Below are 72089 nucleotides of genomic sequence, written 5' to 3' on the forward strand. Positions count from 1 at the left end.
AAAGATGACATGAGAGTATAAGTTTAGTAATTTAAGTTTAAGTATATTGAAACAAAACACTGCAAAAGAACTCTATAATCCAATGTGTATTATTATTTTAAAATATATATTATCAACTATGTTACGGTAGGTTTTTAGAGATTTTACCAACCTGCTCTGTGTAATTCAGCATCTGGTTGTTGGTGTTGTTGGTCAATCTCTTGCTGTAAACAGAAAGCCTGGTCCTCGTACTCCGTTATAATTTTTCCAACAATCCCAAGTATCTCGTTGACAGCAGCTGCAGATAGTTGCTTGTTTACCAAGGAATTCAATGTTTGCAGTAAAGCCATATAGGAAGCCATATTGTCAGCTCTCTGTGTTCTTGATCCAAATAAGCCAACAATAGGCGGAAACTGCACAACTGCTTGGTTAACTGCACCCTCACTGCTCGTCCAAAAACTAGATACCTGTCTACCTAGAAGAGAGGAGTTCAGCTCTCACCAAGTTACACCTGGATTAAAGTGTGACCAAACAAAGCGGGGCTCTGCTAAATATGCACAGATTGGGCCTGATGGGACCAATGAGTGGGACCAGAGTGGGGGGTGGGACATGCCAGGGATAGGTAAATACTGGAACAACTGGTACAACTGGTTGGTTAATGGTTAGCGGACCTCCATTCAGCCCTTAAGGCACTTAACTGTGCCTATAAACATGATATAGTGCGGAGCCTTGAGTATCTTATTGCATTCATACAAAGTAACAGAAAAAAAAAGATGTGTATAACAATATAACAATAATTAATTTTCATATTGTTGTGCAATTGGTGCAAAGTATGTTTACGTTGGTGCAAAGTATGTTTACTTTGCACCAATTGCACAACAATATGAAAATTAATTATTGTTATATTGTTATTTACATCATTTGTACCCATTGTAACTCTCAATTTTAAACATGTTAGACTCATTGAAGACTTAGAGAGTCAGAAATACCCAAATCTGCACACGCAAGGGAGTGGCAAATCAAGTTTAACTAGTGTTTGGATGTATGGGGTGTCATTCAAGGCCAGAAAGTATCAAAATATATTAAAGTAGCCTACAGCAATACATGGCAATTTGAGGTAGGCCTACCCTTCTTTAAAATGTCAACATGTAATGTTGCATGCATGTCTTTTTGCTGACATATTGAAACATTCTGTTTATATTTGCATGTTTCTATAGTAAGACGCTCTGGTCGGGAGTGGCTTATTGTCAGTATCAGTACAATGCGCTAGACCCCTGGGAGATGGATTGCCGAGTTGGAGCGCCACACCTACCATCGGCTCCCAGTACTTCCAGCACAACTTGCTGCACCAAGCCGTGATGCTCATTCGCTAGGTTGGTGGTGCCAGGGGATCGAACCCATGATCTTGTGGTCCAAAGGCGAGAGCTCTACCGACTGAGCTACCCAGACACAAGGGTTAAGAGGGTTAAGAGTGTCTGCTAAATTATAAATTGTATGCATGCTAATGCTATATCAACATTGTTTTACCCAAGTTAGGGGTTGTTCCACCTTATCATTGATTTGTCTATAGCTTTACTATTCAGATTTAATTCAGCCAGACAAGCAGCTTTACAAGCAGATTTACATAGTTTTGTCTGTATCGGTGGTGGTGGGTCATTTGCAATTGTTTGGTCTATAGGTTTACCATTGATATGCAATTCAGTCAGTAAGTACTACTAAATAATGATAACACTGCTGTGTGGCAGCAACAGTCATTACAATAATGTTGACAATATACCAAACAATTAGTGGAGTGTGTATATATGCATTATTGTTCCTTGTATTATGGCATAAGTATAACATATTGTTTCATAAAGTGCCTTCATGCTGTGCTATAGTATCAAATTATTAATTTGACCAAATTATTAATTTGACCAAATTATTAATTTGACCAAATTATTAATTTGACCAAATTATTAATTTGACCAAATTATTAATTTGACCAAATTATTAATTTGACCAAATTATTAATGTGACCAAATTATTAATGTGACCAAATTATTCATTTGACCAAATTATTCATTGGACCAAATTATTCATTTGACCAAAAACGTTGTTCTGCACAACTAAAAGGGGTTCCCTTGTATGAATCCGCATGTGGCTTTTCAGGTGACCCATTTGATTAAAACATTTTCTACAAACTGTGCAACTATATGTGACCCCTCACAGTAGTTTGATATACAAGGGGGCCATGGTCATTTTTCAGTTTTTTACATATTATGAAACTACATAATGTAAGCTTTCATATGATGTATTGTTCATTGAAATTGGAAAAAATACATGACCATCTGAAACTTGTTGAACTGGAAACCCCAAAGCAGAGAATTTCCCCTGCAAAGATTCCAAAGATGTTAGCACCTCTGGGCCCCAGGAATGGGTGTGACAATAGATACTTGTCTCCACCCCTAATGGCTTGCATAATCACTCCCCCACCCACTAACCACTCCCCCACTAGGCTAGCTGTCAGTGAACACTTAGTAGGCAGTGTGCTAAAGTACATGTTGTTTTACTTAAGTTAAAGTATCAATATTGCAATATGGAAATATAGGACTGACGTTGTTTAGTGTATGTTTTGTAATAATACAATCTAAAAAGTAACTAGTAGGCTAACTGAGTTTTCAAATAAATACATGGAGTAAAACTATTTGCAGCCTTGTAGTTTTAGACCCATGCTTTTAATTGCTAAATTTAAAAATGCTGTATGTTTACATTACATTATTATTAATATGTACAAAGGTACCTTTTTTACCCCTAAATGCATGGCTTAAATCAGCCGTGCACTGATGTGAAAGAGTTAAAATCTTTTCAACAGAAAGTCAGGGGAAAAAATACCTTAGACGTTTGTTATGATCCTTTCCACGTTTTAAGAAGATCACACCAGGATTTGTACTACACATGTCATCACATTCAATATTTGAGCTGTTCTTCTAACAACAACAATGTCATATATAAAAGACAGATTTCACCACGATGCGCGACCACGCGGACACGCAATGTTATTCTTTCAGTATTGATCATCAGGCAGCAGCATCCAACGGTAATAAAGTTACAAAGATTTAAACACAGTGCTAAACCACACATAGCTACACGTGTTCACTGATATAAAGGGCAAAATAATGGATTACAAGTAACTAAAACAATCTCGTCAGAACGCACAGCTGTGTGTAGTGTGGAGACCACAAACACAAAACTGGCAGCAACTTTTTTTTCTTCAGTGGACGGCTTGAGCTGGAGAACAAAGAGCCAATCGAAACGACTCTATGTAAATACGTGTAGGAATGTTCACACCCCCAAAATGCGCAAATAAACTGTAAATACAGAGACATTTTTGCAATGTAATTACAACGACTTAATGACACTAAAACGACTTTCTGATGGAATAAAAACATTCTTTAACATTCCAACTGTGTTAATGTGGCAAAAAACGAAAACCAAAAAAAAAAAGCTATTTTGGTCTATTGTGGAGTTTCATTAGAGCCGACTTGTGGTTGAAAATACTGTGAGGGGTCACATATGGCTTTACCCCTGTATGAATCATCATGTGTTTCTTCAGATTTCCATTAAGATTGAAGCCTTTGCTGCAAACTTTGCAACTGTAGGGCATTTCCCCTGTATGAATCATGGTGTGTTTTTTCAGATCGCCCTTTTGAACAAAGCCTTTCTTGCAAACTGTGCAACAATATGGCTTTTCCCCTGTATGAATCATCATGTGTATCTTAATTAAGACCATTCTTTTGAACAAAGTCTTTAGTGCAAACATTGCAACTATATGGCCTTTCCCCTGTATGAATCATACAGCTAAAGGCATCCTCCCCATTGTGACTCATCAAAACGCACACCAGTCTTATAGTGGTGCCGGTCCACGGTAGAACAATCTAAATGAGAAGTCTTGAAAAGACGAAGGTGGCCGCACACACTCGTAGCCACAGTGCAGATACTTTATTGACATTTTGTATTTTACAATTACAATACAATTATTGTTAATGTTGTATAATTACAATGCACATTGACAATTTGATGTAGAGAATAGCGGAGCATTACAGCAATTTACTGGTGTAAATTTCCTCTCTTCACATTGTTCTGATTCTGACACAGAAGACAGTCATGAGGGTAACAGGTACGGCTCGCCCCAAAGCCGTGGATAGCTCGCCCCCAAAGCGTGGATATCTTGCCCAAATCATGGATATCTCGCCCCCATTCTCATATTAGAACATTTAGAACCAACACTTAGTTGTTGTTGGTCAAATGATGCATGGGTAATGAATGGCTCATCCCCCTCCATTGTTCTGGAAAAATCCATTCTGGAGAACATTTAGAACCAGTTTGTTGTAAAAACATGAAATACAAAACTATAGTAATGGATACAGAATCCTTCTATTATTTATTTTTAGAATATCTACATATACATGTTTGGTCTATTACAACATTAATACAAATCAGGCAAAAACTGGCACAAACTGGTAACAGTTTCCCTTGTATGAATCCCCCAGAGTGGGGGGTGGGACATGCCAGGGATAGGTAAATACTGGACCAACTGGTACAACTGGTTGGTCAATGGTTAGCTGACCTCAATTCAGCTCTTAAGGCACTTAACTGTGCCTATAACCATGATATAGTACGGAGCCTTGAGTATCGTATTGCATTTATACAAAGTAACAGGAAAAAAAATATGATGTACATAACAATAATTAATTTTCATATTGTTGTGCAATTGGTGCAAAGTAAACACAATGTGTGCCCATTGTAAATTCACGCTCAATTTTAAACATGTTAGACTCATTGAAGACTTAAAGAGTCAGAAAGACCCAAATATGCACACGCAATTGAGTGGCAAATCAAGTTTAACGTTGTTTAAACTAGTGTTTGGATGTATGGGGTGCCAAATATATTAAAGTAGTCCTACAGCATGGCAATTTGAGGTACCCTTCTTTAAAATGTCAACATGTAATTTGGTCATTATAGGTAGTTTAACATGCAGACGTTTTTTTGCTGTCATTTTGAAACATTCTGTTTCTATTTGCATGTTTCTATAGTAAGTCGCTCTGGGTTAAGAAGTAGGTCAGGAGTGGCTTATTGTCAGTATCAGCCGGTAACACGCGGGAGTCTATCCCCGTTACAATGCACTAGGAGATGGATTGCTGAGGCGGAGCGCCACACCTACCATCAGCTCCCAGTACTTCCCGCACAACTTGCTGCACCAAGCCGTGCTACTCATTCGCTGAGTTGGCGGTGGCCGGGATCAAACCCATTAACTTTTGGTCCAAAGGCGAGAGCTCTACCGACTAAGCTACCCGGACACAAGGGTTAAGAGTCTCTGCTAAATTACAAATTGTATGCATGCTAATGCTATATCACCATTGTCTTACCCAAGTTAGGGGTTGTTCCACCGTGTCATTGATTTGTCTATAGCTTTACTATTCAGATTTAATTCAGCCAGACAAGCAGGTGTGCAAGGAGATTTACATAGTTTTGTCTGTATGGTGGTGGTGGGTCATTTGCAATTGTTTGGTCTAGATACGTTTACCATTGAGATGCAATTCAGTCAGTAAGTACTACGAAATAATGATAACACTGCTGTGTGGCAGCAACAGTCATTACAATAATGTTGACAATATACCAAACAATATTAGTGGAGTGTTTTTAACATTGCCAGTTGGTGTACAATTAAGAGACCAACATTATAAATCAATACCCCATAACCACATGTTATTTAAATATGTTTGGTGCATGATACATTGAAAGAATAATAAAGATTCTGTATAGTCTACCAGAAGGGGAAAATACTTAATGTTACTCTGGATTATATATGCATTATTGTTCCTTATATTGTAAGTAGCCTTGCCGAGCCATGAGGCCCATAGGGCAGGAGCCTATCTCCTGTTTCTGTAGCGTGAGGCAGCTTGATGTACAAGTAGACCCCCTGGACATGACACTAGTATGTCCTTATATTGTGGCATAAGTATAACATATTGTTTCATAAAGTGCCTTCATGCTGTGCTATAGCATTTTACATAGTAGGCTACTTTGATAGTCCTTTGCAATTTTAGCTTAGTTGTACACAGAGCAGGATTCACCAATATTACAAATACAAAAATATGCTCTATGTTGTTGTTGTTGTTGTTGTTTTTCACCAATCGAAAATAGGCTTAGGCTATGCACAATAATTATAATGTATATTTTTTCCACCCGGCATTTGGAATACAAACGGTTCAGAATCACTGATTTAAAGGAACTCTTCCTCTTCTCTTTGTGTTCTTCTCCCATGGTTCTATGTCGACCCCAGATCCACAAAGATTGCCTAAATTGCATAATTCTTTATAAATAAAGTAACATTAGCAGGGTCATGCTATCATGGCTATTGTATAGGCAAAGCCTTTAAATGCTAAGTGGAAGCCAGTTAAACAATCAGTTTGCGCCCCCGCTTGTTTGCCTATTCTTCCCCCGTCCCGCCCCCCACTCTGATTGGCCCTTCAGACCCCATCATTGAGTATTTAGCAGGGCTATGTTCTGTTTTGTGACACACTAGTCCACACAAGTTGGTGAGAGCAGCAATAGGTGAAGTAGACTGCAAGGTAGCCTATGTAGTTTTGGTCTGATAATTATTTTCTACTGGATTTGACTGAGGATTGCTGTTTAGGGACCAGCGGTGACCAACAGTTGTGCAGTTTCTTCCTATTGTTGGTCTATTTGGATCAAGAACACAAAGAGCTGACAATATGTCTTACTATATGGCTTTACTGCAAACATTGAATTCCTTGGTAAACAAGCAACTATCTGCAGCTGCTGTCGACAAGATAATGGGCATCGTTGGAAGAATTATAACAGAGTACGAGGACCAAGCTTTTTGTTTCAAGAAAGAGATTGACTGCCAACGCAGACAACTGTATATTGTTTTAAAACCAGACGCTGAACTACACAGAGCAGGTTGGTAAAATCACTAAATCCATTTCACTGAGTTGCTTTAGGTACAAAGTGGCTTTGAGTAGTACAGTAGATTAAATTAGTATTGATATACAGTAAACTAGCACATTTAGCCCATGAATTGCACTTAAAATATGTAATGAGAGCAATGCATGACCTTTATTGGTTGTTGACTTTTGTTTCACTTCAGTCCAAGTTACGCTATACATGCATAGGTTATTCGGAATGATTGCAGCTGGTAACTTTTAACAAATGTATTTTATAAACCATTTTTTGTAGTACATCAGTACTGCATCTTAAAATATGCCAAACTATTATTGGTGTATGACAATTTCAAACTCATGTCTTACTCTCATATGTCATCTTTTGTCTAGATTCCTTCCACCTCACTGTGTTAAATCAAGAGGTTTACCCTGAACAGCAGGAGTGGAGCTCCAGTCTGGTACAGAAGGTACCAGAGCCCCCACACATTAACAAGGAACAGGATGATGCTGAAGGGTCACCACATACATCACTAGCAGTGGAACGTGAAGATGAGTCTCCACAGATTAAAGATGAACAGGAGGATGCATACCAAAGAGTAGCGGATAATGATGGGTCACCACATACATCACTAGCAGTGAAACGTGAAGATGAGCCTCTGCACATTAAAGAGGAACAGGAGGACGTACATCAAATACTAGAGGGTGCTGATGGGTCACCACATACACTACTAGCAATGAAAAGTGAAGATTATGATGAAAACATCTCCATAGAGAGAGCCTCTAGTCAGCACCTCAATTGAACACATGGATACACAAGCTGATGTAGAGAACAGTGGAGTATTACAACTATCTACTGGTCTAAATGTCTCTTCGCATTGTTCTGAATCTGACACTGAAGACAGTGATGACTGGGAGGAGAATAGGGAAGAACAGACACATTTAAAAAAACTGAAAGCACACAAAACTCAAGCGGAAGAAGAAATATTGCATTTGAGCCAAGAATCATCAAATAAATTATCAAAACAAACAACATCCATAATGAGTCACAATGGGGAGTGTCGCTTCAGTTGTGAAGTTTGTGGCAAAGGCTTTAAATGGAGAAAAACCCTGAAGACACACATGATGATTTATACGGGGGAAAAGCCCTATAGTTGCACAATTTGCAGCAAAGGATTTGTTCAAAAGAATGATCTGAAGACACACATGAGGATTCATACAGGGGAAACACCCTACAGTTGCAAAGTTTGTGGCCAAGGTTTTAATGTTAATGGAAATCTGAAGAAACACATGATGATTCATACAGGGGAAAGGCCCTATAATTGTACAATTTGCAGTAAAGGCTATATTCAAAAGACTGCTCTGAAGAAACACATGTTGTTTCATATGGGGGAAAGCCCTATAGTTGCACTGTTTTGTGGCAAAGGGTTTAATCATAACGGAAATTTGAAGAAACACGCCATGGAAAAAGCCCTACTGTTGTAAAATATGTTCTTGTTAAGTATTTTTAAAGCACACGATTGAACCCTCTTTAAGTTGCTTAAATGTTTTTGGTTTTGGTCCAAAGGCGAGAGCTCTACCGACTAAGCTACCCGGACACAAGGGTTAAGAGTCTCTGCTAAATGCCTAAGTTACAAATTGTATGCATGCTAATGCTATATCACCATTGTTTTACCCAAGTTAGGGGTTGTTCCACCGTGTCATTGATTTGTCTATAGCTTTACTATTCAGATTTAATTCAGCCAGACAAGCAGGTGTGCAAGCAGATTTACATAGTTTTGTCTGTATGGTGGTGGGTCATTTGCAATTGTTTGGTCTAGATACGTTTACCATTGAGATGCAATTCAGTCAGTAAGTACTACGAAATAATGATAACAGTGTTGTGTGGCAGCACCAGTCATTACAATAATGTTGACAATATACCAAACAATATTAGTGGAGTGTTTTTAACATTGCCAGTTGGTGTACAATATGTTTGGTGCATGATACATTGAAAGAATAATAAAGATTCTGTATAGTCTACCAGAAGGGGAAAATACTTAATGTTACTCTGGATTATATATGCATTATTGTTCCTTATATTGTGGCATAAGTATAACATATTGTTTCATAAAGTGCCTTCATGCTGTGCTATAGTATTTACATAGTAGGCTACTTTGATAGTCCTTTGCATTTTTAGCTTAGTTGTACACAGAGCAGGATTCACCAATATTACAAATACAAAAATATGCTCTATGTTGTTGTTGTTGTTGTTGTTTCACCAATCGAAAATAGGCTTAGGCTATGCACAATTATAATATATATTTTTTCCACCCGGCATTTGGAATACAAACGGTTCAGAATCACTGATTTAAAGGAACTCTTCCTCTTCTCTTTGTGTTCTTCTCCCATGGTTCTATGTCGACCCCAGATCCACAAAGATTGCCTAAATTGCATAATTCTTTATAAATAAAGTAACATTAGCAGGGTCATGCTATCATGGCTATTGTATAGGCAAAGCCTTTAAATGCTAAGTGGAAGCCAGTTAACCAATTAGTTTGCACCCATGCATGTTTGCCTATTCTTCCCCCGTCCGGCCCCCCACTCTGATTGGCCCTTCAGACCCCATCATTGAGTATTTAGCAGGTCTATGTTCTGTTTTGTGACACACTAGTCCACACAAGTTGGTGAGAGCAGCAATAGGTTAAGTAGACTGCATGGTAGCCTATGTAGTTTTGGTCTGATAATTATTTTCTACTGGATTTGACTGAGGATTGCTGTTTAGGGACCAGCGGTGACCAACAGTTGTGCAGTTTCTTCCTATTGTTGGTCTATTTGGATCAAGAACACAAAGAGCTGACAATATGTCTTACTATATGGCTTTACTGCAAACATTGAATTCCTTGGTAAACAAGCAACTATCTGCAGCTGCTGTCGACAAGATAATGGGCATCGTTGGAAGAATTATAACAGAGTACGAGGACCAAGCTTTTTGTTTCAAGAAAGAGATTGACTGCCAACGCAGACAACTGGATATTGTTTTAAAACCAGACGCTGAACTACACAGAGCAGGTTGGTAAAATCACTAAATCCATTTCACTGAGTTGCTTTAGGTACAAAGTGGCTTTGAGTAGTACAGTAGATTAAATTAGTATTGATATACAGTAAACTAGCACATTTAGCCCATGAATTGCACTTAAAATATGTAATGAGAGCAATGCATGACCTTTATTGGTTGTTGACTTTTGTTTCACTTCAGTCCAAGTTACGCTATACATGCATAGGTTATTCGGAATGATTGCAGCTGGTAACTTTTAACAAATGTATTTTATAAACCATTTTTTGTAGTACATCAGTACTGCATCTTAAAATATGCCAAACTATTATTGGTGTATGACAATTTCAAACTCATGTCTTACTCTCATATGTCATCTTTTGTCTAGATTCCTTCCACCTCACTGTGTTAAATCAAGAGGTTTACCCTGAACAGCAGGAGTGGAGCTCCAGTCTGGTACAGAAGGTACCAGAGCCCCCACACATTAACAAGGAACAGGATGATGCTGAAGGGTCACCACATACATCACTAGCAGTGGAACGTGAAGATGAGTCTCTGCACATTAAAGAAGGACAGGAGGACGTACATCAAATACTAGAGGGTGCTGATGGGTCACCACATACACTACTAGCAATGAAAAGTGAAGATTATGATGAAAACATCTCCATAGAGAGAGAGCCTCTAGTCAGCACCTCAATTGAACACATGGATACACAAGCTGATGTAGAGAACAGTGGAGTATTACAACTATCTACTGGTCTAAATGTCTCTTTGCATTGTTCTGAATCTGACACTGAAGACAGTGATGACTGGGAGGAGAATAGGGAAGAACAGACACATTTAAATATACTGAAAGCACACAAAACTCAAGTGGAAGAAGAAAGATTGCATTTGAGCCAAGAATCATCAAATAAATTATCAAAACAAACAACATCCATGATGAGTCACAATGGGAAGAGTCGCTTCAGTTGTGAAGTTTGTGGCAAGGGCTTTAAATGGAGAAAAACCCTGAAGACACACATGATGATTCATACAGGGGAAAAGCCCTATAGTTGCACAATTTGCAGCAAAGGATTTGTTCAAAAGAATGATCTGAAGACACACATGATGATTCATACAGGGGAAAGGCCCCACAGTTGTACCTTTTGTGGGAAATGCTTTATTACAACTAGTGCAATGAAAAGACACATGAGGATTCATACAGGGGAAACACCCTACAGTTGCAAAGTTTGTGGCAAAGGTTTTAATGTTAATGGAAATCTGAATAAACACATGATGATTCATACAGGGGAAAGGCCCTATAATTGTACAGTTTGCAGTAAAGGCTATGTTCAAAAGAATGCTCTGAAGAAACACATGTTGATTCATATGGGGGAAAGCCCTATAGTTGCACTGTTTTGTGGCAAAGGGTTTAATCATAACGGAAATTTGAAGAAACACACCATGGAAAAAGCCCTACTGTTGTAAAATATGTTCTTGTTAAGTATTTTTAAAGCACACGATTGACCCCTCTTTAAGTTGCTTAAATGTAAGATCTGAAATGGTTCTTATTCCATTCCACCATGACAAACATCTGTGCTGACACATGATATCCCACAATGAATTACATGCAAATACACTTTCAAGCTATCTTTTGATTGTTTGTGTCCAATGTCTAACATTATCCCAAACCCTAACCTGGCCCTAACCTCACAGGAAGCCACAGGTGATTTGTAACCCGCAGCACAGGTGATTTTTAACCCGCAGCACAGGTCTGACTTAAGGGCAGGCCCCCTATTCGGGAATACAAATGAATCCAGAATCAAGGGTTTCGTTTATGTGTCACTACTAATACAAGTACAAACATCTAGATGCCAGACTAGCAGCTATATGCCTACATGTTATGGAATCGGGGACCATAACATTTTTATTTTTAAGGGTCTAGCCGGAACGGGTCAATCTCGCTGGAACGCAGAAGGCAGGGTGTTCCGACTGTGTACACTGTACACTATATAAGTCTAGCTCAGCAACAACGTGGGGAAAATCCACAAGGGAAACCCTTACAAGCTCCACATGACTGCAAACAGCTTTAGGCCTACATGTCTGAAAAGCGTACGCATGCAGCGTACGCACGCAGCGTGCCAGCTAAATGTATAATATGGTCAAATTCATAATCTGTAAAATATGATTAATGCAAGATACAAATAAAAACATCCTGAAAACGAAAAAGTTTATGCTTTTTTGTTCACTACATTATGACTTAAAGGGGCATTCCACTCATTTTCAACATTTTACTATGTCATTAATGTACCTTAGAGCTGTTGTGTGGAAATAATAAAAAAGTTCCCCCATTCTGTGTTTCCTAGAACTAGAGGTCTGAAAAAAATCATTAACATGGTGAAACACATCTTGATGATGTCATCAAGATGTGTTTCACCATGTTAATGATTTTTTTCATAATTACAGTTCTAGGAAACACAAAATGGGGGGACCTTTTTATTATTTCCACACAACAGCTCTAAGGTATATTAATGACATAGTAAAATGTTGAAAATGGGTGGTTTTCCCCTTTAAGTAACATTGTTTCATGAACTGTCTCCACTCCGTCCTCAATCCTCATGTCGTGTAGGCTGTGTAAATATTTTGTTGTTTCCAAAACGCAACCTTTGCAACTACTATTATACTGATAAATTATTGTTTTTTATTTTTTTATTATTAAGCTTAAGCAGATACAGGCTATGAGAATGAATACATTCAAAGAGCCAAATCAGTGATCTGCAGCTACTCAGTCAGGCGTACAGTATGTCTAAACTGAATGTTGGATGAATGACAGTCTTTGAGCTTTGTGGGATTACAGTCACATACTGAGGAGGTGTTTGTTCAGCCTCTTCTTGAAGGCATGAACACAGTTAGATGTAATGTCTCCAACAACCACAGGGGGAAGGCTGTTCCATGTCCTTATAGCAGAGTGGAGAAAGATCCTATCAAGGCATTTGGTGTTTGACTTGGGGGTTTCCAGGGCGTGGCTTGGTAGTACTCTCCGGGTGATTCGACCTGAGGTGTGAGCTTGAGGTAGTAGTGCTTTGAGGTCCACTGGACAGTTGGGAGTGTGCATCTTGTAGAAAACAGTTGTTGCTGCAACTGTTCGGCGATGACTCAGCTTGCTGATGGAGTACTGCTGTAGGGCAAGGTCCTCATCTACCGCAATGATTTTTAAGGCCTTTAAGGCAAAAGCCGAATAGCCCTGTGGTCCGATTTCCCAAAAGGGGGGCGGAGGAGGGGCTTGTAGGCGCCTGGAAAGGTGGTGTAGCAGTGATCCAATATGCCATCACCTCTATTGTTGCAGGTGATGTGCTGGTTGAACTTGGGGAGAACCTTCTTAAAATAAGCCTGATAACCAGCTCAGTGGCCTTGTGGTTAGAGTGTCCGGCCTGAAACTGGGAGTTCGGGGTTCGATCCCTGCCCGGGTCATACCAAAGACTGTAAAAATGGGACCCAATGCCTCCCTGCTTGACACTCAGCATCAAAGGGTTGGATTGGGGGGTCAAATCTACTAATCAAATGATTCCCGAGTGTGGCACGGCTGCAGCTCACCGCTCCTTGGCTTCACTGCTCCAAGAGATAGGTCAAATACGGAGAACAAATTTCACTGCGGTAACGTGTGTGACAAATCGTATGACTTTGACTTTAACTTTGAAGCCTTATTAAAGTCTCTCCCACCACAAAGACACATTCAGGCTGAGCCGTTTATTTTTCACTGATGGCAATGTGCAGCTCATTCAATGCTGTTGGCTCTTGGGTGGATGTAGACGCCAATGTATTTTGATCATTATAGGTAGTTTAACATGTCTTTCTGTTGACACATTATGTTTTTATTTGCAGTTATAACAATTGCAAATATATACCAGATGTACTGTATATAGTATGCCTGCTAATGCACCGTTGTTTTACCCAAGTTACCCTGTTTCATTGTTAGGGACTGTTATGCCATTGTCTATAGCTTTGCTATTCAGATGTAATTCAGCCAGACAAGTAGCACAGACTCATTGTAACTGAAGGTGTGATTTACATAGTTGTGTCTGTATCGTACATTAGAGTGTAATGATGGTGGGTCATTTGCCATTGTTTGGTCTATAGGTTTACCATTGAGATGCAATTCAGTCAGTAAGCACTACTAAAGAATGATAGATCACTATTGTGTGGCAGTACCAGTCATTACAATATACCACCAGTCATTACAATGATGTTGACAATATACCAAACAATTAGTGGAGTGTTTTTAACATTGAAATAGTCATTACATTGGTGTACAATTAAGAGACCAACATTATAAATCAATACGCCATAAATGTTATTTAAATATGTTTGGTTCATGATACATTGAAAGAATAATACATATTCTGTAAAGTCTACCAGAAGGGGGAAACACTTAAAGTTACTCTGGATTATAATATGCATGATTGTTCCTTAAATTATGGCATACGTATAACCTATTGTTTCATAAAGTGCCTTCATGCTGTGCTATAGTATTGTAGTACTGTAGTTGTAGTTGTATGTTTCATAGTCCTTTGTAGTTTTCTAAATGCAATTTTAGCTTATAGTAAGAGAAATCTATGAAAATCTGGGAACTAAATCGTTACCAATAAATTTCTTCACCAATGTGTTTCTAAAGGTGTCTAATAACATGTACTAAAAGTTTGAAATTCAACTCCCGTGGGAAAATTGAGTTATTAGCATAATATGTGACCATACCCATAACATCCTATATAAGGCAAAAAAGGCCACATTTCATCATTCTTTAAGTAGCATGTGACATATGAAACTAGGGTGTTTGCATGATTCTGAATCCATTCCAAGCATTAGTTTTGCACAAAAAACACTCCTTGGGAGGAAAACGGCCACACAAACGTGATGAGGTCAGCCCATTTGGTCAACTGGATATGGCCTAATTTAGCCCAAGGAGTGTTTTTTGTGCAAAACTAATTCTTGGAATGGATTCAGAATCATGAAATCACCCTAGTTTCATATGTCACATGCTACTTAAAGAATGATGAAATTTGGACTTTTTTGACTTATATAGGATGTTATGGGTATGGTCACATATTATGCTAATAACTAAATTTTCCCACGGGAGTTGAATTTCAAACTTTTAGTACATGTTATTAGACACCTTTATAAACACATTGGTGAAGAAATGTCTTGGTAACGATTTAGTTCCCAGATTGGTCAAATACCTGATAAAATGCCCTTACTATTAGTTGTACACAGAGCAGGATTCTACAATATTACATATTGAAACAAGCAACTATCTGCAGCTGCTGTCAACGAGATAATGGGCATCGTTGGAAGAATTATAACGGACTACGAGGACCAAGCTTTTTGTTTCAAGCAAGAGATTGACCGCCAACGCAGACAACTGGATATTGTTTTAAAACCAGACGCTGAATTACACAGAGCAGGTTGGTAAAATCACTAACCTACTGTAACAGCAAATTTACACTGAGTTGCTTTAGGTACAAAGTTGTTTTGAGTAGTACAGTAAGAAATGCATGTCCTTTATTGGTTGTTGACTTGTATTAGTTTTACTTCTGTTCAAGTTACACTATGCATAGGTTATTCGGAATGGCTGCAGCTGGTAACTTTTACCAAATGTCTGTGATCAACCATTACAAATCATGCTTTTTAAAATAAAATAACATTAGTAGCCTACTGCATCTTAAAATATGCCAAAACTAATATTGATGTAAAATATCAATTTAAAACTCATGTCTTACTCTCATATGTAATCTTTTGTCTAGATTTCTTCCACCTCACTGTGGTAAAACAGGAGGTTTACCCTGAACAGCAGGAGTGGAGCTCCAGTCTGGTGCTCCTCTAAATATATTGACAATTTCGTCAACATAAAAACTGGACTAAAATATTAAGAAGGGACTAGTGGAAAAGAGATCCAGTATAAGTCATTTTACACTTGGTTGCATGCTTTGCTGCGACACGTGGAAATAGCAGATCTACAAGCGTCACACTGTGTCGCGTTGTGACCTTGTAGATCGGCTATTGTCAGCAAGTGTAAAATCAGCCATTACGGCAAAAAACATTTTAGTCGACTAAATCAACTGTAGATTTAGTCGACTAACACTAAAGCATTTCAGATGACAAAATATGACAAACTACATTTAATTTTATTCAAAAGACTATGACTAAACTAAAATAAAAAAAATCCGTCAAAATCAACACTGTTAAGTTAAATTCCCATTGACAATATCATCATACATCATGAAGATGTATGATGATAAGAGCGCCCCTCACTTCACACTGGTGTGATTTATTTATGCCCATCTTTGTGCGTCTGTGTGTACAAACTGTGAGAGAGGATTTGATGGGCTGCACACATAATGTGATGTATGATGATATATGATGATGTACGATGATAAGACCGCCCCTCACTTCACACAGGTGTGATTTCATTGAGGGGCACTAGCCCCTCCTGTATACAGCTTTTGTCCCCACAATGTGTCTGCAACACAAACATTAATTACCATTGACAATGAAGGGAAAATTCACGTCATCTTGTCCCCACACGTCTCATATTTGCCATCGACAACGAAAGGAGAAATTAGGTCAAATGACCGCTAAATATGACGTAAATTTGTGGCAACAGACAACAGGCATTTTGATTGGCCAGTATGAGATGATGCATGATGATGTACGATGATAAGAGCTCACTTCACACGGGTGTGATTTTTTTCTTTTTCAATTTGGCAAAATCTCAAGCTCCCTCCACAAGACAGCACGACTCAGCACACAAGTGGAGAATCACTGACTGAAATAGCTTCAAACTGCTTTGGTGGGTTGTGTCAGTAAAGGATGAAGACCAATGCCCTACATCGGAGGTGTTTCTATTTTAGTTTGAGTAGGGGACCTATCCTGTTAGGTCCAGTGAGCAGGATAGGTCTACTATCCTGTTAGGTCCAGTGAGCAGGATAGGTCTACTATCCTGTTAGGTCCAGTGAGCAGGATAGGTCTACTATCCTGTTAGGTCCAGTGAGCAGGATAAACCTATCCTGTTAGGTCCAGTGCTGTGCTCACAGGCGGAGGGATCAGAGCAGCGGCTACTACTCTCCGCTCACTGGACAGAAAATTGAAGGTAGCACACGCGTTCGGCGTGTCCTGGACCTCCACGGCGATGCCTTTACCCCTCAGAAGCGCCAGGACGGCGGGATCGATCCGTTCGACCCGGGCTCCCGTTCCCAGCACGAGGATCTCTATCCGCGGCTCCAGCGCGTGAAACAGCGAGACGCTCTCCGCCGTGACGTCCACGTGACTGCCGACGTTCCACTGCAGGATGGCAGCGGGGGGCAGTAGCGCGCAGGGCCCGAACACCGTGTTGCCGTCGATGTTGAATCCTCTGGGACTGTAGCTGCGGATCATGACCCCGCCCCCGCCCGGCTCCTTCTGCATCACGGACACGGTGGTGCGCTGGTAGTACATCTCGTCATCGCCGGGAGCGAGCCTGTGACCCCGAGACGGCACGACGAGACTCGAGAAAACGGGGGATGCTCGAGGGGAGAGGATCACGCTCTGGGCCGATCTTCGCAGGACTCTGGTGGCACATAGCAGCATTTTGTTTTCAACACAAGTCTTGTTCCACCTTCCGGCCAGGCGCTAAATAAAGTTGCGGATCTGACTGATGCCACGCATGTAGCCATATATTGAGATTTTGTTGTCCACAGTTATGACCGCTAAGCCCATTTATGGACATGCACTGATGACATCTTGGGCATAAAAGGGACATGGAAATACATACAGAGATCTCCATATAGGGGCACAAAAGGGAGGAATAGGCCGAATGGACCCAGATTTGGGGGCGTGCGCTCCAGGTGAGCCCTTGATGGAACGTGCCCAGCGAGAATGGAAACGCCCTGTAGACATCGGTGGTGGAAAGTAACTAAGTACTGTGGCGGCCCGAAATGGTCCCCGAGCCGTCTGTTAATGACACCTGTCACTCACCCCTGGGAACCGCCTATTGTAAAAAGCCCCGTTGATTGCGCCGGTGCGCACGAGTGGAGTGTGGAAACAGACCGACAGCCAGAGCGAGACGTTCAGTCTTGGACTTGGACCTGTGCGTGAACGAGGAAGTTAGCCACTCGATTCTCGGCGTTCGTTGACACGTTTAGTCCGCAAAAGTGGCGTAGACTCGGGCGTGTTGAAGTGGACATTCCCCAGAGCTGCAACCCTTCCACAACGGACCCGCATCCCGACCTGTTTCTGTTCCTGTCACGCACGAAGCGGTGCAGTGGTATTTTCCCCTTATTATTTCAAGCGCTTTTGTATTGTTTTGGAAACGTATAAAGAGCCGGTCTACTCGGTTAGACAGACTCACTCCTTCATTCATTAACATTCACGTTGCGTGCGGGTTGCGGGGATCTGGAACAATCATTGCAAGCATATGGTAAACGGAATGGTTGTCATGAACTGAATTGACGGGAGGTTTCGAGTGAAGGTTACGTGTGTAACCACAGACCTTTGGGTATTTTGACATACATTTTTGTTTCTTTTTTGTTTATTTACAAACATTGCAAACTGTTGGGTTTTGTTTCATGAAAAGTGATGAACTGAGTTTATTCTGGTTGAATTCTAAATAATAAGTGTCTATGGTGTTTTATTTCTTGGTGTAAAAGGGTTTGCATTTGAATGTGCAAGTCCTGTGTCGGTTTCTGAAGTGGTTAAACCCAGATGAGGAAGAACTCATTCAAACAAAAGGAGAAATATATTTCTATGGTAGACCGAGTCTACCTGGCACCCCTAAAACCGTTAACCAGCCTAAGCGGAAACCGTTACAGTACAAATATTTACTCAATAAAATTACATATACCTCAACATTGCAAGTACAGTGCTTGAGTATTTCCAATTTATACAAGCATTGTACTCTGATATAAACGCTTAAAATATATTTAAAATTGAATACAAACGAGAACAAGTCCATAGACTTGTCTGCCACATGACTTCACATGGGATGCTTTTTTTTTTTTTTACATCATTAAAAGTCCATATACATTGCTGCAATATGGACGCATAACAGGTTATTTGAATATTTAGGGCTAGCTTTCCAACACAATGCAAGGCTTAAAACATTTGACATGGCCTTTTCAAAACAAACTTCATGTGGCCTTTTTAATGTATCCTTTTTTTGTGCATGTCTTTCATCCCAGTGGCTCTCAAAGTCCGGGCCAGGGGGGTATACAATCGATAGTTAGGAACCAATTGGACCCCGACCGCTCTGTAACCCAAGAGTGCAGAAAAGGAACCAGACGGACCCTTACGGCTCTGCTTTTAAAACACGTCCGTGTTATTGCATTCCGACGGTGACCTGCCACACCTTGATCAGGTTGTCGGTGTAGCCCGCGAACAGGGTCTGGCCGTCGGCCGACCAGGCCAGGGAGACGCAGTGTGGCGGCCCGGCCTTGCTGCCGGCGCCCACCGCCTCCTGCCTCAGCTCCATCACCACCACCTTGCCCTCCAGGTCCCAGATCCTGATGACGGGGCCGGCGGCGGCGCACAGCCAGTAGCGGTTGGGGCTGAAGCACAGCGCGTTGATGATGTCGCCGGCCTCCAGCGTGTACAGGTGCTTGCCCTCGTTCAGGTCCCACAGCATGGCCTGGCCGTCCTTGCCTCCCGACGCGCACAGGGAGCCGTCGGGCGAGACGGTCACGGCGTTCAGGTAGCCCCGGTGGCCGATGTGGTTGGTCTTCAGCTTGCAGTTGGCCAGGTTCCAGACCTTGACCGTGCGGTCCCAGCCGCCGGAGACGATGATGGGGTTGTTGCTGTTGGGCGAGAAGCGCACGCACGACACCCACTCGGTGTGGCAGTCGTCCTGGATGCTGTACTTGCAGACGCCCAGCGTGTTCCACAGCTTGATGGTCTTGTCACGGGAGCCCGACACGATCTGGCGGTTGTCGGCCGAGAAGGCCACGCTCATCACGTCCTTGGTGTGGCCCACGAAGCGACGGGTGGTGGCGCCGGTGCTCAGGTCCCACAGGCGCAGCGTGCAGTCCCAGGAGCCCGACAGGGCAAACTGGCCGTCCGACGAGATGACCACGTCGCTCACGAAGTGCGAGTGGCCATGGAGGGCACGCTCGGGGACGCCGTAGTTGCTCTCGTCGCGGGTCAGCCTCCACTTGATGATGGTCTTGTCGCGGGACGACGACAGGATCATGTCGGGGTCCTGGGGCGTGGTGGCGATCTGGGTGACCCAGCCGTTGTGGCCCTTCAGGGTCCCCCGCACTGTCATCTGCTCGGCCATCTTTGTGGGAGTTTGGTTCCTTTTACGAGGATGGATTGCAGGTACAGCCTAGAGATCACAGCGAATGTACTTCTTTTTCACACGTTGAGCTATTTAAGTGTGGACAATATACCACATGCATCGATCCGTGACACGGTATGACATTCTCTGAACCAAATATAGTCATCTTCCTTTGCCGGGTCCTAATAAGGATATACATGTACATCTAGCTCCTTTTCTAATGTCACATTTACAGATTTGTAATTCCTCAACCTTATTTTCTTGGGAGTTACTTCCCCCGACTTTCAGCACTTCTGTTTAGACAGTACTCAACTGGCTAGCGTGTTTTGCTCTCATATGACATATTTAGATCATATGGACGATTGGAGGTCCACCACTGCAGTGCCCAAATATAGACATTTACATCATGGCCAGAATCGTGAATAAAAGGAACGGTAAAGATTCCAGCTAGCACCCTCATATGAATATATCTCTCACGGTAGGGATAGCCGTCAATTCTAAATGGTACATCCCTCGATTCACACACACACCGCACCCGGCCGCCTACATATTAGTGCTTCATTCAGGTTCTTGCCCGGGTAGAAGCTGACAAGGGGACACTAAAAAAACAAAATGGCCTCTGCATATCTCACTCACCGGCAGAAAGTGTTGCGGCTGTACAAGAAATCCCTGCGACATCTGGAATCGTGGTGCGTGTTCAGAGACAAGTACCGCTTCTACGCCTGCACGCTGCGGGCTCGCTTCGACGAGAACAAGAACGAGAGGGACATGGTGAAAGCCACCGTGATGCTGAAGGCCGGGGAGGAGGAGTTCTGGGGGAAGCAGCACCCCCAGCCCTACATCTTCCCCGACTCCCCCGGAGGGACGTCCTATGAACGCTACGAGTGCTACAAGGTCCCGGAGTGGACGCTGGACCACTGGCACCCCTCGGAGAAGGCCGCGTACCCGGACTACTTTGCCAAGAGGGAGCGGTGGAAGAGGCTGAGGGAGCAGAGCTGGGACAGAGAGGTGGCCCAGCTCGAGGCCGAGACCCCGGCCGGCGGTCCCAGGACCGAGGCTCTCCCGCCGGCCCGCAAGGAGGGGGACCTCCCCCCTCTGTGGTGGCAGTACGTGACCCGCGCCAGGGAGCGCCCCACATAATCACAGACCTTCCCAATGTTGATAGTCCCTGCTGTCTACTTTTGGCTGAGCACGGAATGTGATGATGTATGACAGCATCACGCCTGTTTGAACTTAAGTGAGGGGCACTTAAGTTCAAACAGGCGTGATGTTTTGTCCTCCACAATGTTTTAAGTTATTATTTAAAAAGATTTTCAAAAATAAAACGATAAGAAATTCAAAGTATTTCAGACATTTCCAATTCAATAACAACTTTTAATAAATAGTGACATATTGTAGATTGGCCACTTTAAGCGTTCCAAATGGTGTTGGTTTTTCACTGACATTAGGGTACTGGCATAAAAGCGTTGCCTAGCAACAGTGATTTATACTGATGTTCGCGGTCTCCATATGGGCATAATCTGGGCACACAACCACGATGATCTCTATGTATGGGCATGCTATAGTAAATTGTGCTGCTGTCGGTTAAATCCATATCTGGACTAATGGCGCGGTCCTTTCACTGTGTTACCAGTGCCTGCCCTTTGTTTCCTGGGTTATTGCATTGACAGCATGTTGTCTCACATATATGGGCATATATGGGCATATATGCGTGCCTGCCACAATCAGATCCAAAGAAAGACACTGCCTGCCTGCCAGCCAACAAGTGGGACTCATAAGTTCATATGACAGTGTTGAATAATAGATATTCTCACTCACTTTTGTGGAATCTGAGATGAGATTTCAAATTTAACTTTTTGTTTGTGACTTAGAGAGAGGGAACTGTCATTGAGGAGATATCCATGCATTTCTTTCGTAAGTGTCGGCACTAATATTATGCCGGTTATTCGATGATTGATTGATGTTTTTCATCACATTGGTAGGCTCACACATCAAAGTATAATCGTCTTCATCATGGGTGGAAAGAAGAACAGCGCAGCTGTGGTGCTCCCCCTGGCGGCAGCAGCAAGGAACGGCGTGGCGGGAGATCTTCCCGCAGGGAAGAAACAACCGACATCCAAACGTAAAGGTCCAAAGATCTACAGCCTCAGCAACACGGCCCAAGTCGACACCGGCAGAGCGTCCGACAAATCGATCCTTGAGGTCGTCATTCAGCCCGACCTCGAGAAGAAAATCGTCAAGCTGATCAACGACTTCAGACGGGAGGACGGCGAAAGGTCACCCGTCTCGGGACGACTCACCAGCAGGAAGCTGGTGGAGCTGTACACGGCGCTGCAGAAGTTCCACTTCAAGACGGAACACATCGAGGAGGCCATGAGGAGCAGCGCCCTCTACGGGGGAGACCTCATCTCCGCCCTCGAATGGCTGTGCCTCAACCTCGAGGACGACGAGCTTCCAGAAGGCTTCGGCCAGAAGATGCAGGAGGAGGAGGAGGAGAGGCGACCTCGCGACAGGCCACGGCTCCTCCAGACCCCCACCCAACACGAGCCAGCGGACCCGCCCGTCCTCGACAAAGCACTAGACAAGACGGCCAAGACACCCGTGAAGGACGAGGCTGCGAGCATAAAGGAATGGATACTGAGGTACGCTGAGCAGTCCAGCGATGAGGACGGTGACCGCCTGGAGGAGGAGGTTGATGCCGGGATGAAGGTCGCGTCACACAATCCAGAACCGGATGAAAGGTCTGATCCAAACGACAGGTACCGGGTGCTGACAGCAAGCCTGCGTGACACAAAGGAGACGGCAGCCACGGCCAAGGCGAAGCGAGACGCGGCAGGCCAGAGGATGGCACAGGACAGGATACGCGTCATACGGCAAGAGCTGAAGCCTCTGGAGACTCACCCCATGTTTGACCCAGCTCTGAAGGTAGTGGATGCACCTCCGAAAGAAAGGAAGACACTTCCTGTCACCGGGGAGAAAGAGGAACTCAACTTAAGTCTGTTTAAACAGGCTAAAAAAAACCCTCCCCCGGAAAAAGACGTTAAAAAGAACACACCGAAGGATGTTCGGAATTTTGACCACGCGGCTCGCAGCTGGACGGGAAAGTCGCCCAAGCAGTTCCTCATAGACTGGGTGCGCAAGAACCTGCCCAAGAGCCCACCGCCGGCCTTTCACAAGGTCGCGGCCGGAAGATACTGGAGGTGCAAGGTGCGTGTTCAGAAAGCAGATGATATTCTAGAGGTATGTCCCACCATTCTAACTGAGGACAGTGCACAGGCCCAACACCTCGGAGCCACACTGGCGCTCTACCACCTGGTGAAAGGCCAGTCGGTGCACCAGCTCCTGCCTCCTACCTACAGAGACGTATGGTTAGAGTGGCGAGACGGCGAGCAGCAGCGACGGGAAGAGACCCGCAACGGCACCAACAAAGCCAGAGATCAGTTTATTTCCCGGCTACTGACGCGGCTTAAACAGCAGAAGAACCAGAGCTACGACCGGAACCCCGAACCCGTTGGGACACAGATCCAGAATGCTGGTGAAGATGACCCTGAAGAGACCTGGGAGAACCTGGCCGGTCAAGACGGTGAAGGAAGAGGAGAAGGAGATGATACGAGATTAAGGAAGGAGAAAGAAGAGAGAAGGAGGAGAGAAGCAGCAGCAGTCGAAGCAGCCAGGACGCTCCTCTTGAAGCTGCGGAACTCCCCGCTGGCCCACAAGCTGCTCGCCGAACGACAGCAACTGCCGGTCTTCCAACACCGGAAGTGCGTGCTGGATGCTCTGCAGCGCCACCGCGTGGTAGTCATAGCCGGCGAGACCGGCAGCGGGAAGAGCACGCAGATCCCACAGTTTCTGCTGGACGAGCTGTTGACGGGGCGCGGCGGGGCGCGGCCGTGCAACATCGTCGTCACGCAGCCCCGCAGGATCTCGGCCGTGAGTCTGGCCTGCAGAGTCAGCCGAGAGCTGGGTTGCGACGACGGGCCCGGCTCCGCGTCGTCGCTGTGCGGGTACCAGATCCGGATGGAGAAACGTTCGGGAGCGTCCACCCGGCTGCTCTACTGCACCACCGGCGTCCTGCTCAGGAGGCTTCAACGCGACAGACATCTCGACTCCCTGACGCACGTCTTCGTGGACGAGGTCCACGAGCGCAGCGTCCAGTCGGACTTCCTGCTGACCATTCTGAAGGAGGTGGTGATGGCGAGGAGGTCGGACCTGCGCCTGGTGCTGATGAGCGCCACGGCCGACTGCCACAAGTTCTCCGGCTACTTCGACCGCTGTCCCGTCGTCACCGTCCCCGGCCGGACGTTCCCTGTGGAGGTGTTCCACCTGGAGGACGTGGTGGAGCAGACGGGCTACGCGCTGGAGAAGGACTCGGAGTACAGCCGGAGGATCGTCGAAGAGGAAGAGGAGGTCAACGTCTCGGTCACCCAAAGGGCTGGCAAGACATCGCTGCACCAGGAGACGATAGTGAAGGAGGACTCCGGCGGTGCTGGCTGGGACCTGGGTCCAGACCTGGAGCACTTCAGCAGCAGAACCCGTCACGCACTGCAGTACATGAACCCCAACAGGATCAACATGGACCTGCTGCTGGAGCTCGTCCACCACCTGGACACGGCTCCTCGGTTCGCTTCGACGGACGGCGCGGTTCTGGTGTTCCTGCCGGGCCTGGCTCACATCCGGCAGCTCCACGACCTGCTGTCCGCCGACAAGAGGTTCGGGGACAGAGACAGGTACCGCGTGATGGCGCTCCACTCTGCACTCTCCTCCGCGGAGCAAGCCGCCGCCTTCGTGGTGCCCCCCGCGGGCGTCAGGAAGATGGTGCTGTCGACCAACATCGCCGAGACGGGCGTGACGATCCCCGACGTGGCGTTCGTCGTCGACACCGGGAAGACCAAAGAGAACAAGTACCACGCGAGCGGCCGGATGAGCTCCCTGTCCGAGACCTTCGTCTCCAAGGCCAGCGCCCTCCAGAGGCAGGGCAGGGCGGGACGCGTGCGGAGCGGCTTCTGCTTCAGACTGTACCCCAGGTACCGGTTTGAGGCCTTCGCGGAGCACGCCGTACCCGAGATGCTCCGCGTCCCGCTGGAGGAGCTCTGTCTTCACATCATGAAGTGCGAGTACGGCTCCCCGGAGGACTTCCTGGGCCTCGCCCCGGACGCGCCCCGGCCGCAGGAGGTCAGCAATGCCGTCGGCCTGCTGCGGAGGATCGGAGCATGTCACCCGGAGGGTCACCACCTGACCCCGCTGGGCCGCCATCTGGCCGGCCTGCCCGTCCACGTCAAGATCGGCAAGATGCTCATCTACGGCGCCATCCTTGGCTGCCTGGATCCCATGGCGACCATCGCGGCGGCAATCGCCGAAAAGTCTCCGTTCTCCACGCCGATGGACCGGAAAGAGGAGGCCGACCTCGCCAAAGAAGCCCTGGCGTCGGCCAACTCTGATCACCTAACTGTATACAACGCGTATGCGGGATGGAGGAAGTCTCGGGCCGAAGGACACGGAGCAGAGATGTCCTACTGCAGAAACAACTTCCTCGACCGCACGGCCCTCGTCGCGATAGAAGAGGCCAAGCGAGAGCTGATGAGGATGATGCAGCAGGCCGGTTTCTGGTCCCCGAACTGCGCCGCTGAGCCCCATACGCCGTCGATGATGGGCGGCGCCGCGCTCCAAAAGGAGCAGATCGCCGTCCTGCGGGCGGCACTGACGGCCGGGCTGTACGACGGCGGCGTGGCCCGTCTCCTCCGCAGCCCCTCCTCGGCCGTCGACGTCCTGGAGAAGGTGGCATGCGTGGCCGAGACACCCCAGGGCAAGGCCCAGGTCCACCCATCCTCTGTCAACCGCCACCTGCAGACGCACGGCTGGCTCCTCTACCAGGAGAAGGTCAGGCACGGCAGGATCTACCTGCGCGACACCACGCTGATACCGGCGGCCGTGCCCATGCTGCTGTTCGGAGGGGAGATCGACGTCCACCACCGCGAGAGCCTCGTCGCCCTGGACGGCTGGGCGTACTTCCGGGCTCCGGTGCGCGTCGGCGTGCTCTTCAAGCACCTCCGTAAGCTGATGGACTTGCTCCTCGAGAGGAAGCTGGAGAATCCGCTGATGCGACTGGAAGACGAGAAGACCATTCAGTTGATTCTGGATCTGATCAGAACGGAGCGCAGCGCTTTGTGACGTCCGAAGGAGAATGTCACCCCCCCGTTGTCAAACCGCCGAGTACCGATTCTCATCGCTTTGGGAACCCTGTCTGCACTTTATTTTTGTACAGAAATCATACATGTCTATTATTTGGTGGATGTTATATTTCTTTTTTTAACAATTTGTCAAAGGGACTAACAAACACTTACATTTCAAATAATTATAATGATTTGATGGGCCTTACAAATAAGTTTAACTGTAAAATGTGAAATGTGAAGAAAAAAGCATCGAGCAGTGTTTATTACCCAAAACGTAACAAAATAATAAAAAACGAGACCTAGAAAACTAAAATTGAAATAAATGAATAAATAAAATGAGGCATGTTGCAAAACACAATTTAAAAATAACACTCATGTGAAGTGAGCGGTGCCTTCTATCATGATGATGCTGATGATGAGAACGTCATCACGTTTTAGGCTCACATGGGCCTAAAACGTGTATACGGAATAAAAAGTTTAAATACAGAATAAATGCCATTGACTTGGATGCCACATGACGTAATTGGGGAGGGGGACCTGCACACAAAGCCACACGTTGGGGCGGTTAGCACCGCCCAAAACGTTAATAGACTGCCTAATTAATTAATCTTTTACCCCTTTGACTGCTGGCGTTTTTCACTAACCTTTGAAGAATCTCCCAATATTGTTACGTCGCTCCATTCCATGCACGGGTGCCTTTAGACCTGAGGATGATTCTTAAAAAAAAGGCTTCTAAATCCCAACAGTTTTCAGAAAAACCTGTTTCTATGTCAGTGGTGCTTAACCCTTTTCATGTCAAGGAATAGCAGATCTACAAGCTCGTAGCTTGTGAGCTTGTAGTTCTGCTGTTTTTCAACAGCTAAAGTATAAGCATGCAACCAAACTTTAGAATAATTTAGTCTTTTAGTTCTACTCGATCTCTTCTCCACTAGCCTCGGAAACCCAGACGTTTTTATTTCCAGGGAGAAAAGAAAAGTCTGGGACCGAGTCCACTTCAATTCAGCATAGAGTAGCGCAAACTTCGATCACTCTCTGCTGATTTCTGATCATCTGCACCTTTGTTAAATTGACGCACACACGCACACACACACAAGCCTCTCTCTCTCTCTCTCTAATCGCTCTAATTAATTAGTCTCGTCATGTCGCGCAGCTGCGTCTAGATTCTCCCGGCGGATCCTGCCGGGAGCTGCCTATGCCATAGAAAGCGTAGGTGGACCCCAGGCTACTTGCCTACTTCTCCACTAGTCCCTCCCTAACATTATAGCCAAGTTTGTATTTGGTGACAAAATTGTCAATATATTTAATCTTAGTTTAAGTCATCATAGCATAGTTTTCGTGGGCTATGTCCAGCTTTCAGTGTGCATGTAAACACAAACTTTGTCTTAACACAAACATTAGATGCCATTGATAATGAATGGACATTTGTGAGTGTTGCGTAAACACTAAACACATTGGAGATGAAGGTGAGGACGCAGATTCTCAATGTCCGGAATGAGATGATGTATGATAGTGCCCCTCACTTCACACGGGTGTGATGTTTTGACTAACATTTTTCGTCTGCTAAATAACAGACCTATCATAAATATCCTTCTCGTGTTCAATGTACTCTACAACAGTGTTTCCCAAAGTTTTTCATGTCAAGGACCCCTAATTCGACATGTATTAGCCCGCAGACCCCCATTTGAAAAAATGCCCTGGGACCCCCATAAGAGAAGATATTTATTACGGTTCTAGCGGTCGTCCTCAACCATTTTCATTTCAAGCACCCCCAGTGTGACATGCATTAGTCTACGTCAAGCCCCCAGTAAAGCTATCCAACGTTGAAGATGCCACTACCTACTGGCGAAATGTGGAATTGCAGCACTTTAATGGAGGTGGACGGACGTTCATGACGTCACGTGCGTAAGCCCCGGACCTCAAAATTGAGGTCCGGGGCTAGGCTAGGCTAAACATCCGCTCGCTCGAACCATTGAGTTATAATTATACTTCCGGCAGTCTTCCGGGTGCTTCAAAACGCCACTGAGCAACTTCCACTGAAATGAATAGCTTGGGGGCGGGGCTAGCGCTCCAGTTTGGTCTCTATCCTTTATAGCTCTATGGTCTACGCCGGGAGGCATACTATGGTCCGACGGAGCATTGGTTCGAAGGAGCATTGGTCCGAGGTGCGTTGGGGGTCGGGAGAGGGTTGGGGTTAGGTTTAGGCATGCTGCCCCGGGGGAGGTTAGGGTTAGGGTGAGGGTTTGAGGTAGGTTGTCGTTCGGACCAATGCTCCGTCGGACCAAACACATGAACCCGTCTACGCCCTACCCCCATTTAATGGCATCTCTATCTCTGGGACCCCAATTTATATTGTAAAATCTGTTCCTATGCTGTATCAGTTTGTCAGTTTTAACTCTATCATCATCAACACTATCATTTAGCTGGGGACCCCCTGGAACTCACTCAAGGACCCCTATGGGTCCCCGGACCCCACTTTGGGAACCACTGCTCTACAACAGAGATATAAAAACCTAGATGCCTCATTGGTCGCTGCAGTTAATTGGAGCGACCTGATTGGCCACTGCAGTTCATTGGAGCGACCTGATTGGCCGCTTCAGTTCATTGGAGCGACCTGATTGGCCGCTGGCCCACTGCAGTACATTGGAGCGACCTGATTGGCCACTGCAGTTCATTGGAGCGACCTGATTGGCCACTGCAGTACATTGGAGCGACCTGATTGGCCGCTTCAGTTCATTAGAGCGACCTGTATTTCACTGCAAGGTGGAAATCAAGCAGAAGTGCGTTAGGCAGGCTGCAATGATGCCAATCAAGTGGCCAATCACAGTCTTTTCTGGGACTTATCAATTTGATCCATAGAAACTTTATGGGAATGAGAAAAAAAACGTTTTACATCGCCTCTGATTGGCCCACCGAACGCCAAGCTTCCGCGTGCATCACAGAAGCTCACCCCCTCTCGAGATACCCCCGGCCCAGAGTCGAAGAAGGCGTTTAGCCCATTTTGGGCGGGAACCCCTTTTGGTGTTTTAAGCATTATGTTATACTTTAGCGATTGAAAAAAGCAGATCTACAAGCTCATAGCCGCGCTACGAGCTTGTAGATCTGCTATTTTTTTTTAAATCGTGAAAATGTGGCACAAATTTTGAATATATATTCTTTCAGAGCGAACATTTTTAACTCAAATCTTTGCTTCTGGGGGATCCCTGAAACAACACATTTTGAGATGGGTTCGGAGGCCAATTACATATAATTGTTGGGGGTCCTTGACATGAAAATGTTTGAGAACCACTGACATAGAAACATAGGGTTTCTCTGAAAACTGTCAGGATTTAGAAGGCATTTGTAGAATCGTCAGAGCATACCTACCGTATTTACACACACCTCGACTGTGGGTGCAGGGCCAATAAGGCAATTATGGAAGGAGGTAGGGCCCGCACACCATTGTTTTGGTAAAGAATTACTTTATTGAATAAATAAACGACGACGTTTCGATCTTGACAGATCTTCGTCAGGTCAGTATGGAATTTGTAGAATCGTCCTCAGGTCTCAATGGGCTAGACACCTTTCTATGTCTATGGTTTACAATGTCCTCTGCTAAATAACGGACCTATCATAGACGTCCTTCTTGTGCGCGATGTACTCCACGATGTCCTCGGCACACGTCAGCTTCTCGGCGTCCACGTCTGGGACCTCCAGGCCAAATTCGTCCTCCATGGCCATGATGACCTCCACCTGGTCCAGGCTGTCCAAGCCCAGGTCCTTCATGAAGCCCGACGTGCTCCGCAGCTTCTCCGGGTCGATCTTGTCGTAGAGCGCCAGGACGTGCATGACGCGCTCCCTGATGGCCTCCGGGGCGAGCGGGCGCCCGGACAGGTCCCCGCAGTACCCTCGGAACGTCGCACCGGTGTTCCGACGGTGGGGCGGTGGCAGCAGGGTGGTGGTGGTGGTGGCGGCGGCTCTGATGGCGAGGTGACCCTGGGAAACCCTGGCCACGGAGCGGACACACTGCAGAACACGACACGCCATGACCGTAGGTGATAGTTGTCACTCGTTTCGGTGTATGAGCTCTTATCCCGACAGGTTGTGTGGTTCTTATTGCATGTGAGCTCTGGGTGAGCGGGGCTGCAACATACAGATCATATATAGATAATTTGTTGATGTAGCTTAGTGTGACATCAGCAGCGGTGACGTGACGTCACGCATAACTCCATGAGTCTGTAGACATTTTTAAATCTCAACTCAAGACTCACCTCTTCACTCTTGCTTTTAGTTGAGTTTTAATATCTGCGTTCCTACTCTGTCCTGACTGATTTGCTGCATGTTGTGTTTTTATTTATTTTTTCTCTAAGTTTTTATACTTTTATTTTGTTCTTTGCCATTGTTCTATCATTTTAACTACTTGACTGTGTTTTATTGTATTCTATTTTTGTGTCCTGCCCTGTGAAGCACTTTGAGCTGCATTTATGTAAGTGTATTATTATTATTATGAGTGGTTGCACGTTTCAATGGCAATCAACTGGCTTTCAGCATTTTGACCACCAGGGGTCAAAATGGATCTTGGGTATGTAACCCTCAATGGTCTATCTGGATCTGCGTGTCGGCACCCCCAGTGGGGGGGGTCCCCAAATTAATTGGGCGGAACACAACAGTGGTACCGTACAAGGTATCTATCTGCACATCCAAATTGACAAATATTATAAGAAATAGGCAAACATAATGAAAGTAGCCATTCTACAAGATTGTAGTTTGCCTATTTTCACAATATTATCTGTGGAGTCAAACTAAATGTAATGCCTTTCAGGTGCTTGTGTGGGTTTCATATTGTCCCCACAATATGAAACCCTAACTCTTAGTGTGTACAAATGGAACCAAACAAATCCTTAAAGGGTCCATTTGGATCAATTTTTACACTCTCGGAGTTACAGACTTATTCACAGTCACGGTTATGCCCCTTCCTCCTCCTCCTCTTCATCAGAGTCCTCCTGTCGGCCGTGCTGCAGTTTGAGGAAGTCGACGAGCTTGTGGGCGTCCTCGCCGGTGGACAGCTCCACGATGTCCCGGGGAAGTGCGTAGCTCAGACACGGGCTCGGCTGCAACGCCACCTCGCCGGTGACGTAGCGGAACGCCGGCCCGCCCTCTCCCTGCGGGGGGACCTCACCGCCGCCTCGCTGCTGCCGATCGGCCGAGAGGAGGTTCCCCGAGGTGAGCTCCTCCCACGTGAACAGCAGGGGGTCCGTGACCTCTCCGAACGGGTTCAGATCGATCAGCCACACTTTGCCCCGGCTGTCTCTGTAGACGTCCAGCACAAAGTCTTCTTCGTCCAGGAACTTGTGCTGGACGTTCTGGCTGAAGAACTCCCCGACGGACTGCGATATCTGGCCTCGCTGCTCAGAGATGTACGGGTAGTGCTGGGTGTGGTCTCGCTGGGAGATGCCCACCAGTTCGTTTCCCTTGACGAAGCAGCGGAATTCGCCGCCGGCGTTCAGCTCGCTCCACTTCCTCAGCACCAGCACGTAGGCGGCGGGCGGGTCCGGCGAGTCGACGTCGCTGCACCGAAGGAAGGGCTGCGTGAGGTCGTGGGTCACGAAGTCGGAACTCTTCAAGAGCAAGAATATGTCGGCCAGAGTTTGACACTGGAGGGAGCCGTTCAGGGCGATCCAGCTGGCGTCCCGCGGTGCGCTCCAGTTGAGCTTGGGAAAGACGCGTCCGCCGAGCACCTTCACGGCCTCGAGCACTTTGGATTTAAATTCAGGGAACTCCGGCGCCGTGACGGTGGCGGTCGTCTCGTCCTCCGACCACCGAACGTCCTCCTCCTCCTCGTCTGAATCGCTGACGTTCGCCCGCGTCCACCGTGTGACGTCATCGAAAGCTCCGGAAACTACCAGAGTTCCATCGTCCAGTAAATAGTCCAGTACGTTCTGAGGCAATGGCAGAATGACACTTTTAATCGTGTGCTTCTTGAATAGCGGATACCAAACGGAAAATTGGCAATTGGCAACGTGCTCCTTCTTCATGCTGGAATTCCTACCATAAGAGTGTAAAAACCTAAGAAAACACAAACTTGCCTATAAGCAGCTGTGGTGGTGCGCTTGTGGTCAGGATAGTCCGTCATGCCCGAATATGGACCCATAGAAGACTGATTAGCAGCAGTGGTAACCATAGCAACCTGGTATCACAGAGCCATATTGGGTAACCATGACAGGAGTGTGTCCCACAATCTTAGTCAAGGGGTATGACAAAAATCACACTTTGTGTGAAGTGAGGGGCGCCCACTGTGGCTGGTAACATGTCATTGTTCCCACCTCCTGTTATCCCAAACCCTAACTTCAGTCTTAACCGGCCACGTAGGTCGCTGACCCTAACCTCAGTCTTAACCGGCCACTTAGGTCGCTAACCCTAACCTCTGTCTTAACCGGCCACGCCTCAGTCTTAAGCGGACATGTAGGTCGCTAGCCCTAATCTCAGTGTTAAGGTCGGACTAACGGGATGTCGGATTTATGGGTAGTCCCCCTGTCGCTGCCAAATTACGTCACTTCTTAAAAGAAAACAGTAAAAGTCCATAGACTTGGCTGCAACATTTTGGCAGAGTCACTTTCATCCATTGCAGATTCACTGCCACGATATATGTTACAAGACATGAATGCAGTGTGTTATTGTATAACACAAAATTATATAAGAATTATCGCTATGTAACAGGTCCTGCAAATGTTATTTAATTCACCCAAAATTAGTGAAAAGTGAAGATGACGATGGAAACATCTGCAGATAGACAGCAACTCAGTTGAACCAACAAAAAGACCAGCTGATGTTGTAGACTAGAGAACAGTGGAGTATTACAGCCATCTACTGATGTAAATGTCCTCTCTTCACATTATTCTGAATCTGACACTGAGGACAGTGATGAGTGGGAGGAGAATAGGGAAGACCAGCCAGTTTCAGACACACTGAAACCACAGATACACATTAACATTCATAAAGTGGAAAAGCACTTTAGTTGCAACATTTGTGGCAAAAGCTTTAATCATAATGGAAATCTGAAGCGACACATAACAATTCACATAGACAAAAAGCCCTTTAGTTGTACAGTCTGTGGTAAAGGCTTTGGTGACATGGGTTTTCTAAAGCAACACATGCAGATTCACACAGGGAAAAGCCCTATAGTTGCACCAAAGGCTTTTTTTAATGTCTGATCTGAAACACATCGTGATTCATACAGGGGTAATAATACTGTATAGTTTCTCTCACACACACACACACACACACACACACACACACACACACACACACACACACACACACACACACACACACACACACACACACACACACACACACGATTATATATATATATATATATATATATATATATATATATATATAGTTATATATATAGTTATATATATAGTTTAAATAAATAAACATTCAATTCTAATTATGTCAGAAAACTGTCAGTAATCAGCCATTACAGGTCGTTTAAGTGATGTCTTTGTTTACAGATGAATGTTTTGCATTTAAAACAATTCAGAAACAGCTGTTTTTAGGTCCAATATAAATATAAGTATACCTGCTATTTCACCTATGTTTGACCCAGCTTACGCTGGTGGATTGTTAGGGGGTTGTGACACCACTGTTTATTATTATTCTTCAATCGTTCTCATTCTATTCCTACTGTAACTTCTTATAAAATGGATGAACAAAATAAACCTGTTTAAAATAAATTCACACACAAAGTTGCGGGCACTCTGATCATTATTCATTCATTATTCTATTTGCTCAGTCACTCTGATGTAAAATGATCCATTCATTGTCAATGGGAATTTAATGTCTGTGTAGGACGTTTGTGGACAAACACCAAAAGCTGGATAGATAGGTCAAGATCTTAACCAGTCACTTATGTCGCTAACCCTAACCTCTGTCTAAATTGGCCACTCCTCAGTCTTAAGCGGCCACATAGGTCGTTAAAGATGCGTTCAGACTTGAATTTAAACATTTGCCTCGGTTCGTCCCGTTTGTGCTGCGCCAGGTCGCGCCGCACCCGTTTGCGACGTGCGCAACTTCTCGTCTTTGCATTGACTTTGTATAATTGCGTCGCTCTAACCATCCAAGTCTGAACGCACCATAACCCTAACCTCAGTCTTAACCGGCCACGTAGGTTGCTAACCTTAACCTCAGTCTTAACCGGCCACGTAGGTCATTAACCCTAACCAGTAACCTCAGTCTTAACCGGGCCACATAGGCTGGACTAACGGGATGTCAGACTTACAGGCAGTCCCCCTGTGGCTGCCACATGTTATAAGTTAAGTGACACTAGACCTGTACGTGCGTTGCAGTCGGCCACCGGCCTACTTGGGAACGATCCAACTTGGGAACCTAATGATATACGTTGTTGTAATATATCGGGTTCGGTAGTAGACTGGTATTTATGAATGGACACGGACACAGTGCTTCTGTTCAGATGCCGGGTTATTTACTGAATGAATCAAAGCGGGAGCATACATAGACTGGTGCACATGCGCAGTGTGCTGGAACGCACCATCAACATTTGTCAACAGGGGGAGCCCTGGTATAGCATAAGATGTATTTAAGCCAATACATTACAGTCCTCCCCTTTATATGAAAACTCCCTTTAAGTTCTTGTTTACAAATCAACTCAAACAACAACAACAATTTACTGTCAAACAACTTAACTTCCCATTCAATATGTTTGTGCATCTGGCAATAACAGCCTAATAAATTCTTCTTCACTATAACTCTCAATAACATTTTATTCTTACTAAGAAAGGAATGTCTTTAAGCAATAAGAGTCTTTGTTGACCCTAACTGGAAAGGGAGAGGTAGACTGCTCCACCCTTGTATACCAAGCCAAAAAGGGATTATTCTGCCTTTGACTTGGTTTCCCTAACTAATCATTGTACTTGCGTGTCTTCATGCGCACCCGGTCCGGGTAGCGGCGCATGGCAGGAGTGCTGGGCTTGACAGGGCTCTGCTGCGGAGTGCTGGGCTTGACAGGGCTCTGCGGCGGCTGTGTAGGGCTGTCGCTGCTACCAGGTGTCCTAGCAGGTGTCCCTGGAGTCATCCGCGGCGTGTGTGTCAGCCCAGGAGTAGACTCACAGTTCCACTGAGGCAGAGTAGAGACTTGGCTGGTGAACGGGTCATTGAAGTCTCTGGGGTGCGTGGTGTGGTCTCTCGAGTTTATGTGTTGCAGATCAGCTTCCTTAGAGTGTAATAGGTGATCGATATGAACGGAGCGCTCTCTGCACCCATCATTGATCAGGTACGTGACTGGTCCAAGGCGCTTCACCACTGTGGCTCTCAACCACTTCTCCTTCCCCTCACGAAAATTTCTCACACGAACGACAGGTGTCTCAATTTGGTTGTGGCCTTGTCATGCTTGGAGCTGTTTTTTCTCAACAGTTCTCGCCAGGCTCGGTTTAAGCAGGCTGCACCTGGTCCTCAGTTGACGTTTCAAGAACAACTCCGCTGGCGAAACCCCTGTCACTGCGTGAGGTGTGCTCCTGTACATGAACAGGAAATTAGCCAGCCTATGTTGCAATGTCAACTGCTAAGACTCTTCTCCAAGTTGTAGTTGCTGATAGGCATGTGACAAATCCAATTTTGTGAACAGTTTGCCTCCAGCCAATGTTGCAAACAGATCTTCGGTATTTGTCAGTGGATACGTTTCCTCCTCCACGCTCTGGTTTATGGTAACTTTGTAATCACCACATATGTGTATTGACTTGTCAGCTGGGGGACTACAACAATTGGCGATGCCCATTCACTTCTGTCAGTTTTGGAAATTATGCCCATAGCTTCCAATCTGTCCAGCTCCTTTTCCACTGGTTCTCTGAGGGAATAGGGCACCGGTCTGGCCTTCCTACAGATGGGCTGTGCATCCGACTTCACTCGAATAGAGGCTTTGAACTCTTTAATGATGCTGGGGCCTTCTTCAAACACCACTTTGTGCCTCTGTAACACGGCCTCCACATCTGGCACACTAGCACCACCTGCTGCCTTAACAGCGAATATTTCCCTCCAGTTTAGTCTGATTGTATCCAACCAGTCACGCCCTAGGAGTGCTGGTCGATCACCCTTCACAATCACCAAAGGTCATTTTGCGGTCTGTTGCTCATATGTTGCATTCACATGCACTTGCCCTAGCGTGGGAATTCGTTCCCCAGTAAATGTGGACAGTCTCTGACGGCATACTTCAAGGGGTAGATGAGATAGGCACTCTTCATAGAAAACCTCAGACACCAATGTTGCATCTGCTCCAGTGTCTAGCAGCATATCCAGACCCTTTCCTTCCAGCACCACATGCACATTAATGCCACGCTTATTACTAGAAGCTGTAAACACAGAGAACACTCCTAGCACTGCATCTTCATCATCCTCATCATCATCATTTCCGCGTGCTTCCTGCTCGACATAGTGTGTCTTTTTGCTCCTACACATCCGTGCGATATGGCCAATTTTAGCACAATAAGCCTATCTCACAGAATTTCCCCGCCCCCCTAAATACGCCCCCTTTCGGGGTTAGTGGTGATAGCGTGACATCACTCCATAGACGCTACATGTTAACAGAGGTAATTTAAGAAGTCTACAACTTTTGTTTTCTCAAGGTAAGGTTTGTTCTATCTGTTCGACCTGATTTACCATCTTGTTTGCTTCATAATAATATTGGTCTGTCACATTTTTACATTAGAAAATGTACTTAGATTCTCCAGAGAAAAAAACGTGTAAATGCTCATGTTAAAGACACCACTATTTACCGGAAGTGAGCGTTGAAAGCGGGCTGTGAGATAGGCCTATTGTGACACTTTTCTTGCTTGAATTTGCATAACTGTGCAGCATGCTTACCGCCACATCTGTAGCAAGGCTGCTGCTCTCGGGCATCGTCATTTGAGTACCACAGACGAAAAACAGTCTAAGTCCAAATTTCAGACTGACCCCTCCACGAAAAGGCCTTGTTGTCCTGAACCCTTATCTATCATTTATATATTATGGATCAATAGTGTGGACTTAGACTGTTATTCGTCTGTGGTACTCATTTTTAGGTGTTGGTTTGAAACTCTGTTGAGCACTGTTGCTCCGCGATTTCCATCCGCCTTTACTTTGTTCCATGTGCACCTGTCCCTGTGTCTTTCATGTGCCCTGAAAATTCTTGTGCATTGCGTGTTGCCGTCTCCATGGCCAACGCTGTATCACATGCCGTCTTGAACGTAAGCCCTGCCATGGACAACAGTCTTCTTTGCACTTCCTCCGACTTTAATCCACTTACAAAACGGTCACGTAGTGCATCATCGAGAAATGCGCCAAAATCACAGTGTGTAGACAGTTGCTTCAATGCAACAACATAATCAGCATTAGACTCTGCGTCATGTTGGTTTCGGCTTGTAATGGTTACCGAGTGCCTCACACAGCTGTCCATAGGTCTTTGTACCGGGTTTGTCTGGGCTGACTAGATTCTTCAAAAGTCTGTAGGCATCAGCTCCAATTACTGACAGGAACACACTGACCTTTTTGTCATCCGCCACACTGTTTGCGGTCATCCACATGTCATCCACATGTCCAATCTTTCCAAGTAAGACTCAAAATCTTCCTGTCCTTCTTTATATTCGGCTATAGCGCCTATTTGGAACGACGCAGCCATTGTGTCAACGTGTAGTCTCGTCTGTTTATTTTCCACAATCTACGTTCTTCAACCTTGTCTCTCGTCACAGGGATCCTCTTTGCGCTAGAAAATCCCATCCACCTCGTTGCCACTGTAATATATCCGGTTCGGTAGTAGACTGGTATTTATGAATGGACACGGACACAGTGCTTCTGTTCAGATGCCGGGTTATTTACTGAATGAATCAAAGCGGGAGCATACATAGACTGGTGCACATGCGCAACATTTGTCAACAGGGGGAGCCCTGGTATAGCATAAGATGTATTTAAGCCAATACATTACAGTTGTCATAGCAACAGTTTTAACCGTCAGTCTGTGTCCCACATGGATATCTGTGTATGTGCCTGTGTGCCTGTGTCTGAAGACTGCAAACTGACTGTGAAAAGTGGACTGGTTAAGTAATCAATTGGCAGGTGTGGGTTTGCCAGTGTGTTATTATTGTATAACACGAAACCAACAAGATGGATTAGTACCAAAAGTAAAAAGTACTCATTCTGCAGAATGTCCCATTTAAAAACAAAATAGCAGATTCACAAGCTCACAGCGACGCATTGTGAGCTTGTAGTTTGGCTATTCTCAAATGTCCGAAACAAAGTGGTTAATGTATGTTTTGTAATAATAATCAAAATCTACAAAGAAACCAGTAACACATAGTTTTCAAATAGGCCTACATGATGCAGTGGAGTTAGAAGTGGAAGTATTGGACATTTGAAATACTCCAGTATAAAGTTAAAGTACCTCAAAATGCTATTAAGTTAAGTACAGCACTTGAGAAAATGTATTTGGTTCCTTTACACCCCTGGCCTTGATGAACCTGATTGGTGTGAGTGTCCTCACATGTGATGAGCAGCTGAGCCTGGTTTGGTGACGAGCTCCAGAGACTATAAAAGCAGGCTCTCTCAGTGGGTTCAGATGTTGCTGGAGTTTAGTTGTGGCTGCAGGTTGTCTAGAGTAGACTGTCTCTCTCACTGTGTTCAGCGTTTTGCTGGAGTTTGGAGTTTAGTTAGTGTGTCTGGTTCTTAGTTTTTTTTTTTTTGGTATACAAAATGAGCAGACGATAATATGACCAGAAACACAAAGACATAGCCCCGAACTGTAACTCTGAGAGTATAAAAATGGACCAGTATCTGTACACTCTCAGAGGTATGGTGGCCCTGGTCCGTTTGAGAACCACTAGTAGCCTACTAGTTGGACTCACTACAATTCCCATAATGTTTTGGTCCACTTGTGGATAAGGGGAGGGCTGTCTTACTAAGACAACATGTAGTCCAGGAAATAAGTGAGCCCAGTGTCCATGACATCATGGAGTTCATGGACACTTTGAAATACTAAAATGTCTAAAAACACATATTGCCCACATACAAAAACCCAGGAAAGTGTCTTGACACCCAGACATCATTAAAATAAGATCTGGTTGCAAAAGGGGTGAAGTGGCCCTTTAATAATAACCACTTTAATGAATTCCTTGGGTCCAAATTATACAGAAAAATGTGTTCATGTGTATGTTAGCTCCATTGTATGGTTAATTCTGGGGGTAGGTGTATGGTTAATTCTGGGGGTAAGAAAGGGTTACAAATAAACCCCATGGGACATTAGTTTACCCGGGCAACAATAATAAATCGTAACTAGACACCATAAGGGTCCTAAAAAAAAACAGGTTACGAAACAATGTCATTCGGGTGCTGGTGGAGCCTCTGGCCGACCCTAAAAGTACCTCAAAATGTTGCTTAAAGTAAGAGTACTTGAGTAAATGTACTTATAGTTCCTTTCCTTGCTGAGCCTGATTGGTGTGAGTGTCATCACTTGTGATGAGCAGCTGAGCCTGGTTTGGTGACGAGCTCCAGAGACTATAAAAGGAGGCTCTCTGTGGGCCTCATTCACAACGGCGTTTACGTTACGTAACGTGAGCGGAGCGTGAGCGGACAGGCATTTACGTGGATTCCCACATTACGTGGGAATTCATGAACTTGAACGTGAACTTGACGGTGACGTTGTTTGGTCGGAAACTCCGCTATAAGCTGCACCAGCTCTCATGGTCGTGTACTGCTTGCGTAGATTTATTCAGAAGGCTTTAGTCTTCATGCTGACTCAATTAAAAGTCCCCAAATCTCAGATAAAATATGTAGGCATGTGTCCAAAACATTGGTCAGCACATAAAAAAAATGATAGCTTATATAAAAGCCAAGTATCACTTGTATGCCTAAATGCATGCATTCTAGAGGCAGGTTAGCCTAGAGTCCCATACAGAAACTGCCCCTGCAAGCCCGACACCTTTTTATTTATTTATTAGGATATTTCTAGCATGCGCGATTGCGCTGCTCACTTGACAGCTTTATACTCGCAGTGCAACGCGTTGTGAGCTTGTAGATCGGCTCTCGCGGACTCGCGCTGCATGTTAAAAAACAAACTCACAATTATTATAAGAACATACACTTATCTGCATTCTGCACTGTACGAATCCAACGTTGTTTAGTGTAGTAATGCCTGCAGTAGGCCTATTGAAATTGTTTTGTTACGGAGCTCCTTTGAGTCACACTGTCGGTGTGTGTGTGTGTGTGGACAACAGTCCAATCTGGGTGAAATTCACATTGGAAAATGAATATAACGGCGAGCCTGGCCCGGACAGAACAGATTATTTCTATGGTTCACAGACATGCCGGTCTGATAGACAGACAGCAGTCACGAGGGCTAATTAGCCCTATAAAAAAATAGAAGTCAACATTATTCCATCAGCGCGTGCAATTCGGCCAGTCATAGTTTTAAGCCAGTGCACCTTAATTATTATATTATTATAATATGGGGAACTTATAGCTAGGCTGTAGGCTACTACATTGATCTCATCATGAGATCAATCAAGTTTGGTGCCAAATGTCCCGTGAATCATTTCAATATGACGACATCATGAAATGAACCTGCACTTAGATCTGACAAAGAGGAGGCTACCCGCCGTATATGGTTGAAAATTGAAATAGCTATAGGCCTATGCCTACGTGTCCATGATCAGAACAAATCCATTCTCCACATGGCATTCAGACAGATGACAGTGAGATGATATTAATCTATTCCCCACATGAATCAATGCAGCTCTGATAAAAATATCGGATATATGTTTTACCTCTGCAAAGGTGTGAGTGAGCAATTGTTCAATAGAAAAGAAAAGGCTTTATAATATAATTGCCAAGTATAGGCTAGCTTGCTGCAGTCCCGAACTTAAATAAATAAATGGCCAAGCTGCATTTTATACCGTAAGTCAGCTTGACATTGCTGTAGTGGTGCGGAGCAGCGTTCACCGTTTTGTAAGCTTGGGAAAATGATTTATATAGTTTAATTATAGGCTATAGACAATATAAAGAATCACGCACAAATGTAATGGTATATGGATGTAAAAAAAGAGACTGCAGGACAGGTGGTGGTCGACGTCGCTCCGGCGCTTGACATGGTCAGATCATTTTCTTTTAATTTCCTGTCCTTTGATGGATTGAGTGTCAGTTTGTACAGTTTGTATAGTAGGCCTACAGTGGTGTTGGGTTGGGTATACTTTATACAATGGTGCAAAAACTTGTTTGTGGTCCTGTGGAATTATGAAATTAATAGAGGGCTATATCATAGAGTATATATATAATAGACAGAGACTGAACTGGCGCGAAGCTCCGCCCCCCCCAGCTATTCATGTCAGTGGAAGTTGCTCAGTGGCGTTTTGAAGCACCCGGAAGACTGCCGGAAGTCCCTCCCAGGACCTCAACTTTGAGGTCCTGAGTGACGTAGGGCAACCGAGCGCTCAACGTTAAAGCCCAGCTGCACGGGGTTTCCCGGTCATGAATCCACGGGTCCGCCTGTAGTCCCTCCTCCTACCACTAGGACCCAGAGCTTCAACGTTGGAAAGTCTGCCTGCCCCCTTGGGCTATATTCATACCTCTGCACAGCACTGACTGACCGCGGCAGTATAGCCTAATTTCTTTCCAGCAATCATTTTTATTTTAATTTGTGAAGCCACTATACTGGAAAATATCATTATTTTGTTGCATTCCGTCAGGAGGACCTCTATTTCGTTTGAGCTGTAAGGCCTATAGTTCTTTTTTGTTTTTTTTTACTGCTGTCTGCTGAGTCATGCTTGACGCCTTTTATGGTGTGAAATGGGGTGTGGATCAATGCAAATGAAGTTGTCGGGTGATTTTCCGATCATTTGGCACCCGCTCGCATTCACCTGCGTACCTCACAACATACACCTGCGTACCTGTGGTACACACCGCTCTTTGAATTGCACGGCAAAACAACGTAGCGTGATCGGACGGAATTTCCCGCATCTGTTTACGCTTCCGTTACGTTTCCGTTACGCTCTGGCGTATTTCTCCTTTGTGAATGAGGACCAGTGTGTTCAGATGTTGCTGGAGTTTAGTTGTGGCTGGTCTAGAGTAGACTGTCTCTCTCAGTGGCCTCAGTTACATGCACAAAATGTATTCAGAATGAATGAATTCATTCCAAACAGAGAAGTAGTATTCCTATTCCTGCAATTGTTTACATGACCAAAGCATTCATTCAGAATATAACTTTGGACTATAGAGATGGCCAACCCATAACCGTTATCCCTTAAGAAATGTATAACCGACAAACACTAACAGCTATTATCTGATAAAATAAAATAAACATATATTTTGAAGTGCAATCCCTGCAACCACACGCGACCTCCACCCAAAACAACCCAGAACTAAAAAACACAGCATCCATACACCCATACACTGCAATTGGCAATGGCACTGTAATTCGCTGATGGGTTTGTAAAGGTTATTATGTGGGGGAAAAAACTGGTGTATTTGTATTTTTATAATGGCTAAAATAGCGCATTTCTGCGCACATAAAATGTCTTCAAATGGCCATCCTTGCTTGGACATGGGCATAAAGCACTATAGTCTACTAATGTGCAAAATAATACATGTATTCCAAACTCCCAGTAGCATTCGGAATAAAGTGTTTAGCCTATATGGTGATCTATACCGATTCAAACGGTATATACCACCCCTCCAGACCGGAATGAAAATCATTCGGAATGGGATATTCTAATCCAATTAAGGTGTTTACATGAACATTTTTATTGAATTTCTGCATGTAAATGGGGCCAGTGTGTTTAGCTTTTTGCTGGAGTTTAGTTGTGACTGGTTGTCTAGAGTAGACTGTCTCTCTCACTGTGTTCAGTGTGGCCATCATCGCCATGTTGGCATGTATGGTGTGGTATGGTGGTCCTTGCAAATAAAACTTTTTTGAACCACTATAGTACTAGTTATAGTACATATTCTGAAGAAAACCCATGGTGACTCTGCACAAACAAGGGACTAAATTAATTTCGTCCTATGCCACCAAAATGCGTAACGCCCTACCAATAGTCTTTAAGACATGCAAATCCCTTGACTCCTTCAAAACTGCTCTCAAAGGGCACCTACGGGTGGCTGCAATTCGAAACTGGCCCCTGTAAAATCTGAATCCCCCCCCCCCCCCCCCTTTTTTTCCCCTCACTGTATATGTTTCTTTTCCCTTTTTACCTCCTTTATGATGAATTCCTGTTCTGTTCTTTGGCTATATAGAAGTGTATTTGTACGTCTCTAAATGTTTTGATGAATTGAACAAGGTGGACCCTCTTGTAAACAAGTGTAATGCTTTATTGGGCCGTCCACGCACAGTTAACAGCCTTTGTATTGAGTTGTGCTTGAAATGTACTGTAAACTGTTGATAAATATTTCAATCAATCAATCAATCAATCAAAGCATCCAGAACGGTTTCCTGTCCTTTCTAGAGCCAGTAGTAGTTTGATCACGGGGGTAATAGGCCTATCTCACAGCCCGCTTTTCACGCCCACTTCCGGTAAATAGTGGTGTCTTTAACATTAGCATTTACACGTTTTTTTCTCTGGAGAATCTTAAGTACATTTTCTAATGTAAAAATGTGACAGACCAATATTATTATGAAGCAAACAAGATGGTAAATCAGCTCGAACAGATAGAACAAACCTTACCTTGAGAAAACAAAAGTTGTAGACTTCTTAAATTACCTCTGTTAACATGTAGCGTCTGGAGTGACGTCACGCTATCACCACTAACCCCAAAAGGGGGCGTATTAAGGGGAATATTCTGTGAGATAGGCTTATTGGACATTGACATCCTCAGATTCTTCATCTGTGGTAGTTCCATTTGCAATTCCATTTTCGAAGACGTGTGATGGGATCCTCATCATTCCAGCCGTCCGTCACCTCGTCATTTTGTAGTCGATCTTGTGTGACACGATGTTGTGGCTTATTCCATTTGGGAGGGAGAGTTGATCAGTCGTCCCCGAAAGCTCAACAGATACAGAACATTTCCATAACACTTTCTTCAGCACCATGTACTCCTGGGGGACGAGAGAGAGAGAGAGAGATAGCAAAGTGTAACGTTAGTATTGTAGGATATATCGTTCACACAAAAGCATCAAAAGTATCAGATCTACAAGCTACAAACATGGCTTGAAGTGACACATTTTAAGCTTGTAGATCTGCTAATTGTTTTTAAATTTGAATCTTGAACAGTAACAGTTTGTGAGTGACAGAGAGTGGTCAGTCCTACCGTGGTCTAGGACGATCAGCCAGGAACAGAATTAGTCTTCTCGCTCATGTTTGTTTGCGGAGGGGTTGATTCCCATTGCTCATTGGGTACTCCCATCCAGTGTGGTTACTTGGGCCGTTACCAATTTGACGTCATAATATTCACCCCATATGGCTCCCCATATGGCTCGTAGGAATCTCTGTATGATGTTAACTCCGCGTGGTGGGACGCTGCACTTAGCTTCTTGCATCAACCAGGGGGCAGGTAACACTGGATTTGGAGTCGCATTTCTTGTCGTTCATAGTCTTGTAGGGGCTAGGGAGAGTCGAGCTAGAGAGAGAGAAAGAGAGATAGTGAGTGCGTGAGTGTGTAACGGCCGGGCTCCACCGGGCGCGTCAGCGTCGCGTCTCCGTCACCGTCAGGGAATGTTCCCTTTTTAATCAATGAAGGGAGGCTCCACTGCCCGCGTTGCGTTGCGTTGACGGAGACGCGACGCGTGCATTAAAATTGAACCGGTGCGTTTTTTGACGCACGCGACGGAGACGCAACGCGTCCGGTGGAGCCCTGGCGTTACAGACACACACACACGTTAATTGTACTTACAGATCAGCACCTGGTTGTCCATACCACGACTGGCTTCTGTGCTGTATTAGGACCTGCATCCAGCCGATAGTGTATCTCGCAGATGGAGGCAAATTAGCTGGCGGCCGAACTCTGGCTTCATTTCGGGCAGCTGGTGTGTGAAGGCATCTGTCCGGTTCTGGACCCATAATGTGGTCTATTTCCTTGGGTTTGGGTCCAAACTTCAGGAATTTCACAAAGTTGAATTCTGCCAAACCCTCCAATAGGAGGAGTGACTTACCATCCCAATGTGACCAATTCTCTCCAACACCCATGATGTCACACCTAATGATTAAGAAGAGTAACAAGGCATGCACACACACACACACACACACACACACACACACACACACACACACGTCCCTCATTACGTTGTCTCTTTATTGTCATGGCATTTAATGTTTGTTTTACATCACATGACATCACCTAATCAACATGAGTCAGACTTTAATATATTAGCGGCCCTCACTTCACACAGGTGTGATTTTTTTAATTGTTAAGTATACAACGCAACTTGACAAATACGACTGACTACATACATTTCTCACCTCTGGCACCACCGTGTGGGAGTGCTGATGAGCTCTCCGGAAGGCCCAGAGCTCCCTCCTAGCCCTCTGGTGCTCCTCTTTCAGCCACCTCCAGTTCCTCTGCAGAGCCTGATGTCTCTGGTGGAGTGCCAGACATCCACGCCTATGACAGGCCCGCCTGGCTGGCTTCTTAGTTGCGGGCAGATCCGTCATCACCAGATCATTATTCTGTGTGAAGGAGAGAAGAAACATGATCTGCATGCACAACACTAGGAGCACTAGATAGACTAGGAAATCGGAGGGAGAACGAGGTTGAGGATGAAGGAGCTAAGCCCAACATAATACAACATATATTGTACATACGTCGTTCCAGGTGGTAGTTAATGGGATCTCAGGGTTGGTGTGCCTGAGCTGCCGGAGGAGGCGGTCTGTCTCCCGTCTCCTGGCGAGGTCCTTTAGAATGTCCAGCTCTCCCTGGCCTAGAGCTATATGGACCCGGTCCAGGTGCCGCTCCAAAAACATGCCCCTCTGTTCACACCCTGGGACTGGACAGAATCATAATCATCTCTATTGTCACATCACAGTTTTACAAGTAAAAAAGTGGGTTCTCTTATTTACACTAAAAACACAAATAAGGGTATCTTTCTACACGAAAATAACGTATATAGTACCTGGACAGAGGCAGCGGCGGATGTTTGTCCGCTTGTTGCAGAGGTTGAGGAGATATTTCCTCTCCTTTACGTTCCTGACAAAATGAATTAGCTTCAGGTGGCCCGACAGGGAGCCAACCGTCAGGGTCTTAAGACAGATATGACAGAAAGGCATTCTAAATATTAAAAGAGAGGGGTACCAACAATCAATGCAATGGTACCAACATCAATGCAGCATGGAATTGTGAATCTTATCCAACAATAACGAAATATTATTTTAGTTTTGTGCATGTTTGAGAGGCTTAATGTCATCAAATGGTTGTCCGTGGCCAAATAAGTAATGGGCCTTGATATGAAATGGGTTGAAAACCACTGCTCTAGAGACTCACACAGAACAGAGCACACCTGAATTCCTCCACCCCCGTCCCTTTTCATTGACTGATTGATTGAAGTATGTATTAACTGTATGCAGAATAGGTACATTTCAAGCACAAGTATACAAAACTGTTAACTGTGGATGACAACTTAAAGCATTACACTTGTTTACATAGGGTGGAACAAGCTTAATGTTTCTTATTTATCTACCCCCCCCTCTGTTCATCCCTCTTTGTGTTCTTGGAAAAATAACATGATGGGAACTATGTACAAAAACAAATTTCACCCACTTTTTTAACTTGTAAGGGTTCACCATAATCATTTCAACTCCCATCAACTACACACAAACAAACACCCGCACACTGTCTTCAAATGCAGTGAACCAACTTTAATAGGGAAATGGCAACGTTTCTGCCGCTGTTTGGTTCACTGCATTTGAAGACAGTGTGTGGGTGTTTGTTCCTTTTTCTTTGTAATTCTATATTGGAAAAATTGAATGCCCTATATTTAAGTGGAACCACAATATGACTCATTAATATTAGTGTATTGCATACAATAGGGCCTACCTTTTATGAGAGTTAAAGCTTCCTTGAGGAAGCTGCACTCGTCACGCAGGTCTCTGAGCCTCTGGAGCTGCATCGACGCTGGATCAGCAGAAGAGCTCTCCTCATTAACTGTGAACGATTTAGCACAGGGAAAACAAAAACAAAACATTAGTCTTCCTCAAGGTAAAGACGGTAACATTTCACAAAAGTAAATGTGCGTAAGCCTATTGCAAGTCATTTGGATATGAAAAATACAAAATACAAAATAAAATGCCCACCATTTCAGTTTCACTGCACCTTTAAAAATGTCTACAGAGACAGTAGTACATTTGTCTTTGAAATTAGTAATACAGATGCAATGACAGTGATTGTCACAAATGCAAATTAAGTAAATGTTAAGATGTAAGAACTGAAGTACAGAATGCAATAGTCTTGTTTGTGCACATCCTGAAGTAGCTGTAAATGTATGTAGAGTCATGTTGAGGTGGGGTAGTGGCTATTGAGTAGAGTGGTAAATGTATTCATTATTGTAGTGTGAGTGTAATGGAAATGGGATCATGATCAGAGTAATAGCAAGTGTGCACTGAGGTGTTTGTGCAGGCAATCAAATGTAAATTTGGTCAAGACATCGGCCGTCCATGTGTGTGGCTGTAGCTATATGGCTGGGTGAAAGTTGTATTCTAATAATTGTTTTAGTGGATGGTGTGGGTCTTGTTTTTGGCAGAATTAAGATCGCCCATTAGAATGTGTGATTTTGAATTGTGTTGGATGAAGTTGGTTAAAGTATGTAAGAATGGTTCATGACTGTGTTGCTCTATATACATTGGTGAGTGGTGACTATCAAGTCATTAGAGGAAATTGAGATTTGGAATGTGTTGTCTGTAGCTTGATTTAACACGGCAAAGTTTCGAGGAAAGTAGGTAGCGATGCCTTTTCCACGACCTGCGTTATTGAAATGTTTTTGTTTATTGTGTATTGTGTAACGTACAGACTGTACGTTACAGTCTGTGGAATGTGGAGTGGTTGGGAGCCAGGTTTCCTGTAACAAAATTATCAGTGCAGACATGAGTTCATAATGGGCTTGACTACCAGCTCACATAGCTGGTAGTGAGCGTACATTCAAGGACATGATTTGGATAGTGGAAGGTGACGTAGGTTTAGGTTGGCTGATGTCAATGTGTTTGAGTCTATTAAGTTATGTAAGAGCAGATTGCCATGACTTAAAACGTTTTGGATTTGTTGGTAGAGCTTCTACTATGAATAACTGTGACATGCAATGTACACGTGACAGCATAACATATAGCATTGCAGGCTGAAGCCAATCTTGAAAGTCAAGGATCAGTGGGTTTGGCTTTTTAACAGTGTGGCCTTGAATTTTGTGGGCAGTTGTAGCCCATGCTAGTCTAAGGGGGAAATTGGTGGCAGTTGAGGCGCTTCCTTTGCGCAAGCTGAATTGAAATTCTACTAAAGCTGGCAGTGGCATTCATTGTAGGATAATGTTTGTCAAAGTTGAGTTTTTTTCTTCTGTTTTCCAGAGTCTGGATTATTAAATTGTACCATAACATATTGTATTTCGTTGAGTGAATTGTATTCAAAGCCAATAACTTCTCCAAGGGTGCCATTAGTGAGGTCGTCTTGTATATCAATGTTGGATGTTAGCATGACTTTGGCATTCATTTTGAGTTGTAAGAAATATTGTAATGGTGTATTTGTATCATCCTGAATGTTCTATTGGTGGAATAAATTGTCCTCTAGTGGGGCTAGTGACTTTAGCCTTCAATTCAATGAATGTTCCTTTAAGTTTGTTCAATGCAGTAGTATTGACTGTATTGACGACTGTGTTGGTCCCTGTAATCAAAAGGGCATTTTCTGGCAAATCAGGGCTGTTTCTGGGATATATGCAGCTTTCCAAAAGTGTTAGATCCATGTTGGTGTGTTTGCCTATCCGGATTCTATTTAGTCAGCGCATTGTCTGTCCTCACCTTGTCTGTGGTTTGATTTTAAAGATATGGCTTCAAATTTTGTCCAGAGGGGGTCAAACGAAGAGAATAAATTGGATGCCATCTTACCACTGAACAGATCGGAAAAAAGGAATGGAACACCGGTAGCTACCCACTCGACAAGCTAGCCTGACCCCCCCCCACCACACACACACACATGTTAGATATACGTTATATTATTATTTCACATTACGGGCCCTATCTCGTTGGGGAAAATAATAACTAGCTACCCGCTCGACAAGCTAGCCTGATCACTGGGTAGCGAAGCTATCAGCCCGCTCAAGGCTCATTCATAGTCTGGATTTCCGGTGGTGGGGTGACCACCGCTCTGGTAGTGAGGTGACCACCGGAGCTGAAATAACGAACGCTGGTGAGTAGAAACAGAGAGAAGGGCTGGGGTGGCGGCGGTGGTGGTTTGCTTTTCACCGTGGCTCGTGACGTCATGTTGTAGTTCGGTGGTCACCGCCGCCGAAAATCCAGACTATGAATGAGCCTTCAGGTCTCTCTACCCCAAACTCGTTGGGGGAAATAATAACTAGTCATTGAACAAACGTTAGGGTGCATACGTTATATAACACGATGATGATGATGATGTTTATATTTTATCTCGCTACAAAACAGAGTTTAGCTTACCGCTGTCCCGGTCGCCTTCTCGTAGACGGTATCGGGTCGGTGACCATTCGTCCGCCGAGCAGAAAGGGGTGGAATGCGGGGAAGAGTCCGGATAGTCATCGTCAGCGTGATGCCATGCCACCGACGCTTCCTCAGCGGCCCTTCTCTGCCGCCTGCGCCGCGGACGACCTCCTGGCTGAGGCTCCTGGGCGTCGGGGGGAGCTGCGCTTCTTCTCTGCTGCCTGCGGGGCGGGCCTCCTCCAGAGGACCCACTAGGCTGAGGCTCCTGGGCGGCTTGGAGCACGGGACTGCGATGAGGCTCTTGGGCGGCGGGGAGCAAGGGACTCTCACCAACCTCTTGCTCTTGGCCCTCTTCGTCCGACATCTCAGATGCTGTCAGCCATCTTGCCTCATTGGCCAGGTCAGATCATTAGCTAGTGTCAATGTGGTTGAACAAATGGTTGTATGTCAACAACGGTGCAGACACAGAACCGCAGCTCAAAGAAGACCAACAAGACGAGAGACAAAAACCAAACACTAAACTAGACTAGACAAACAACACTGGACTAAACATAACGGTCAAACACTAAAGACTACAACAAAACGAGACAAACACTAAACTACACTAGACAAAACTGAACTGAACTGAACTGAACTAAACTATAACTCCTGGCTTGCACTGCTGGCTGCTGCTGTTGCTTCTGCTGGCTGCTGCGGCGGCGGCGGCTGCTGCTGTCGCTGTCGCTCAAGGATGAACCTGCTGGCTGCTGCGGCGGCTGCTGCTGCTGTCGCTGTCGCTCAAGGATCAACCTGCTGCTGTTGCTGCTGCGGCGACGGCTGCTGCTGCTGCTGCCGCTGCTGTCGCTGTCGCTCAAGGATCAACCTGCTGCTGCGGCGACGGCTGCTGCTGCTGTCGCTCAAGGATCAACCTGCTGCTGCTGGCTGCTGCGGCGACGGCTGCTGCTGCTGCTGTCGCTGCTGTCGCTGTCGCTGAATTCTGAGTTATACTCAGAATTATATTCTGAGTTATACTTATTTGTGCACTGGTGTGATGCATCAAAAATAGCAGATGTACAAACGCACAATGCCTTGTGATGTGACACATTGTTAGTTTGTAGATCAGCTATTTTGGAGAGCAACACAATACGCAACCAAATATAAATCGGGAATAAAGGTGTACCGGAAGTGATGAACACATGCACACTGAAGGGGCTGAATTACCATAGTGTCACTATAAATCATTATAAAAAGAATAAAAGACAGCCTAAGAAGCAAAGCACACTATTTTGCACCCTAAATAATAATAATGATAATAATAATTATGAACAATAAATACAGTATCACCGTAGTCCATGTCTTCGCTGCTCGAATCCTACAAAATAAAGTAACCAGTATGATTAAGCAACCTGCTAAAACATAACAGACCTGTAAGGGTCCACTTTGAGAACCACTAATGTATAGGAGATACCTCACAGACCAAATATCATGGTTGCTGTCGCAACCTGCTGGCTGCTGCTGTTGCTTCTGCTGGCTGCTGCGGCAGCTGCTGCTGCTGTCGCTCAAGGATCAACCTGCTGCTGCTGGCTGCTGCGGCGACGGCTGCTGCTGCTGCTGCTGTCGCTCAAGGATCAACCTGCTGCTGCTGGCTGCTGCGGCGACGGCTGCTGCTGCTGCTGTCGCTGCTTTCGCTGTCGGTCAAGGATCCAACCTGCTGGCTGCTGCTGTTGCTTCTGCTGCGGCAGCTGCTGCTGCTGTTGCTCAAGGATCAACCTGCTGCTGTTGCTGCTGCGGCAACGGCTGCTGCTGTCGCTGTCGCTCAAGGATCAACCTGCTGGCTGCTGCTGTTGCTTCTGCTGGCTGCTGTGGCGGCTGCTGCGGCTGCTGCTGCTGTCGCTCAAGGATCAACCTGCTGGCTGCTGCTGTTGCTGCGGCGGCTGCTGCTGCTGTCGCTGCTGCTGCTGTTGCTTCTGCGGCGGCGGCTGCGGTATTGTCACCGGGGAATCGACAGGGTTTGCCCTTGGTGTTGTTTGGGCTTGGGTGGAGGGTGGCTGTTGGGAGATGGGTGCTTCCCATAGTTCGCTAGGGGGCGTGGGGCTCCAGAAGGAGGGGGGGATCCTATTCTTGATACGGGTTGTGGTGTCAGTCAACAGGCCATCTTTGATGGTTTTGTTCGCCTCACGGCAGGCCCTGGTCCAGGATTGTTCCGGATCGCTGCATGGTGAGTTTGGCAATAGGTCTAAGAGTGTGTCCATTTTCTTTGCATAATGCTTTTCTAATATGGAATAGCATTGTGCCATCCAGTTCTGGGCGGCCTCAGTGAGCATTTGGCAGGTAGTGGGACTGGCCTCGGAGGGGGTGAAGCATTTTTTAAGTTCTGCAATTTTGAAGGAATAGCCCTCTGGGAGGAGATTGTGTTGCGTCACACAGGTGACTTCCTGTAAGTGGTAACCTGCTTTGAGAAGGGAAATCAATGTTATTAAAATCGGATCTAAACGGGCCTGATGTGGAAGAGCGCCGTCTAATGGATTTTCAAAAAACATAAACGACGGAGATTTCATAAATTTCCGTCTGGGGCACCCGGCGTTACTATTTTACAGGACGGAGATCTCCGTCCTGGGCTTTCAAGGTAAGGAGGTGGATGATCTGGCCATAGCCTCCTTCTGCACACCATTTGCATCCACTGGAGACATTAATCCTCACAGTAGCACGATCCAAATTAGCTCCGAGAGCCCCAGCCCTACGCGGTTCATAATACCGCCGGACTAACGCTCCTTCAGGCGATAGCTCAGGAGTGTACATTTCCCCAACGTCTTTACACTCCGCTGACACTTAAACGAGCCAAATCTGCTTTGTGACATTTTTTTGACAGACGACCTCTTAAGTTTATTTTTTAGATACTTAGATAGCGTGTCAGCATCCTACTCTGGTGCGACTCTAGACGCAAACACACTCACAAGTTTAGTCTGCACCGTTGTTATAGTACTCACAGCACTGGTGCCGACAATGGGAACAGCACCCGGCCTCCTGGCCCGTCCAGTATTGTTGTCAGCGGCTCGTGATCCCTTCTGAGCAGTGGCAATCCCCGACCGCTGCTGGGGCCGGCCTTTTTTTTACCACTTTACTCCAACGTGGGGAAAATGAATGCCGGATAATTCCGGTCCAGTTGGGCCCGTCTCGATACCAGAGAAAGTCGCCACGGCCCCGTCTCGATTACGTGGTGGAGATGTTCTCTCCAGCACTTAGCCTCAAACTCGGCGTAGGCGCCAGGTGTGGTCAAAACAGCCGATCGAGCAGCCCCAGGCTTCATGTTGCACAGGAGTAGGTTTATTATACAAGAAGTGTAAAACTGAAACACAAAATACAGAAACAGAAGGCACAATTAATACAGGGAATACAAACAACATTGCTAATGTCACACAATTGTGAACTAACAGGCAACAACAAAGTATCTCCTGTACACATGAGGAAAGGAAAACATGGGAGAAGTACTTAACACTCCCAACGCGGATCGCGTATCAATACGTTATCAATTAATCAAACGTCGGGTGCGGATCACGTATCAATACGTTTCAATCACTTTTTTATAGCATACTTTCATTCATCTTTTTACCCACCCGGACAATGAAGAACCATCGCCCTATCATTGCTGCTTAGTCCCGCTCACGTGATCAGAAAAAAAAACCAAAAAAAAAAAAACCCCTCCCCTCCTGAAAACAGGAGGGCGGACCGCTTTACGTGTATAAACCAGTGTAGAATGGCTGCGCCCATGCCGATGTAGCCCGTGTATGAAAAGAATCAAATTTCACCTAACCTCGCCTCACCAGGCTTTCCTCCACCTATTGGCTTTTATACTCGATTCCCCCCTCCCCTCCTGTTTCTCCCGCAGGAGGAGAGGTCTACCGTTGGTGGATCACGTATCGCCATGCAGAGCCGTCATAATCGGAGATCGCTCAGACGTGTGATTGTAACGCTTTTTTATTCATTATAATTGTAGTGATAAGACCGCAATGAACGCGTCGGGGACGTAATCGACCCGGGTGTAATGTATAACGAACTTTTCCGCGACCTAAACCGTGGTGTTGTCATCTGTGGAAGTCATTTTTTCCTTCTCGTCGACATCACAGCCGGGTGACGCTTTTTTTCCCCTCCATCGCCCCCAAGCTGCATGCCCATAGCCTGGCTTGGCCAGCCTCATAGCGGGGATTCACTGAAGATTCTTCCCCGGAGGAAACATCAGTGAACCCTCGCTATGAGTCTGGCCGTGCCAGGCTAGCATGCCCAGGCATGTTCCCCTACACTAGCTTGAAAAACAAAATCAGCTGATGACAACGCGTCTCACCGTGTTATACTATAGTTCTGAACCGAACGGTGGAATGGGACTTTTTATAGCCGTACGGATCAAGACTTTTGCTGCCCAATGTGCCCATGACCCCCCCCCAATGTTACTGCGATCAAAACAATGAAAGCAGTGAGATAGATTAGGCGAGGCGGCAATCATCATCAAAAAGAAAGCATAGTTATGAAGGTTTATAGTCAGACATTGACAGGCAGATATAACAATAAACACAATAAATATGCTATACATCCTATACATCGAATGAAAGCCCTGAATGTGTACTTTTACGAGGAAAAGAGTAAACATTGATCCCATGTACAGTTTGTCATATACTGGGTGGATGCACATTGCGCCCACCAGATATAACTGCAGAGAAGACATGGACCCGAACTCAATATTCACAAAATAAGGCCTATAGCGACATATAAATACTATATACCGTATGAAACAGAAGACTCTCTGCTTTCATAAGGAAAAAAATTGTACTGTAATAATAAAAAAAATCACACCCCTGTGAAGTGAGCAGTGCAACTCTACTTCTCTACTTATTCACTACAGCTCGCTATATACGGACTGAGGCAGAAAGTCATGTAAACCTTTTATTTACAGTTTGGTCTGTAAACTTCTACTGTAATAATAAAAATCACACCCCTGTGAAGTGAGCGTTGCAACTGTTCTGTACTTATTCACTACAGCTCGCTATATACGGACTGAGACAAAGTCATGTAAACCTTTTATTTACAGTTTGGTCTGTAAACTTCTACTGTAATAATAAAAATCACACCCCTGTGAAGTGAGCGGTGCAACTGTTCTCTACAGTTGCACCGCGCAACTATAAAGAACAGTTGCACCGCTCACTTCACAGGGGTGTGATTTTTATTATTACAGTAGAAGTTTACAGACCAAACTGTAAATAAAAGGTTTACATGACTTTCTGTCTCAGTCCGTATATAGCGAGCTGTAGTGAATAAGTACAGAACAGTTGCAACGCTCACTTCACAGGGGTGTGATTTTTATTATTACAGTAGAAGTTTACAGACCAAACTGTAAATAAAAGGTTTACATGACTTTCTGCCTCAGTCCGTATATAGCGAGCTGTAGTGAATAAGTAGAGAAGTAGAGTTGCACTGCTCACTTCACAGGGGTGTGATTTTTTTATTATTACAGTACAATTTTTTTCCTTATGAAAGCAGAGAGTCTTCTGTTTCATACGGTATATAGTATTTATATGTCGCTATAGGCCTTATTTTGTGAATATTGAGGAGTTCACGTCCATGTCTTCTCTGAAGTTATCTGGTGGGCACAAGCTGCATTCAATAACCAATTACTGTCTAACTGTAGATGGGATCAATGTTTACTGTTTTCCTCGTAAAAGTACACATTCAGGGCTTTCATTCGGTGTATAGGATGTATAGGATATTTATTGGGTTCAATTTTATATCTGCCTGTCAATGTCTCTGACTTTAAACCATCCATAACTCTGCTCGCTGTTCAAGATAACCACTTCCAGGCAAATGCAGGTGTTGCAAAAAGGTCAATATCTCCAGAATGGAACATGGTAAAATCAAAATGTATTTTTTTAATTGAAGTGGACAAGTTCAGCTTTCTTTTGATGTAGGCGTGTGATTCTCGCTATAAGAGAACATTTTACTGTGGGCCCCCGAACAAGGCCTTTGTGCAATGTTAAATGGCAGCAACATCCAAATAGGCCTGTTGAGATCTTCCAGCAATCAAAGTGTTAACTAGAAAAGTAGTTATATTGTTATATTGTAGTAGATGAACATCCACATGGCCTCAAAGCCGAAACTACCACCACTGCAGACTGCAATGCCATACATCAAAACATAACGCAAGAGTAGAAAATATCTCACAATATGTACCAATATGCATTGTCACAATGTTATATAATATGCCCACTTACATATTTTGCCACTCAAAGGGTTTGAAACCGACTGATGGCTTTGGATCATTCAACAGACTCAGCAATGATCTGTCTTGGAGTTGACACAGTGAAAAAGGAAGTCTATGTCACTTACTGTAACATTAGAGGCCAAGCAACAGAAGTAGAAAGACAACAAAAACAGCGCCCCATGGAGACAGGGAGGAACTAACTAAGGAAAAATTGAACAACTATGCCCCCAAGTGGCAGAAAGTAAATTATGGAAAATGTTCCATCACAATACTCGCGGTGTGTGGAAAGTTACAAAAATTGCAGCTGCTCGTTGTGCCCAGAGCCATAGATTAAGACACGTGTTACAATCATTGAGGGGGGCAGAAAACCTGGTTTGCCAAAAATATAAATAAAAAATATAAATAAAAATAAGCATTCAATGAACAAGCAGCAATATGGTCTAGAGACTGCATAACACCAATATTAGTGTTGCCAAAGGGTTGCCAAAGGATTTGTCTGTTCACAAAATTAGTACCAGGTTTTCAAAAGGTGGCATATCGTTTTCCTGTTCATTTACCATAGCTTTGTTTTATTGGCTCAGCAGTATGTTTGCACCAGAAACACAATTCAAACCTGCAGCTGGCCCATCAGACAAAGCTATGGGAAATAAACTAGAACACCTTCTGAAATCCTTGTTTTATTTTTAGGAACAGAGACGATGCAAGATTACAGCTTTAAAGTAGACCAAATCCACTGTCCACTGACTTAAGGCACATCATCATGTCTTCCTTGCACCTCTCAAAGCTTCTGTAGTTCCCCGGCCGGAAGCCGCAGTAACTCAAAACATGTGAAAGATTTTGGGAGAGGTGCGCTGGTAACCTCGACCGTCAGCACAGTGTGAGGCACCTCCCAACCGATCCAGAATTTCATCAGGTCCCTCAAGTCTTCTGGAGAAGCTGGATAGCACAAGATAATATAACAGTCAAATTCTAAGGACATTATACATTAAGTTAGCTACTCACGCATGAATGTAGGTGTTATACCTACCAGAGCTACTCATTTAGAGTGTGTGTGTAAGTGCATTTCCGTAATTGTTATGACCCAGAAATTATCAAACATTTTCCATATCAGAAGAGATTGTATCATATTGGTGACATAACTTACTGCATGCATGAGGAGGTTTTGAAAGAGCCACAGTCGGTTGCTTGGTGTTGGTCCTTGGAAGTCCCAGGCCAGGCACAGATTCAGAACTTGTGTTCTCTCATCTTTTGTAAGACTGTAAGACTAGGTCATCCATGCAGGAACGAACGGCCGATCATTCGTCCCGCCATGGTCCAAAGCTCACTGTCTGCAAGCATTGCGTAGGCCGAAGGGACAAGGTGATCTGGTGTGGGGGGGGGATGTGTTATGACAAGAATTCTAAATGTACATCAAAGTAAGGATTTAGAAGGGATTTTTAGAATCGGCCTTAGGTCTAAATTGTCAAATTAACAAACAAGTTAGCAGTACTAACCGTGGCTAAGCTGGAATCCATTTTTCAGTTTCTTCATCACCAGTGAGAATATGTGTCTGTTCACCCCTACTCCAACAGCAATGTCACCTACAAATGTACAAACAAAGGTCAGGTGGTGTAAGTAATAAACTGCACTACAGATTGAAACACTATTGACTTTGTCAGTCGGAAAGGTGCAGTCGTCATCTTGGTACCCCCACACACGGCAGCCCGGCAGTTGCATCCAGGTCAGCTCAGGCCAATTCCACAACAACATTGTCGCCGTTCAACAGGCCAATCCGCACCATATGGCGCTTGTTTATTCGGGTGCCTGGATTTATTGTGTCTGTGATCACGAAATGTAATCATTGCCGAAGTCCTTTGTCAATTGAAGCCTAATTTTGCTACTAACGCTTACCGCCATTGCCGAAGACCTTTGTCAATTGCGCTTTTATAGTGCATTCGATGGATCGAGCCATTATGCTACTTACGTTAGCCGGTTAGCTAGCAATGTTGTTAGCACAGCACTGGATCGTTCATCTTAGATCGCTGTCGCGATATAATAATCCATTCTATCCGTTTCTTTCAATCGCCTGTATCTCCTATTCCTTGTCCCAGATGGCATTTTGGTCAAAACAGCGTTTCTTTGACTGCACAGAGCCGGCGATGTGGAGCTCTCCAGTGCACCCGCATAGATCGATCATGTAAACAAAGGCTGTCTCGGCTCCGTCGAGCTTGCTGGGATAATCCACTTCCGGTCGACTGAAAATGTGGCTTTTCAAAATAAGAGCTTGACTGGAAAAAATGCTGGCGTGAATTAGGTCCTAATTTTTCAATAAATGATAGCGCTAAATGGGTTAAAATATGTCTTCTAAATCATGACAATTTTCTGAAAAACCTCATGTTTCCATATCAGTGGTTCTGAATATCTCATGTCAAGGAACCCAAAAACTATATGTAATATACTCGGTGCCGTGCTATGAGCTTGTAGATCTGCTATTTTTCAATAGCTAAAGTATAACATAATGCTTAAAATACCAAAAGGGGTTCCCGTCCTGGATGGGCTAAAGAAAAATGTACGTTTATAAACGTAGATGGCAACATAAGAATTAAGTTGTATAAGAATACAAGTTATAAAAGTAACAGGTTGTGTAACATTTGTGCTGGTGCCCCCGCATCCAGTCTAAAATCAGTATACTATAAGAATAAGAGATGTCATCCATATCAGTTAGAAGACCAAATGACAATGAATTTCAGATTACTGGGCACGGGGGTTCAGATCAAGATATGGAATAAATTCTGTACTGGGCATATATGGTATTGCTGGGCACGGGGGGTCAGATCAAGATATGGAATACATTCTGTACTGGTCATATATGGAGCGTGTCTTGAGTGTACAGGTTTTGTTTTTTTTTATCCCACAATTTTGTAACCCATTTTTCACCCCTGTGTCAATTATCTAATGTGATCCTGGGCTCTACACACCCTCCGCCAACCTAGTCCCCATATATGGGGGACATGGGGAGAGCAACGAACTTGAACTCATGCTTCCTTCATGCCTGAGTGTCCAAGATGCTCCTTTACACCTGACAGGGGGGAGTTTCCCTGGTTGGACATAGCGCGGAAGGAACACGTTATTCCAACCAGTTCCTTTCCCCTCCATCAGGTGCCCCGGCTGGCCAGGGGGAGGTAGTTTAGAGTCCAGGATTACTGCATGTTTTTTGTGAGGGTACCTACCCTAGGGGACACGGGGAGAAACATGCAAACTGAGTGTACAGGGTTTCATTAGGTCAGATCAACATATGGAATAACAGGTCAGCTCCAGGAGATCTAATGGTGGCAGCGGGGGCAATGTATTGAGTGTACACTAATAACTTTGCGGCGGGCCTGTCTAGAGTTTGAATGGACAGGTATCAGTCAAAAGGGAGACATTGAGCTCCAGTTTTGAAGCTCCATATATGCAGATCTAGGTGATGATCCAGTCTTCTCCATGTATGGCTATCCAGGGTATGATGAGGTCAGTGTTGTGATCTTCATATATGGAGACGGCCATATATGGATCGTGTCACAAGGCATGATGGACTGATTGCCATATATGGTGGCGTGATGTGTCACAAGGCGTGAGGGACTTACGGCCATATATGATGGTGTGATGTTACGAGGCGTGATGGATCATATGGAGGCGTGACTGACGGAGCGACGGAATGGTTTTTCGGGTATGCATAGTAATCTGTGACCTACGGTCACAATCAGTGAACTTGAGCTAGAGTTTTGTACCACTTCCAACAGCATCCAGACTGCAGTAATATCCATGTGTCTCTTGCAAGCTGTTGAGATACAATTTCAGTGGATATCTTGCCTTGCTGTTTGGGTTTTTCACTGAAAGTGTTGGAGGGTTCAAATTATTCCCTGCTTTTGTGGCGGGGTGGTATTGATTAAGGTAGCCAACTATGCCACCTGGGGAATTGCACCCCAGGAGATACTTTACTAAGAATACTGAACACCCGGAGCACGTAATGACTCCCCAACGCAGATTCAGTAACAAGAGAGGCGAGGCAGAAACGTGTGTAACCAATATACAAAATACTTTATTAAAGATTTGGTCAGCAATATATATAATTAATTAAAACATGGCATCAAGCAAGAAGACATTTCATTTATCAATATGACTGTGCAACAATAGCAATATCCAACAGGGTTAAAGTGCAAGTGACTATAAAGTGCCTAGAGCTAGGGATATCACACCACTACAAGCCAGTACTGGGGGGAGGAGGGGAGCTGGGCAGGCTCACCTGTCCAGGGTGGTGGCAATACAACAAAACACAACACAGCAACTCAAAATAAACCACAAAGGAAAAGTAAACTAAGGGAAAAGGGCATTACCACCACCACTGGACGGCCGTCAACTGCTCCAGCGTAGCTTATCCCCAGCACCGGACCTATAAGGAGGATAAATATATATCAGCACTTCACAGTGGGAGGTATTCTACAAGGACAGTATTCTCTTCAGCCTGTCGTATCTAAATCACAATGGTATATATAGTATAAGATATAAATATAAGTGCATATATATGATATAACAATATACTTATATCTATATAAGCCCAGACACTGCGGGAATATATATGATATAACAATATACTTATATCTATATAAGCCCAGACACTGCGGGAATACAATATAATAGAGGAATTTAATCAAACAAGGGTTACAATGAACCAGACTCAGGCGAGCAGTAATCCAACCACGGGGACATTCGTGGCTGTGTGATTGCTCTCAAACTCGGTGGCACCTGAGTGTGTGGAATGGTAAATATCAGCAAAGCAGCAGTTGTAGTGCTGGCCCTGAAACACAAACGGCCGTATTAAGATACTACTTAACTACTATAGTTCACTGAGGCAAGAACAGAGAGGCGCACAATGGGACTCACCAGCTGTAATGAGGCCAACGCGTACTGACGTTGTGCTTCACCGTAGCGGTAGCCAGGTAGATAAGAGGAACTGTAAACAACAAAAGCCTGTTTATATTCCCCTGGCATCAACGACACCAAATTAATATATATAGAGAAGGAGAACCACCAATAACGTACCGGGGTGGCGTTGTGCCAGTTCACCACACAGAACTCCAGAAGGAGATATTCACTGTGTAGCCCCGAGGCTAGAAACAAAACAAGCGGTCAACATCACGTTCAAACTGTTAAAGATAGAGTGCCACAATTTGTGTCTATGAGGTGACAGTACTTCATTAGACACCCTGGAGTCGTTTTTATGTGCAATTGTGTAATAACTTTGTATTTAGGATTTCTTCCTGGAGGCTGAACCCTTGACAGTCAAACGGGCCAATGAAATAAACACGGATAGTGTGACGTATAAATATTGCGGAGCTGGCCACATACACATGTGCATTTGAACATGGCGGTAGCAGGGTGCTCTGTACCAAACTGTGTGACAGCTGTCAAAAAGTCATTTCACACATTACCATCTGACAGCAGGCGTGATCAATGGCTTAATTTTATTTATAAAGACAGGGTGATTCCCTCAACAATCTCTTCCAGACTTCGCGTATGTAGTTCACATTTCACTAATGACTGCTTCACCAACTTACAAGAGAATATGGGATTTGCTAAAAAGAAATTGCTGAAGCCAGGTGCTGTCCCAACGATTTATCCTGGGGATCCAGAAAGCAGCAGCACCTCTGGAGTATTACCAGTAAGTTAAACTTCTCAGGCCAAATAAAATTGAATTGTGAACATGTTTCGGTTTGTGACACCTCCCACTCTTTTGTTGCGAGATTTAGTTTCTCTTCTCTATAAGATCACTTCTGAACATCGTATCGAAACTGTAATGGTAGTCGCGGTAACCTACAGTTTTCTGTTGTTACTATGGAGTGAATACATGAATTAATGCGTTGAAGAACACTTCAAACCTGTAGCATCTGTCAAACATTACATGGTGCTACAGCTTGGACAATAATAGTCCTCCTCTGTGTCTGGGTTTCCAGCACATGCCCTGTGGAACCACATGTCACAGACTTAGCATTGAACCTGAAAGAAGAACAATTTCAATGTAAATACATTTTCATAAAAGTTGTATAAATGTAACGCATACGTTTCCATGAAAGACAACATTCAAAGTCCTCATACCCAGATGTCAACTGCCTCTCGGTCCATCTCCCCACAACTGCGACACAGCTCTGACATGTCATCTATTGAAGATATGTCTATTTAATACAGTACATTTAATTGTTTGGTTATGTTGATACAAAGTGACATTGCAGCCTACCAGAGCTGTTCACCAGATGAGTGGCGATGTGTTGCCTCATTCTGTTGACCCCCTCCGGGTCAACAGAAAAATGGAGATCAGTTGTCTGGCACTGAAGAATCAGCTCAGAAGCCTTGAACAAAGAATTGATTATTTCAGTGCACTTTACATTTACAGGTGAACATACCTACATAATAAGGTTACTTTTTTATATATGTTTACTATTATAGGGTTCATATAAGGTTCATGAGAATACACTGATCTCACACTGAAAGGTAGAGCGTCTGCTAAATGCCTAATTTGGAGTTGGAATCATCTTACTTTGCAGACTAACACCCCACATGAAGAGGAGTCCAACTGGCGTGGGTGATGGGGAGTGACGCATGTCCATCGAGAGATGTTTAATTTTCTCTGCCTCATGAAGGCTCTAAAAGCATGAGGAGAAATCATTAAGTGTTGATCTACTTTTCACAATGATTTGTGGCGCAACTAAATCCATCCATACTTAATGGACAGTACCTATAAGCAAACTATTCATAGCACTTGAAATTGCATCACATACATCCGTAATGTTGGATTGGCGTACCTGGTGGAATTTTCACATTGTTTCAGCTGCTGCTGTGTGGCTCCAAAGGGGTCAAAGAATATGACCGCATGGGTCTTTGGATACATCACCTTGAAGAACAAATATGATTAAGATTGTGTCATGTAGCCTACATGTAGCCTCAAGTGATGGTAAATATAATGCTGGGTATTTGGACAAAATAGGCTACATACAACAAGAGTCCAATGACTGTTTTTACAGACAGCTCCAATCAAGGAGTGGAACTCCGTCACGTCCACCTGCATGCATATAATCATTCCATTTGTTAAGATGGACTAAGCATTATTCGTTTGTAATCATTAAGCATAACGATGGTCCTTCTTACCTTTTTCAGTGTTTTACACTTTCCCTCCAATATTGAGGTCATTGTAAATTAATCCACCATTAATGTGTTGGTGGGGGCCTTCTCTGTCAGTGTCCAGATGTAGGCATTTATGACCTGCAGTGCACATACAAAAATTACTTGGGGCAACTTCAATCATTCATTATACTGTATTTCACCGAGGCAACAGCTGAGGCCCTTTAATGAAAAAGAAGAAAGTTATACCTCACTCTCCAACCACCGGTTTGGCATTAATCATTTTATGTCCATAGTGAGTAATTTGTATGGTCCAATTTTGGACCACAGAATTTCCCCATGTCCCCTGCAGATGTCATCAATGACTGGAAATAAATATAGTTTTAGTCATTTGTACATAGTACAATCTAACAGCAGAATAGTGAATATCACATACTGGAAAGTAAATACCATTGGTCTGGATGGGGTCATCAGAGGGTGGACTAGCCCTGGCTGGAGGCTCAGTTGGGTTGAGGGTCGGCGGAAGGAGGTGGTGTGGTGAGGAGACTGGTGAGGGAGAAGGGGGGGCAGGGGAAGGGGACTCTGCAGGAATGAAAGGTGGAGGTGGACGGGTAGAAGAGGAACACAAAGCCAGATGAGAAGGGCAACCAAGCTTCTGCAACTTGGCTGGAATCCTTTCCTCTGGCTCAATGTAACGTGTTATCTGGTCAAAATTGGCAACTCGGGTGCCCAGTTTGTGGACCAGAATGACACTCTTCTCTTCAATTGACTCTATTTGCATAGGACCCAGCATGTCACTCTCCATGGTAAATGGTAAATGGTGCATTTATATAGCGCCTTTATCCAAGGCGCTTTACATATATTGTGCATTACATTCACCCATTCACACACATTCATACACCGATGGCGACGGAAGCCATGCAAGGTACCAGCCAGCACATCGGGAGCAATTTGGGGTTCAGTGTCTTGCCCATGGACACTTCAACATGTAGACAGGAGGAGCCGGGATTCGAACCGCCGACCCACGGATCATCGGACGACCTGCTCTACCCCCTGAGCCACAGTCGCCGACTGTGGTGTGTGTGTGTGTGTGTGTGTGTGTGTGTGTGTGTGTGTGTGTGTGTGTGTGTGTGTGTGTGTGTGTGTGTGTGTGTGTGTGTGTGTGTGTGTGTGTGTGTGTGTGTGTGTGTGTGTGTGTGTGTGCGCTTGCCAAAACATAAGCTTACATGGTGCACAGTGCACACAATGTGTGTACTTAACTCTGTCATTGGATGGTATTTGTCAAAATACACAGATGCTGTCGCCCCAAACCTGGGCACGGTCCGCTGGGAATGCTCTGTCATTGGATGGTATTTGTAGTAGTCATGTTCCATTCTGTCAACATACACATGTGCTGTCGCCCTAAAACTGGGCACGGTCCCCTGGGAAAGCTTCAGAAGATGTCTGATCCATGTTTGAACCGTTTGAACCATGGATGCCATAGTCTCTCAAGACAGACTGTTGCCTGCGTCAACTAGTCTGTCGGCAAGCAGTAGGTACAATACTTCCCTCCCTTGCGCCCCTCCTGAACCATATTTTTTAGCAGGACAAAGTCCCCAACCCTAAAATGGTCATCCACACCGTGCAGAAGTTTCCGCTTACGGATTTTATCCTGGGACTTCTGCACGTTGTGGATGACCATTTTGTATACCTCCCCCTGATCCTTCAGTCCTTCGCTCATGACCTCCTTCTCTGCCAATCGCTCTACCTTCTCAGGTGTTATCTACAAGTACAGAAATGCAAGTGTTAAATCTAATTTATTAAGTTAGGCAAATGATGACCACCACCTCTAATCACCTGTAAGAATTAGAGCCTCTAACCTCATATGTGTCGGCCTCCCTCCCAAACATTAGTTTGTAAGGGCTAAACTGTGTGGTAAGTTGTTTTTTAGTTTGCAAGCCGAACATGCATGGCTTGAGTTTTTTGTCCCAATTCTGAGGGTACTCATCAGCCAGCTTGTTGAGAGACCTGAAAATGTCATGTCATGGAGAGGACATTTAACATTGCTAATTAACATCTGTGTATTGATATAGCTGCATATTTTAACCAATATAACTTGCCTTTGGATGGTGCCATTAATTTTTTCCACAAGCCCATTGGTCTGGGGGTGGTATGGCGTAGAAAAGCTCCTCTTAATCCCCAGGGATTTGCAGAGCTCTGCGTTGATCTGTAATTTTAATGGGTGTGAAAACAAAGTGAGGAGCAGTCATACGATTAAAAAAATTAAATAAATAAAAAATATATTAAACAAATATATTTTATTGTACAGTAGGCTACTGTACCTTGTTCTTGAATTCAGTACCATTGTCTGTAAGCAGCCTTTGAGGTACACCAAATCTATATACAAAAATCTATATACAAAATCTAATATACACTCAGTGACCTCTGCTTTTTTGCTCTTAATCCATTGAGACCTGGAACGCATCCATGTCACGTTAGCGTTTAACCACATTAACCATTAACCCATTTTGGGCGGGAACCCCTTTTGGTGTTTTAAACATTGTTATAATTTAGCTATTGAAAAATAGCAGATCTACAAGCTCATAGCGCGCCACCGAGTGGCGCGCTATGAACTTGTAGGTCTGCTATTTTTGAAAAATCTTTAAAATGTGCCTCAAATCTTTCCGAAAATTGTCATGATTTAGAAACCTTTTTTTTTTAAATTTCGACGTCAGGCCTGAATGGGTTAAGAGGGTAGGCCTCTGCCCACTTTGTGAAATAGTCCATGATGACACAGACATTAAGATTACCTCCCTCTGTTTTTGTTAATTTTAGCAGGTCCATTCCCACCAACTCAAATGGTTGTTCCACCTGAAAGACATGTTTTCATGAATATGAGATAATATTTTTTGGGTGTATACATGAGCACTTAGTTTAACAAAATATAGCACCTGTATGGGATTGTATTGGCTTTTCTCCTTTAAAGTGGAGACACGCTTTTGGCATTGAGGACACTGTTGTATCTAAAGGAAGAGAGTGTGCACAGAATCATTGTATAAATGAATTTAAGAAAGACAATAGTTCAATAAAGGAAAGCATTGACTGTAAATATGAGTTGACTTTAGTTCCCTACCCATTTTCTAATGTCCTGTTGCATTCCAGGCCAGAAGTACCGAGTGATGATGGCATGGTGGGTTTTTTCAGCACCACAGTGGGCACCCATATCACTGCTGTGAAATTCTTCAAATATATCACTTGCCGCCTTTGCAGATGTTACCACCTTGGCCCAATGTTGCAGCAACCCCTCTGCCCTCCTCCTAAGTACCACAACTCTCCATCTGGGTCAGAGAGTGTAAATCTCATGAGTTGAAGAAAACACATGGGATAAGGCATGGGGGATGATATTGAATTGTACACAATTGCTTACCTATACTTTTATGAGAGTTGGCTCTTCTTTTGAGACAGAATCTCTTCCGTTTATCTGCTCCCTCTGGAAATATTCCATGGACCATAAAGTCCATCAGCTCCTTGATGGAATTGGGCTCCATGGTCTAACGAACCTAAACTAAACTAAACTAAACTAACCCTATCCCTAAACTATTTATATCTATCCCTACTGACTTTATCTATCTATTTCTGTCTGACTATCTATATCTGACTATCTACCTCTAACTCTAGCTAACTATAGGCTACCACAGACAAACAAACAAACACAACTATAGGCTATACTTACTTAAATACTTACTAATACTTACTTACTTACTTATAGGACTATATGCTCTGCTCTGCTATTACCACCAACTTCAATATGCTTTAAACTGCTTCTCAAGATCAAAATCTCCTACTCTACACTTGAGCCCTCACCCCTCAGTACATTCCCTTTTGTATAAACGCACCTACACTGCATTGGCACACCTATGGCCAATCCAGTGGTAACACCTGGATCAGGTGGTCAACATGGTCATGCCAATGCCATGTAGGTCTAATTGACTGGTTAGAAAACACCATTAATCCACAACTGAAGAGGTGTAACTATTGACAGCCTATTCTGCATTTGTCAGACTTTAACACAAGAGTTTGGGTTTATACCAACATCGTTGACTTGTCATTAAGTGATCAGTTGAATTATGCGTACATTATTTGTTTTAAAACAACGGGTCACAAGTTGACATGCACTGCCTGCTAGACAACAGCAGGTGGTGCTGTTTGCTCGACATTTACAAATGAAAAGATTAATACGCTATTCTGTCAGTCTCCACAGAAGAGTTTGTGTTTCATGGTGTGACTATACCAACATCATTGACTTGTTTCTACAGCTATGCATTGATCAGTTCAACGGAGTGCTTATATTTGTTAAAAAAACACAGAGTCACAACATAACTTGGCATGTGGTGACTATGCTGTTCCCAAGTTCACACCTGGACAGACACACATGAGATCAAATAGATCGTGTTCTACAGCAGTTATCAGCGCATTATAGCGTGATGGGTAGAGCATAGCTCCCCAGATTTTTTTGGTTCATTGCAAAGACGGTTCGAATCCCACTTCCCACTTCCCTTTTTTATTTTATTCTATTTTCATTCTAACTGTGTTTTATAAGTGCATGTTGTCACTGTTTCATACAAGTGAGATTCCACAAACAATCGGATGGGTATTTAATGATCTTTATTGAAAAGAATAGGAGAAGATAGCTCCGCCCCTTCCTGAAACACATCTGTGAAAGACGGCTCATGAACGCGCAAAGCCAGCCCTGGAACAAGTTGACACAGACTCCAGTTAAACCGGGACACCGGCTCCAACCCTGTAAACCAGTGCCTCGCAGCATCCTCCTCCAGTAGATTACAGCCTACTACCTGCACATGTGTGTTCTTGAAGAGTCACGAAGGTTTGGCAGGTTATATTATGTCTGGAACAACTTCTATAAAATAGTAAGCGACGTGCAGCTCGATAGAGATTCATTTTACAACCCGATCAAAATCATTGACTATACAGCTGAGTTCTCACCACCTTGGAGGTATTAATTGTAGCTCGTTCAATTTTGCCATAACCTTCATACATTTAGGGAAGACAGTGAAGACACCATATTTTAATCCTATTCTATAATATTGTGTATATTATGCAGTGCATCATCTCTAGGACAAAGATGCATCATGCAGACCTGTGACAAATTGTCCTTTTACAAACATGAACCTGTAGATAATACCTGTGGTATCTCCTGACAACATATGTTCTCCACTTCTGTTCCCATGGCTTGGCAGTGACCACATGAACACCTTTATGGACAAAGGAATGGCATTAGTAGTATCCATTGCCAGAATTGACGAAAGCTAATGGATCCAGCTTTATCAAACATCTATATAATGAGGTTTAACATTGTTAGCTGTTAACATTTCTTACCATTCAGATGGGTCCACATTTCGGCGGTTGTGGTGGACCAGTTGTACTTCATCCTCTTCATCTGAACCAGAATCTGGCTCAAACATATATGGCTGAATCTCACCAATCTGTCCTCCCTCTGCCATTTTGTATTTGTAAACACATGGGCGGAGCCATGGGCAGTCCTTTTGTAAGAAGGGGGAGGGACTAGGACAGGTGGGTGGTCTTAAAGTAGGAGGCGGGGGGCTGGATAAGGTGGGTGGTGCTAAGGTTGAACTCACGCATACTTAATGAACTGGTGGGCGTGTCCACATACAAATGACATTTTAACAAATACTGTACACTTTTTTTGAAAAAATTATACCTCCTTATATAACAATAAGACCTGATGATATTGTTTTAGTGTGGAAAAAAATCATGGCACTCCATCTTTAAGGTGGGCGCTAGAATACACAGCAATGTGGAGAAAAGTACCTTCACAGATGTGTCAGCTAAACGCGCTGTTCTCCAACAGAACAGCCGTTTTAGAATGACCGCCTCTAATGAAGAGGAATATCTCCCAACAGTGGAGAGTGTTCCCAAGCAGAGCGGAGGAGAGACAGACAGCTAATGCACCCGGAAGACGCGCCGCCTTATAAATGCCACCACAAATCAAGCCATTAAGCAGTGGGCCATATGACATGAAAAAAACGAAAATTAAAAAAAATCCAATGGCAGTCTCTCAGTCAAATTTGGACACATATAGACATGTCACATACCCTTCATCTGGGGTAAACACAGTGGGGAGTGGGACTGGGACCGGGAGGGCTCCTCCGGCCCCGCCATGGATGAACTGGACCTCAGCCAGGAGCAGTGTTTCTCCTCTATCACCAGCTTCCGCCTTGATGGCCAACAGCTCTTCCTGGAGAGCATTGGACCTCTCCACGTGGCTGTTGGTCCGCTGCAGCTGGGCTTCGATGCCCTGCAGCAGCACCAGCTTCTTCTCCTCTGCCATAAGGAGCGTCTCACTGCACTTGCAGGTGGGTGCACCTGCAGTGAGTGCCTGCAGTGGACACCTGCTTATGCCACCCCTCATTCGGACAGACCGGACCTGGCCTGCTCTATGATGCCCGAGGGTGAGGGATGGTCGTGTGGACTGCTGGGCTGCTGCAGGGCTGCTGGGTGCGGAGGGTGGTTTGATGGCCTCAGGCATGGCCTGTTGGGTCCCACTCCTGGACGGTTCGTCCTTCGTCCTTACACATCTATGCAAAATAACAATACACAAATTAAATAAAAGGGAATAGTGAACAGTATAGCCTACCATCCAGAGTTCCTGTTTTGTTTTCACATCTCTTTTCCCTCTGGAGCCTCCAAATAGGGCTTGGTGCTCTTGGACCCCCTCCAACAATACTTCCATTTCATCCTGTGTGAAGGATGCTGACTTGGTCCTAGATTTGGGAGCCATGGTATTTTTGTCTTCTCAATTCCTGCTCCAAACCACGCACATGGGTTTTATAGGCCAGGGCCTGATTAGCCGAATTGTGATTTCTACTTGGATACACCTGTTAGTCAGGCTGTCTTCGTCTAATTTAAATATAAAAACTTCAAAATTAAACAAACATGTTTAGACCATATATATATATATATATATTGTTTTTTTAATAAGAGTAAAGAGAGCCTACTGTCAGCTGTCCAGCAGTCCAACTATTATTAAATTAAATTTCAGAATGGTCTGAGGCCTACCATAGCGTGGCACATCTATGCACGGAATGTCTATGTTCACAGTGAAAGGGGGTGTTGAGAAGAACCACACACCCCACTCCCTACACAGATGTCGTTTGAGAAACCCGGCCATTTTATTTTAACAGTAACAGGGTTGACGTAAACAGGGAGACACAACTAAAATATAGCTTTTAACCCAATTTTAAACAAATGAAAAATAAAAACTTTTCAAGAGTCTTGAAAAGACACTTGAGGCATATGTTTTAAGATCATTGACATTTGTTGGGATCAATATCTAGTCAAAGTTGAACAATCATGCAGAGGGACAGGCCATTTATGCATAAATCCAAGGCCATGCTTTAAAAAAAAGTGTTTAAATAACCCTATAAACAACAATAAAACACAAACTTTATTGTTCTTATGTTATGAAAACACATCAAGGAAACTACATTTTGATTTTTATAATGTTGTCTTTTTTTTCTTTTTTTTGCTGTAGGCCTATACAAAACTTTCTCAGACAAAACGACAAACTTAACTGGAAACACAGGGCTGGGAGTCCTGCTCCTCCTTCGTCCGGCTGTCTCAGTGAGGGCCTTCTGTACCACAGGCCGAGGAAGTCCATATCCATCAGTCACTGCGCTGACACTAGCCGGAGGAACGCTCCTTAAGTTCTCTGGAAACACAGGGCTGGGAGTCCTGCTCCTCCTTCGTCCGGCTGTCTCAGTGAGGGCCATCTGAGTGAGCTGCTGATGGAGTAACACATGGTCCTGTTGGAGAGCCTCTTCAGCCCTCACCTGTACCTGCGTCCACCTCGTCATCTGAGTGAGATGCTGCATCGCCTGCTGGAGTGACCCGTCCTGTCCTGGTATCTCCAGGTCCCGCTTCAGCTTGTTCATCTGATATTTCATTCTCATAATGGTAGTCATCCAGGCCTCTTCTGGTGTCTTCATAGAACCTGTCCAGCTTCGTCTCCATCTCCTCAATCTTGTGCTTGGCCTGGGAGGCCGCCATCTGCCCCTCAATTGGTCCACAGGTGGACAACCTGCAGTGTTTATGAGATCCAACTCGTTACTTAGCAGAGTTTTCGAAACAGCAATGTTGTCTTTTTTTAATTCATATTTACAAATTGTTTTGTTCTGAGGGACACAAAATGGCACGTTTTTGTAGAATGACCCACCCCTCTATGTCCCATATGTAGGGGCTGGATAATTAGGAATGTGCAAAAAAAGTCTCCATGGGTTGAGTGATCGATTGAAGAATCAATTATTGTCTGATGCCGTTCTGCCTGCATGTCCATCCACCTCAACTGCGCTAGGCTCGGTGTGTCTCACTTGCATGGGGGCACACATGGTCCATTGGTTCGTCTTGGGGTTGTAACATTCCATCGTGTTTAACGGGATAGTGTTAAGCAAGTTGCTGTTGTTCACAGGACTATAATGCTCTCCACCTACAGATAATAGAGCCCACTAAAAGTCACTATCCTCTTCATTCTTTATGTGCCCAAACTACAGTGAAGTTGAAGTGAGTCCTTTATGGAACTAAGATCAGTGGTTTGGTGGAACTACTGTAAAAAGTACAACTTTGTTCTACTTTTACTTTACTTGAGAATTCCAATTTACATAAAATACTTTTCACCCTTTACTCCACTACAATGATTTGACAAATTGACAGCTTTATTTACTAGT

At 44.5% G+C, this 72089-nt stretch overlaps 6 protein-coding genes across 6 annotated transcripts; 2 read left to right on the forward strand and 4 right to left on the reverse strand.

Annotated features, from left to right (window-relative positions):
• Positions 1-16989: 16989 nt before the first annotated feature.
• On the reverse strand, positions 16990-17451 carry LOC306926347 (NADH dehydrogenase [ubiquinone] 1 alpha subcomplex assembly factor 3-like; the record flags this gene model as incomplete). Its single annotated transcript, XM_079505609.1, has 1 exon — positions 16990-17451. Exon 1 carries the CDS (start codon positions 17419-17421, stop codon positions 16990-16992), a length of 432 nt encoding a protein of 143 aa, XP_079361735.1. The 5' UTR covers positions 17422-17451.
• Positions 17452-19279: 1828 nt separating this feature from the next.
• Positions 19280-20233, reverse strand: LOC306926349 (small ribosomal subunit protein RACK1-like; the record flags this gene model as incomplete). Its single annotated transcript, XM_079505615.1, has 1 exon — positions 19280-20233. The coding sequence occupies one exon, from the start codon at positions 20231-20233 to the stop codon at positions 19280-19282; it is 954 nt and encodes a 317-aa protein (XP_079361741.1).
• Positions 20234-20845: 612 nt separating this feature from the next.
• On the forward strand, positions 20846-21373 carry LOC306926757 (NADH dehydrogenase [ubiquinone] 1 beta subcomplex subunit 9-like; the record flags this gene model as incomplete). The annotated part of the gene is made up of 1 exon (XM_079506174.1): positions 20846-21373. One exon carries the CDS (start codon positions 20846-20848, stop codon positions 21371-21373), a length of 528 nt encoding a protein of 175 aa, XP_079362300.1.
• An 873-nt stretch (positions 21374-22246) lies between these two features.
• LOC306926350 (ATP-dependent RNA helicase DHX29-like) lies at positions 22247-26401 on the forward strand (the record flags this gene model as incomplete). Its single annotated transcript, XM_079505616.1, has 1 exon — positions 22247-26401. One exon carries the CDS (start codon positions 22247-22249, stop codon positions 26399-26401), a length of 4155 nt encoding a protein of 1384 aa, XP_079361742.1.
• Positions 26402-29994: 3593 nt separating this feature from the next.
• On the reverse strand, positions 29995-30426 carry LOC306926351 (acyl carrier protein-like; the record flags this gene model as incomplete). The annotated part of the gene is made up of 1 exon (XM_079505617.1): positions 29995-30426. The coding sequence occupies one exon, from the start codon at positions 30424-30426 to the stop codon at positions 29995-29997; it is 432 nt and encodes a 143-aa protein (XP_079361743.1).
• A 917-nt stretch (positions 30427-31343) lies between these two features.
• On the reverse strand, positions 31344-32414 carry LOC306926352 (translation initiation factor eIF2 assembly protein-like; the record flags this gene model as incomplete). The annotated part of the gene is made up of 1 exon (XM_079505618.1): positions 31344-32414. The coding sequence occupies one exon, from the start codon at positions 32412-32414 to the stop codon at positions 31344-31346; it is 1071 nt and encodes a 356-aa protein (XP_079361744.1).
• Between the last annotated feature and the right edge of the window lie 39675 nt (positions 32415-72089).

The sequence above is a fragment of the Electrona antarctica genome (assembly GCF_951216825.1).
Source record: "Electrona antarctica genome assembly, chromosome: 7".
Taxonomy (NCBI): domain Eukaryota; kingdom Metazoa; phylum Chordata; class Actinopteri; order Myctophiformes; family Myctophidae; genus Electrona; species Electrona antarctica.